The sequence below is a fragment of the Sphaeramia orbicularis genome, chromosome 15 (assembly GCF_902148855.1).
Source record: "Sphaeramia orbicularis chromosome 15, fSphaOr1.1, whole genome shotgun sequence".
Classification (NCBI taxonomy): domain Eukaryota; kingdom Metazoa; phylum Chordata; class Actinopteri; order Kurtiformes; family Apogonidae; genus Sphaeramia; species Sphaeramia orbicularis.
Genome location: NC_043971.1, coordinates 33,516,250 through 33,588,338, shown reverse-complemented (window position 1 = coordinate 33,588,338; position 72,089 = coordinate 33,516,250). Strand labels below are relative to the sequence as shown.

The following is a 72,089-nucleotide window of genomic DNA, read 5'->3' as shown; positions in this document are numbered from 1 at the left end:
CTCTTGAGTTACAGAATGGTGAAAGGAATTATGAAACTTTCTGACCAGTGATCATAAATTCCTGCTGTTGTCGTGAACATAATCCTTTCGGAAACCAAAACAGTTGTATGCAGTTGACATTGCTTTGTTTTCTGCAGTCCACTGTGTTCAGCCTTTTTTTTTCTCCTATTTTTCACTAATTTTCAGTTTGTGTTTGAGCTCATTTTCTTGACATTGCCTTATGTTACCATCATGCTGAAGTAACACATTGTGCAGCCTGAATATTGTATATACAGATGGACATTACAATGCCATTTCTTCCCGCCATGTCGATATGAAGCCACCTGGCTGTCACATGAGCTGTCACATTGCCTGTGTGGTGCAGTTTGTAACCAGAACTGATGTCCAAAATTCTGTAGTAACATGCGAGTTATAAGGCTAAAACAGACTGCATTATTTTTTAGTCTGTCAAAATTCGTAGTATGAACCAGTAGTATGTGAACTGCATCCAATTTCTGGGTGAATATTAGATTATGCAGTCATGATGACACCAACAAATAGCGGCAGAAGGCAAACACAGTCCATTCAGTATTATTACACAGATGCCGGCACAGTTCATAGCAGTGGGTCCCAACCTTTTTTGGTTTCTGACCCCATTTTAACATCACAAATTTCTGGCGACCCAGACATTCAAAACGGAGACATTTTTTTGCTAAAATTAATTTGTTTTTGATCATGTAATAGTTTGCTATAACATTAATTTTTGATGACATTTAGGCTATATAATGTATATTATTATGGACGGAGGCAGAAAAGGCAGGTGTAGATTTCTGCACAAAGTGAGAATTTGATTTTCCTTGGTCAGGATATGTACAGTCAGTCCAGCTTGGATTACAAGGCTGACAGTTAATACTGAACAAACAATAACTCAAACTATGAATTATGAAAGAGCTGCAGCATCTGAAACTGACCACAATGAACATTTGAAAGATAAACAGAACCACAGTGCTTCAGTTTCAGCTTCACAGTTTATGTCTTTTATGTATTAGGATTGTTTCTCTCAACTCACATTTATTTTTCTATAGTTTTTTTTTTTTTTTAATTTTTTCAATCAGTTACTAGAAATTTCAAGTGACCCCATTTGAATTCCATGCAACCCCACATGGGGTCCCGACCCCAAGGTTGAAAAGCACTGGTTCATAATATCCCACAGATGATAGCGGTTGATACTGGACGGTTACCAACTGGAGCAGTGTGTATAGAAAGATACATACTACTGTTTATTTACACAAAAGTATGTTGAACGCTAGTTTAGATTTTGTGTATGTAGACATTATGTCTCCCGGTCGGCAGGATGACTGGGATCAGCTGTTTTGCCAAACCCCCTTAGAATACATGGAGTGGGAGCCTTCAAATCCAAGGCACTTAATAGATGTCCACTGTATTCTCCTGAGACCCAGCTATGTATTTTTGTCCTCTGTAGTGGATAAGAGTTTCACAGTTTAACCCTTAAAGACCCAATGTAACTTTTGTGGCAGTTTTCAAATTGATTGAAAATAAATAAATAAACTGAAAAGTGCCCTCTTTCACTGATAAGAAAATAAATAAATTGGTCAATTAATAAATGAACCTTTCATCAATAGAATATAATTAGTTGGCTACTCAAATAAACTAATTTTGAATAATATAAAATGGAAATGTTCTTAAAATGTTACCAAAGCTTAAACATGATAATTGACAATAAATCTATTATATGAATGTATTTATTGTGTTTTATATTTCAGCATTAATTCTCATTATTTATTTTGTATTCGGGACAGGAGTTATTTAATGTATTTTTTCCCCAAAAAATTTCAAGGACCCCCTGGGATTCTTCCAAGAACCTCTGGGGTACACATACCCCACTTGGAAACCCTTGTATTAGTGGATCAACACGTATTAAACAGTTTACATCAGTAGATGGTTTTGGTAGATGGTGGATGTTTGGGTCTGTATAGGTTAACTTAAAAAAATAGAAAGTAAAAGAACAGTCCACTGCAAAGGACATTCCATTAAAAACAACAACAACATTGGATATATGTGTCTGTAAGCATATTAATGTTCACTGAAATGTGTGTACGCTCAATATGTAAATGCACATACTGATATTATTATCAGTGTTTTATTTTATTCACCGTAGATCTTATTGAGAGTGGGAGGAGGAGAGTTAGAAGTTTTTTTTTGTTTGACGTGTTACATTGTTGTTTTTATGATTGTATGTTCATTAAAATGGAAAATCTATCTATCTATCTATGTATCTATCTATCTATCTCTCTCTCTCTCTCTCTCTCTCTCTCTCTCTCTCTCTCTCTCTCTGTTTCTCTATCTCTCTCTCTCTATCTATCTCTCTCTCTCTCTCTCTCTCTCTCTCTCTCTCTATCTATCTATCTATCTCTATCTCTATCTATCTCTATCTCTATCTATCTATCTATCTCTCTATCCTCTTTCTCTCTCTCTCTTTCCAATCAAGGCAGTTATTTCATGTAAAAAAGCCAGCACTTGTGCATCCTGGGCCTCAGGAGGATAAAAACAGTCTATGGTGCAGCCCTGCTCTTTGGATGAGGTGATATAGAAAACTGGGGCTCAGATACATCCAAACAAGTTGAGAATTTTATGTTGGAATGTGGACCAGGAGCAAATCTGGATCTAACATTTCACCTTTTATTACAGCACATTCACTTCAAACCCTCTGTTACTGATGTGTTATTCCCTTCTTTCATTGCTTTGGTCACTTCTGATTCTGTCTACAACGCTGTAACCCCTTTCTATATGTCATACAGTGAATGTTGTTTTTCTTTTGCAGGTCTGACATGGATGGTTAGAGTCCCCCACCCTACTTCAGATGGATGTTCTTTAAATGAACAGTGAGCGCCATCGTTACTGGACCGCTTATGCAGAGTACAGAGCAGCTGGATAAGAACATTCACCTACAGCTCTGCTTCCCCTCAACTGGAATCTAAATGACTGGCTGCAGCGTCTCAACTGAGTGTTTGTTCTTCAGGCAGCAGTTCTCTGTGCGCAGGTCCTTGCCTCTGTTTGATGCAAACTTGTTAAACTAAACTCAACATACGATGACCCTTTTCTTACTTTGCTGCATGAATTAAGTTTCAACACCTTTTTTTTTTTTTTCTTAAAGTCAAGGAAACAAGGATAACTCATCTTAATATAAAAAAAAGTGCCAAGGTTTATGTGCTTTGTGAGCCGAATTGAAGGAATATGAAAAGACAAAAAAAAAAGTATTTATTTTGTAATTTTGTACATTGTGTTTTGAAGTTCTTGTCAATGTTGCTGTTAAAGTGCCACTTGTAAGATGCCTTCCTGACAAAGAAGGGGGGTCGCAGGTTTGCCGGTGTCGCACATACTGTGATGAACTGTACACGCATGGTAGCCAGAAGCATGCAGGGGCTATACCAGCAAAACTCAACTTAATATTATAACCTATTAACATGAAGGGAAAATACACTAATTACATTCTCACTTAAGGACCATTCAGCTTTTCTGTCACTTTTAATGTCCACACTCTATTTGCATGTTCCACCATGCTTGTGCACACAGCAAATTAAATCCCTGTAGTAAATAAATAATTGAAATAACAGGACACTGGGTTCCCTCACATTTCAGCTATAATGAAATCAATAAACTTTGTACCTCATCTTTGAGTGTGTTTATAATTTGCCTCTCAGGTTTCACTGAGAGAAGATGAAACAAACCATTTACTTTCCGTCGACGTCTTGGAGCAGAGCCGTGGTATGAAATATCGAGGAAAGGTTGTGTGTAGTGCATGAGCTGGTAAACAGAACAGACAGGAAACAGGAGGTGTCTGCATTGTTACTGGAAGTCGAAAGGAGTTTTTGCAGCAGCGCCTGGGGCTGTTTAACAGTAAGGTAGACAGTGGTATGGGGAATGCTGCTGTAGGATGCACACAGGACTCCTACAGATCCAAAACAAAGCACTCATTAGCCTCGTAGCATAATCGCCTAAGTCATATTTTTGGCCAAATTGTGACTCTGCTGATTCAGTTTAATAATAATAATGGATTAGATTTATTTAGTGCTTTTCTATGAATGCATACTCGAAGCGTGTATGGTGGATCCATTTACTCACATTCACATGGTGGTGGTAAACTACACATGTATATGTATCCACAGATGCCCTGGGGCAGACTGACAGTAGTATGGCTGCCAGTTCACACCTACAGCCCCTCCAACTACCACTGAACATTCATACACATTCATGCACCAGTGTGAGTAGCAGCACTGAAAGCAAGGACACAACAGCACATGACTAGGATAGAACGGGATTCAAACCGCCAACCCTTTGGTTATTGGATGACCTGCTCTACCTCCTGAGGAGGTCCCATTTCATACAGATATCACAACTTGGCCAAAATATAATAAAAGCGATTATGCTATGAGGCTAACGATATGTACAAGGATAAAGGATGACCCCAGGATTCTCTACTTAAATATGAAAAGAGTCAAATACAGTGTGTGATTAGTGCTCAAAGTATTTTCAGCAGAACATACTTCAGTCAGACAAGTCACTGTGCAGGTGGAGTCAAAGGCCTGACCCCAATTCACCCCTTGGCCCTTGCACTTGGCACTACCTTTTGAAACGGGAGTTGCAAGGGGTAGTGGTTGAAACATTTACCTATGAAATGAGACAACCCTTCAAGACCAGTCTTTGATGCCACTATAAACAGATGAGACAACTTTGTTTCTGAAAGAATTCCCCGTGCCGTCAGCAGCTGTAACCGTCTCTGTTGCATGGGCTTTGAGCGTCTTTTTGCGGCTATTAACTATAAACTGTAGAAATGGGATCTATAACACATTAAAACAACATTAAACAGTCGATCAAATGAGTAAGTCATTTACAAAGAAAATGCGTACATTTGTGTGTTTCTTTCATCACACTGTTGCTCTTTTTTTGCTGTTTACCTCCATCTTGCTGATGATTCGAACAGAATTGCGGGAGGTTTCTCATACCCCTCTGTTTGCTGTGTGGTCCTGAAAAATCTCCATTTCCAGGACCAAACAGCCCCTCCCCTCAGCCTGTCCCCTCCAACTCATCGAGAATCGGGACACCCCTACCCCTTCACGTGAACCCGCAAAATGGAGGGGTAGGAGTAAGGGGTGAACTGGGATTGGGCTCAAGTCACACTATTATTTCTTTAGGTCACATTTAGCTTTGATTATGACACGTATTCTTTTTGGCATTGTTTCGATAAGCTAATGCAATATTTCAACATTTATTCCATCATTTTTTGGAGACATAACATTTCTGAAGACTTGACCAACTAAACCAACCCCAGATCTGAACACTGCCCCCACAGGCTTGTACTGTAGGCACTAGGCATGATGGGTAATCACTTCTTTCTCATCTCTTCTCACTGTGATGCATCCATCACTCTGGAACAGGGTCAGTCTGGACTCATCAGACCACATGACCTCTGTCCGTTGAAACACAGTCCAAACTTTATACTCTATATCAGAAGGATTTTCACAATTTGCTGAATAAAATCCAGGTGGCAACAATTTTTTTTTTTTTTTGGCTGTATATAATGTTTTTTAGTTAAAACTGCTTTAATATCTATATCTTGCATTTTAATACAGTAGACATTGTACTATTGAGTTGACTTTAATCTTATAATGCACTGTGTCGTTTCTGTCATTTTCATGGGCAAAGAAAAGCAGATCTGTTTTCCACTTTGTGATGATGCAGTTTACAGTTAATCCAGAGGATTTGGAGTTTATTTAACTGAAGAGGAGACTGTTCATGCACATGAAGGAGAAGTTCATCCAACAGTTTTATCATAAACATTAACAATCATCATATTCTGAGATAAACTGGAAGAGGATGAGAAATTAATCACATGAATATAGTAGAATAAAAAGTACAAGGTTTTACTCTTAGATGTTAGGGAGTAGAAGTAAAAAGTTGGCTGAAATGGGAATATTCAAGAATATTTTAGCAAATTTGTGCACTACTTACATGAAGTGTTCTTAGTTATTATAACACTGGTCTACAAGGAAAATGCTTCCAGAATAAAAGTAATGAAATTTTACCACATGAGAGTCACTGATAAGAAAAATCAAGTCAAAAATGCTGGTTGGCTGAACTCTCCAAGATACAGCTTGGGTCAAAATGTGAAATTCAAGAATTAACAAGAGAATGGGTTTGACTCAAAGGAATATTTGTCTCAGAGCTACAAGATCTACTTCAAAACACTGTCTGCACATTAGAATACATTCACTTTACAGGTTCTATTAGTGGAAGATTTATAAAACTATTATGTAAATGTACATAACCAATATATATGTGTAATAACACTTAATCATATACTTTGAAAACATCAGCAAACCGGCACTTTTGTCATTTATTTTCCAATTAATCTTATTAAAATACGTAACATTTAGCGCATTTAATCTCTGAAGCAAATCATTCTAAAAAAAAATTGTAGACAAGTGTAATCTTTCCATTTTTCAATTTCCCTCTTCTTTGTCAAGCACTCAATAGACGCTCACAGTTGCCTGAGTCACCATTAAATATCCCTTATCTTGGAGCAATAAGCAGATACTGATTTTCTGCCTTATTCATATGTTTCACTGCTTTATTAGTGGAGTTTGGTTGAGGTTTCAGCAGCCTTGAGCCAAGTCACAGGGTTGAAAAACTACTCTACATCCAAACAATGATGGAATTTCTCCTAAAAAAAGTAGTGGAAGTGGTTATTATACATAAGAAGCACAATATCCCATTTAACCATCAGATTTTTATCCCCAGTGTGTCGTTAGCAGAACCTCAGTTTTTTGTTCCTCCTCATTTTTCACTCGTTTTGGAATCCGAGCCTCGACAGCTGATTTCATATAAATGCCACCGTCAATATACTATATCACACCTACAGATTTTTCCATTATCCATATGACCTTTTCTCATGTTCCTGGGTGAGATGGGAACACCCAGCGCTCACACAATAACCCTGGTGTTTTAATAACTCGTGGGCACCACAACAAAACAGCCATAAATAGGACATTTGTGTCTTCTGCCAAAGGGTGAATGTGACCGTGCCAGGGACCTGCAGAGTGTTCAGCTCAACGTGTGATTAACTGGTGTTGGTGTGGTTTTACATACTCTAATGGGACTGGGTTTAATCAGGGCCAACAGGAAGAACTCATTCCATCTCTCAAATGAAAGATCGGTGGATTATTTAAGTTCCACTGAACTAAACTCAGGGCTATGATGAGATTTGTGCTGCAGGTGAAATCCAATCGACCATGACTGAATGCAGAATTTAATTACTGGACATTTTGACAAAGAAAGTCGCATAGAGTTGTAGAGGTCTTTAATTTATTATTTGCACTGAATATGAAGACCCAAAATAAATCAGCACAAAATGATTTAACCCAGTGGTTCCCGACCTTTTTTGCCTCGTAACCCCGTTTTAACATCACAAATTTCTGGAGACCCCAGACATTCTAAACAGAGACTTTTTTTGTGCAAATTAATTTGTTTTTGATCATGTAATAGTTTGCTATAACATTATTTTAGATGACATTAACACTATATCATGTATTTTATGATGGACAGAGGCAGAAAAGGCAGGCGTAGATTACTGCACAAAGTGAGAATTTGATTTTCTTTGGTCAGGATATGTACAGTCAGTCCAGCTTGGATTTACAAGGCTGACAATTATACTGAACAAACAAGAACTCAACTATGAATTATGAAAGAGCTGCAGCATCTGAAACTGACCACAATGAACATTTGACAGATAAACAGTACCACAGTGCTTCAGTTTCAGCTTCACAGTTTGTCATGGCTTTTATGGATTGGGATTGTCTCTCTCAACTCAACATATATTTTTATTAGTCATTTTTTGTTGTTGTTGTTTTTTTTTTTCATCAATTATTAGAAATTTCAGGTGACCCCATTTTAATTCCAGGCAACCACAAGTGGGGTCCCCACCCCAAGGTTGAAAAACACTGATTTAAGGAATAGATCCAAATGTAGGTCTTATTTGCTTTATTTTGTCTTATTTATCTTTTGTTGTGTCATTTTCATTTTCCATCTGTCATGTTTCATGTTTTGTTGAATCCTTTTCTTCGTATATATTTCACATCATTTCATTGTTTTTTTAGTCCTACATTATTTTCCTTTTACATAATTTTCATCTTTTACATCTTTTGTTTCTCGTGTGTCTTACGTCATTCTCCTCACATCTTTTACACAATTTTCATCTTTGTTTTCATCATTTACATCTTGTTATGTCTTTTGTGTCACTTTCATGGTCTTGAATCTTTTTCATCATGTTTGTATTTCTGTCTTGTTATGTCTTTTCCTCCTTGCATTTAGATCATTTTCATCTTGCGGAGTCTATTAAATCATCTTTTTCACATCTTGTACATCATATTTTCACCCTGTCATGTCCCTACATGTGATGCCTGTCCTCTGCATTACACATGGCTTTGAGAAGATCAACTTTCCTAAAGTCTTCCAGAGGACATGTTTTATGTAGTTAACCCATGAAGACCCAAACATTCACTGACGACCTGTTAATGAACAACTCTTATCAATACATGTAAATAATTGGTGTAAAATGCAGTTTGTCATCTTTTCATGGTCATCAGATACGACCCATTTGGACGTTCAGAGGCTCTGTAGTTACCGTGGAAACACCGTCATCTTCTACAACATTGATTCACCAGTAAAACCCATGGAGTTGGATCAATGACAGTGCATGGAGACACTTGGTTTATTCTCAGTTAATGATATCTTTGCTGAAAAAGTCACTTTTTCTTCAGTTTTCTATGTTTTGATATAAGAACCTTTGAATTTTTATGAGCATTAAATTAAGAATAAGATGTTAGATATAGGAAAATACATGATTTACAGTGAAAATTGTAAAATACAGAGGAAAATATAATATATATGGGGATAAATCACTTAAAAAAAGGTTAAATAGAAATACAAATTTATTTGGGGACTGCCACCAAATTAGCACTGGGTCTTTATGGGTTAAACACATTCACATATTATAATATTTACTCTACCAGTTGATGACCCAATAAAATCAAACTCTAATATTCTACACTTGGGATATAAAATAATCAATAAAAGCCTAATTTCAGACTTCCTAGTGAATCTTTTCCTCTTCATTTTAAACTACTGCTTGTGTACGGTAGATTTTGGTTGTTTAATAAATGTTTTGTACATGAATGGATTTTACTGAGTTGCGATGTCATCATGTATTTTACTCCATTTTATTCCTGGAGTACATTTACAACTAAGAGGAAAAACAGAATTCAATAGAGTGGATATATTATTAAAAAAAGAATAAAAAGAAGAGAAAGAAAAAAAAAATCATCCCCGGAGAGACAGATTAAAGGGGTCCAAGTGACAGACAAGATGAAAATAGATTTGAGCCTGCGGACATCAATCATCCGTCGAGGTAACCGAAGGTGTGGGATCTTCATAGTTCCCACTCGTCTTCTTCTGCCTTTATTATTTCTGCTTTCATTGTCTTTGCTCTGCTTTGTTTTGCTGCTACATTATTCTAAGTTCTCATTTTTGCACCAGACGTGATGCTCTTGTGAAGCGTTCAGAAACAACAAGCACACACCCATAAAATCCTGTGTTGTTTGTATATAGACGTGTGTGTGTGTGTGTGCGTGTGTGTGTCTGAATACACATCATTGAAATGGATCAGAAAGTCATTGCGTGACTCATTAAATCTGTTGTGAGAATGGGTTGGATTTAAATGATTCTCTGCTCATTGTTGTTGAAAACGTCTGAATACATTGGAACAAAAACACTGTACACATTGTAGGTTTGTTGTTCTTATTACAAGCTTACTACTGTCATATCACTCAACAAGTACAACATCAACACTCCGAGAGCCGATCCATCATAAAACACTTGAATGAACCATGCAGTCATACAGTCATATGCATTAACCCTTTAAACCCTAAGCCTTAAATGATCCGCCTGGACTTTTATTTCTTATTTTGATGAACTAAAAGGTTAGAAAATATGCTGTGACTGAGCCCATTTTTCCAGAACACTTTTTTTCCCCCAGATCTTTCAAAATCTAGCAATCATTTACAATATACTGCATGTTATAATACTGCTAAAACAGCTTATTCTCCAGCGTCTAGCACAGGCATGAGTAAAATTACTGTAATGACCCAATAAAGCATATAAAGTGCAACGTCTCAGGTTTCAGAAACCATTGGAAGTTTTCCAATTACACAAACAGTGAAAGAGTTACAGTCATCCAAAGTGCATATGTGCAGGGTGTGTCAGCGATGACACATCAGGTTTGAAAGACTTAAGGGTTTGACATACGTAGATTAAGGAAGAATTAGACTCTTTTGTAGAAAGAATTAAGGGACGTCTTGTTTATATTTTTTCTGCTAAAAGTGTGTAAAGTGTGAAAAACCTCTTTAGATGCATGAACACTATGATTGAACATGGAGGTTTTATCCACCAAGTATTGATTGGTGGATTCTTGAAATATTAGTGTAGCAATGGATTAAAAATGAATGTGAACCTAATTTAGTCCAGTTACTCAAGATTTTATAAACAATTGCTCTCAAAGACAGTATTTTTTTTATTTTAGAGAATAGTAAATAGCTTCAGGAATAAACAAAAATGTTCATTTCAGAGGTGTATTATTGATTATTATTGATTATCATAATCCCTGAGGTCTGTCCGTCTGTCCGTCCACACCTGTAACACAAGGTAAACCTGTCCCATACTGTATTTCAGTCACATACAGGGTGATCTGGATCTGGATCAAGATTCTTCGATGCACTTTTTTGTATTTTTGTGATTTTTCTCTCAAATGAAAGCAGTTATTACACACGATACACGACAACATCTGTCAACATGACCAGTTTCTCTCTGATCCAGACATAGTTTCACTTCATTTCTAAATCTGTCGTATTTGAGGGATGGTCCTGACCTCAGTGTGAACATACTCACTTAGATCATGTTCTTATACTTACTGTTCATTAAATAACTAATGATAGACATACAGGAACTGTTTTAACGGTCAAGAAAATGATTTATCACATACATTTTATATAGCGGCTAAAATTTGCTTGGAGGTCTTATTTATGTCTTTGTGCATAAGAAATCAATATAAGTGAATCCCCAAAGGAACTTTGTGTTGGTAAATACAAGTTATGCAAATTTACAGGATTTCAGTTCTGTTGCAACATGTTGATGGTCATATGAACTATGTTTTCAGCTCAAAAATGTCCAATTTCATCACAATTAATGCTATATTTTCATGTCACAAATGGCCAAGTTATATTTGAACTGAATTTACCTGAAAACAAATATTCTGTCTTTTAGATTCCCAGTTTTTCTTACAAGATTCTATACTACATATTACATGTTTCATTTTTACAGGTTGCAATATGGAGTATGGTGCTGATCCATCCTGCTTATGTTACGCCAATACATACATTAAGAATGTCACACGTCACTTTTTAATTAAACAGTTTTCTAATAATAAGTATTTTTATAAAGAAATAACAATTCTATATTGTTATTTACTCTTTAGTATGATGATAAACTATACAATAAATAATTCTGATCCTAGTTTTTGCACAGGGATCATTTGTGGAAACGGTGACATGGCTGCCGAGCATCAGTATGATGGGATCTGTAACAACCATGTCACATCCGTCCACTGACACATTTAGTGTTTTTGTGTCAGCTGTTATTGTTTTAGATCCACAATATTAACATTTATGAATAAGAGGAGAATTAGCAATAGTAAGTATATAAGTTTATTACTAATAAAGTACTGGTACTGACCAGAGCATCATGGGTAATGTCACGTCTGTTCACCAGCAAAAGTTTTCACATACACATGCTATTCAAAATCCAATATTTCTGAAAATATAGCTTCCACTGTCAAATAATATCAGTAGTCTGTGCACAAATATATTAGCATTATTTCAACTCAGTTCTATGCATTTCTTACAACTTTTTTTTTTTTTTTTTTTTACAAAAATGGCCACTTATTTGACTCCCTAAGTAAATTTTAGCTAATATATACGTACATACGGTATATGTGTCCATAGATAGACAGACAGACGGACAGACGGACAGATGGACAGACTGACTGACTTTATTGATCCCAAACTGGGAAATTAAAGAAAAAAAAAAAAATCACAACATGGTGGAATTATTCCTTGTGGTTGATCTGATCTAAGGGAGCAGAATATGTAATATGATCTGGACAGAAATTTCGCTGGTCTTAAAATAAATAAGACAAGAAGAACATTTTTACTTTTAGAAATATTTTCAAATCATTTCTCTGAGCGTCAAGTCTGTTTTTTTTTTTTTTTTTTGATCCACCCTGTGTTTCCTGACTCTCCTCTCTGTTTGCTGTCCATGTGATGTTTTACATAGACAGAGATGTGGTATTAAATTGTGACAGGCAGGATGAACTAAGAGGATCTGTAACATGGTACAGTTAATGCTGCAGAGAACACAGTGACAGTGTCAGCTTTAACACCGTCTCACATCCCCCCCAAAAAAGTGGGTAAACGACTGAGAAAAAACCATTCAGTCTGAAAACACTGACTACTATGTGCAGGCACTTTTCATCACAATAATCCAAATAAACAGACACATAATCATGCTGTTTACATTTTAGTTTCCTCTGTGAATGTGGATGTCACCATTATGAAAGCCATTGTACGGCACGGACAAAGACCACTATGTCACATTGGACTCTTCTTCCTCAAAAACAAACAGTTGCTGTTGCTGGTTCATGCAAACAGGGAGCTCGTCGGCCTCCTCCCCGACCGGTTTGACGTCCCTAGAGCCACGCGTCTCTGCTATGACAAACAGCACACTCCCATATCAATCAGCCCTTATCTGTTTCCTCCACTCGACCTCTTGGCTCTCTGCCCACCTGTCTGTCACTACTTCCCCAGACAAGACACATGCCTGTCAAACACAGACAGCCTGGTATTTACACAGAAATGAGATAACCTGAGTTCATTCTGCTAAACTGTAATCAGAAGGGATTAAAATGTTTCCTGAACTACCATACTGGTATTTCATCTATCTGTGTTTTGTCCTAAATAAAAATATAAACACACGACTGAAAAAGCCTTCAGTTTTCTCAGATTTCCTCTAATAAAACTCAATACCAGACCAGACCAGACACCTGCATTTAAAGGTGTCATGTTATTTTATAATAACATCACAACATTCTGGAGCTAAACATGATATCCTCCTGTTTTTGTCCTCTGTAGTGGACAAGAGTTTCATAGCTTTACTTTAAAATAAAAAATTACATATTGTCCACTGAAAAAGACATTATATTAAAAAAAAAAAATGTATCTGAAAAAACTGTTGGATCATGCTGTTTCCAATTAAAGCAATTATTTAATGTAAAATGGTAAAAATGTTAACTTACTGGGTGTCAGGAGGATATACAAAGTAAATAGTGCAAAAGCAATGGGAAGATTCCAACACTGAAAACAGAGTAGTAGAAAAGCCTGTAACTTAAAACTTTGCATTTACATCCTTAGAATCTGGCAGGTTAGCAGAGGGGTTATTGAACATTTTTGCATCAAATCATCAAATCTGAGTATTTTATTAACATTTGTGCACAAGACGACTTTAACCCATAAAGACCCAGTGCTATTTTTATGGTAGTTCCCAATAAATTTCTCTCTAGATTTGACCTTTTTTAAGTGATTTATCACCATTTATTATAATATATCCTCTGTATTTTGCATTTTTTCAGTGAAAATCAGGTATTTTCCTATATTTAATTCACTGATCATGTAGATGTTCATTACAGCTCTGATTAAAGTTGAGGCGTTTTATATCAGAAACAGAGAAAAGTGAAGAAAAAGTGATTTTCTCAGTAAATCTATCTTTAACTGAACATAAAACAAGTGTCTCCAGCCACTGTCTTTGATCCAACTCCATGGGTTTTACTGGTGAATCAATGTTGTAGAAGATGACGGTGTTTCCACGTTCACTACAGAGCCTCTGAACGTCCAAATGGGTCATATCTGATGACCACAAAAAGATGATAAACTGTATTTTGCACCTATTATGTACATGTATTGATAGGATTAGTAGATCAACAGGTATTTAGCAGGAAATGGTTTTGGCCGTTCATGGCTGTTTTGGGTCTTTATGGGTTAATAGCAACTTCTGTTTTTACTAGTTGTCAAATATTCATCCATAGTTCCCACTCAGATATTTAGTTACAGTTTGAGACAAAAAAGATGATTCTGATATCATACATGATCCAAATTTAGGTCTTATTTGTCTTACTTTTGTCTTATTTTTGTCTTATTTATCTTTTGTTGTGTCATTTTCATTTTACATCTGTCGTGTCTTCACATTTTGTTGTTGGATCATTTTCTTCATATGTATTTTACATCATCATCAGCAAAATCTCTCATTAACTGAACATAAACCAAGTGTGTCCATCCACTGTCACTGATTTAACTTCACGGCTTTTACTGGTGAATCAATGTAGTAGAAGATGACAGTGTTTCCATGGTAACTACAGAGCCTCTGAACGTCCAAACTAGTCATATCAGATGACCATGAAAATATGAAAAACTGCATTTTACACCAATTATTTACATGCATTGATAGAATTAATGGATCAACAGGAATTAAACAGTTTATATTAGTAGAGGCTTTTGGTTGGCGGTGGATGTTTGGGTCTTTTTGTGTTAATATATTTAAAATACACTTCAACCTGAGCTGAAAATATCAGAACTCATACCACTCTGAGGTTTTTGTTGCATCTGAAAAAAAAAAACATGAATGAAAAAGCCTTCAGTTTTGTCAGATTTCTTCTAATAAAACTGACTGAATCAATACCAGACCAGACAGCTGCATTTAAAGGTGTCAGGTTATTTTCTGCTCACATAAAAATGGAACAAACAGGAAGAGGAGAAGTTAGAGTTGTCACGACCGAGGGAGGGACAGAGGGAGACACACCCTGGTTATTATTGCGTCTTCGTGACACGTCACCTGGATATTCATCTTGACAGACACCGTCACACCACATTCTCAACCAAGACACACAGATTACACTTTAACTCCTGATGTCTGTTTTCATAGTGGTTCACTGCAGTTTCACTTGAAACTTTGGTGATTAGTAATACAGAAACCTACTTTTGCATGTGATCCTGTTCCTCTGTTCTCATTAACCCTTTCATGCTGAATTATGAGAACCTTAATGGATCAAAACACAGTAATGTCCCATCAGAGATCGAACTTTAACTGATTGCCATTCCAACATTTATTTCAATATAAAGTAACTCCTTGTTTTGGATAATCCCTTATGGTCCAACTAAAGCAAAAATGAATTTAAAAGTAAAAATGTGGGTCAAATTATCACTAAAATGTCCCATCAGAGAGATTTTGCATACCGTTTTTTGACCCTAATCAAGTTATTTTTCCTAAGTGTTTTTATTACTCTTCAGGCATGAAAAAAAAACAATGTGATTGAAATTTTTTTATTAATCTATTTTTCATGGAGTTGCAAAAATATCCACTCAGCTGGACACCATGCATTTAATTTTTGAAGCAAAGAAACATGTATTTACTGATATACTGACTGAAAACTGTGAAATTATTTTTTTTAATGCTGCAAATCTGATGTTTTGTTACAGTTTAACATACTCTTATATTACTTATTACTCACTTTATGGAGATAATATGCAAAAAAAAAAACAAACACTTTTTTGGTTCAAGAAAAATGGTTAATTAGAGTATAATAAGAAAAAACAAGCAATAGATTTACACTCAAACATGTTAGTGCAGATCAGATTTATCTAGAACAGCAAAGTTACAGTAATGGTACTGAATTGCAGTGCATGGGATGATACATAGGCGTCCAATGTGGTGGCTGATATGGAACTGAAACAATAAATCCATGAATAAACAAAAGAACAGCTGAAGAATAAATGATGCCTGTGGGATTGTTTAGGAGTGTTTTAAAGCAAAAAAAAAATTTTGGACCAAATCTCATTTTTTTTCATAACGCGCCCTTAAGATTTTTTGTACTGGTGGTCGAAAATGACCCTCTTCAAAAGGGTTTCAAAATGTCTGAAATACTTCACATGTGACTAATTGATGCCTTTGGGATTGTTTAGAAGTGTTTTTAAGGAAAAAAAAATTTGGACCAAAATCTGCTTTTTTTTCACTCCCCGTCCTTACGATTTTTTTTTTTTTTTACCGATGGTCGAAAATGACCCTCTTCAAAATAATTTTAAAATTTCTGAAATACCTCAAATATGACTTATTGATGCCTTTGGGATTGTTTAGGAGTGTTTTTAAGGAAAAACATTTTTTGACCAAAATCTCATTTTTTTTCATATCGCGCCCTTAAGATTTTTTTTTATATGTGGTCGAAAATGACCCTCCTCAAAATGGTTTAAAAATTTCTGAAATACCTCGCATGTGACTAATTGATGCCTTTGGGATTGTTTAGAAGTGTTTTTAAGGGAAAAAAAATTTGGACCAAAATCTGCTTTTTTTTTCATACCGCTCCCTTAAGATTTTTTGTACCGGTAGTCGAAAATGGCCCTCTTCAAAATGGTTTCAAAATGTCTGAAATACCTCATATGTAACTAATTGATGCCATTGGGATTGTTTAGAAGTATTTTTAAGCAAAAAAAATTTTGGACCAAAATCTCTTTTTTTTTTCATACCGCGTCCTGACTATTTTTTTTTTTTTACCGGTGGTCGAAAACGACCCTCTTCAAAATGGTTTAAAAATGTCTGAAATACCTCACATGTGACTAATGATGCTTTTGGGATTGTTTAGAAGTATTTTTAAGCAAAAAAAACATTTGGACCAAATCTCCATTTTTTTTTCATACCGCTTCCTTCCGATTTTTTTTTTTTTACCGATGGTCGAAAATGACCCTCCTCAAAATGGTTTCAAATGTCTGAAATACCTCACATGTGACTAATTGATGCTTTTGGGATTGTTTAGAAGTATTTTTAAGCAAAAAAAATTTTGGACCAAAATCTCATTTTTTTTCATACTGCGTCCTTAAGATTTTTTTTACTGGTGGTCGAAAATGACCCTCTTCAAATGGTTTCCAAATGTCTGAAATACCTCACATGTGACTAATTGATGCCTTTGGGATACTTTAGAAGTATTTTTAAGCAAAAAAAATTTGGACCAAAATCTAATTTTTTTTCATTTCGCGCCCTTACGATTTTTTTTAATATGTGGTCGAAAATGACCCTCCTCAAATGGTTTCAAAATTTCTGAAATACCTCACATGTGACTAACTGATGCCTATGGGATTGTTTAGAAGTATTTTTAAGCAAAAAAAATTTTTGACCAAAATCTCATTTTTTTCATATCGCGCCTTTGAGATTTTTTTTTATATGTGGTCGAAAATGACCCTCTTCAAAATGGTTTCAAAATTTCTGAAATACCTCACATGTGACTAATTGATGCCTTTGGGATTGTTTAGAAGTATTTTTAAGCAAAAAAAATTTTTGACCAAAATCTCATTTTTTTTCATTCTGGGCCCTAAAGATTTTTTGTACCGGTGGTCGAAAATTGCCCTCTTTAAAAGGGTTTCAAAATGTCTGAAATACCTCACATGTGACTGATTTATTTGTTTGGGATGTTTTAGAAGTGTTTTTTAGGAAAAAAAAATTTTGGACAAAAATCTAATTTTTTTTTTTTCCATTCCACGCCCTTATGATATTTTTTTACCGGTGGTTGAAAATGACCCTCTACAAAATGGTTTCAAAATGTCTGAAATACATCACATGTGACTAATTGATGCCTTTGTGATTGTTTAGAAGTATATTTAAGCATAAAAATATTTTGACCAAAATCTAATTTTTTTACTCTTACGATTTTTTGTACTGTTGGTCAAAAATGACCCTCTTCAAAATGGTTTCAAAATGTCTGAAATACCTCACATGTGACTAACTGATACGTTTGGGATTGTTTAGAAGTATTTTTAGGAAAAAAAAAATGTTGGACCAAAATCTAATTTTTTTCATACCGCGTCCTTACGATTTTTTGTACCGGTGGTCGAAAATGGGCCTCTTCAACATGGTTTCAAAATATCTGAAATACCTCACATGTGACTAATTGATGTCTTTGGGATTGTTTAGAAGTTTTTTAAATAAAACAAATTTTGGAACAAAATGTCATTTTTTTATTATACCGCGCCCTTATGATTTTTTGTACCGGTGGTCGAAAATGACCCTCTTCAAAATGGTTTCAGAATGTCTGAAATACCTCACATGTGACTGTCTACTGTAGTGAACACTTTGCATGAAAAGGTTAAATGAACAATAAGACAGATTTTTACAAACACACACAGCTCAGGAGCATCAGGTGATGTGTACCTTTATGATATATATTATCTACACAGTCAACTTCTAAAGTTAATATCCCTAAAGCAGACACAGAGTGATCTTTGACCTTTGGACCTCTGATATGTTGACAGTGTGTAAACATCCTTGAGCTTGGCACACGTTTTGACGTTGACGTTTTCAACTGCAAGAACATAAAACACGTGTCATTGTAAAACAAGGCCTCAGGGAGCAGTGCTACATGTTAGTAGTGTGTGTTTAATGTGTGTTTTTTTCTTTGTTATTTTGTTTTGCCTGTGGTGTTAAACTACATCACCTTGTGGACTCTTAATTTCACACCCGTCTCATGTTATCTCACAGCTTTGGCGGCCACCTCTGTTGTCTTGTCATTTTTTTTCTGCATTTCTAAGACACTAAACCGACCCTCTGCTTTTCACCAACGGGGGTCCGAGCTAGTCTGTCGATGGAAAGATAGTAGATAGTGATGAACCTGAATTACATGTAGCGTGATAGGAAACACTAAAGGAAAAACAGGTGGGTTTTTCCTAGGATTGAACTTCTGGAAGACTGTTTGATCCTTTCAGTACAGCTCAAAGGACCTCTCTTCTATTCAGTCAGGACACTATCTAATATATCTAAATATGGGATGGACAGGGTTATGCATGCCTGTATTACGGAGGAGATGGAAAAATTACTAATGCCTTTTGTTACATTAATTCTTTGTCTTGACTATCTTGGATTGTTCCTTGTTTTTTTTTGTGTTGTTTGGTTTGTTGATTGTTATGTTTTGTTTGATCGCAATTGTTGTGTACTTTGTCTTATTATTTACTTTATTGTGTATTCATTTGTGTTGCCCTCACGGTTTTATATACATTACAAACAAAAAGTTAAGGACTTATTTATTTATTTATTTATTTATTTTGTCCTTTTTTTTTTTTGTCATTTTGCGATTTGTAAATAAAACTATTTCTGGTCATTAAAAAAAAAAAGTGTTTCAATTCAATTCACACACACAAAAGTAAAAAGTGCTGTGCAAGAATCCCAACTGAAAAAAAATCGCCCAAAAATTTACAATATCCTTAACTTTTTGTTTGTAGTGTATGTATGTATGTAGTTATTTATTTATTACTTTTCTGGTATGTCAGTATGACTGTGTATGTATGCGATGTGACGATGTTAAGTGAGGTTAATTACTTACAAAAGATCTAAGGGACTTGACTTCGCACATATTATGTTGATAGGAAGCTAAAGGATAGACTGTTATGTGGAGAAGGGGTGGGATTAAATAAATTATACTCCTCATACTCCTTTTTGAATGTGCAGTTGAAGTCACGTATATGTATAAGTTTTGTCTTTGTTTTTTTGTTTTTTGTTTTGTCCATGACTTCTTACTACCTGTTTTATTTCTAAGGACGAAGTAAGATTACTTTGTCTTGTTGCATATTTGAAATAAACTAAACTTAAAAAAAATAAATAAATAAATACATTGTAGGGATGTGTTGTACTGAATGTTTGGGGCATTATGTGTAATCTGTGAATCTGCATCTGGACCCTTAACCCTTTATAGGGCACTCATACAAATACTCTGAAATTCAACATTCCAACCTTATGTGTTATTAGAGGAGATAATGAGAATGTATTACATTTGTGAATTTTTAAAATTTGTTATGTAAAATATCCAGGTCAGTGAAGTTATCATATTTGGTTCCTTACCCGTAAGTGGCATAAAAAAACAAAACAAAACAAAAAATCCAAGAAGTATATATACAGGGTTTCCTCAGGTATCAGCAAATCTAATTTAATGCATTTTTAAACAAATTTAATGCCCATGTCTAATGGGAGATACAGTTTTATATTTAGTTTTTGTTTTTGTTTTTTTAACGGTTTACCGTAGACAGGCTTTAACCAGGTTCTGAATAGTTCCTCCTCCAATCACTTCTGCTGAAACTTGCATTTTCCCATTTTTCTGACATTTGCTAATATTCCCTCCACTCTTTCGCTACAGCATATGACTTCATGCGTCGGCCATAAAGGATAGCCAGTTAAAGGGTTCTGGTTTTTGGCCTGGTTGCCCTTTTAAAAGAATTATCCATTTCAGTGAGACTTCATCTGGTTAAATACAGGTTAAATTGAAGTAAATAAATAAATAAATAAATAAATCTGTTTAGGCAATGTTTCTTTCTGTATATAGTGTGTGATGTGGTTGAGGCTGGGGTTAACCTGTCTGACAAAGTAATAATTGAGCTAAAATTTTGGACAACCAATGCGTCAGTGTCGATTTTATTGATCTTTTTCATTGCATTGCCCTGTTGTACACTTGAGTAAAACTGTTTTGCAGTCTGGTACTGTCATTACTGGGACCGACCTTGACCCAGAAAACCTGCATCAATCCTTCATGTCTGGGAGCCTCCAACCTGATGAATGTCTCACTGAATATCTGAGTCTGAACCTCTGCCAGCTCCAGAGGCGCTGTTCCATGGCTCACCATGACCTCTGACCTCCCAGGCAAGACACAGGACCGTCCTGTGGGAATGCACCAATGGACCACTGCATCATAAAACATTCACTGTCCCTGGACTCAAATGATTATCAGCATTTTTGCAAAAAAGCATGGGAAGTACAGTTTTCTATCCCAACTCCAAACTTACCTTCCTGCATTTTATATTATAGTTTCATACTGTACATATACTATACATATACATATACACATACACATACACATACACATATACATATATACAGGGTGGGGAAGCAAATTTACAATGAACATTTAGTTGTTTTTTCTCAGCAGGCACTACGTCAAATGTTTTGAAACCAAACATATATTGATGTCATAATCATACCTAACACTATTATCCATACCTTTTCAGAAACTTTTGCCCATATGAGTAATCAGGAAAGCAAACGTCAAAGAGTGTGTGATTTGCTGAATGCACTCGTCACACCAAAGGAGATTTCAAAAATAGTTGGAGTGTCCATAAAGACTGTTTATAATGGAAAAAGAGAATGACTATGAGCAAAACTATTACGAGAAAGTCTGGAAGATACTATTGAAGAAGAATGGGAGAAGTCATCACCCGAATATTTGAGGAACACTTGTGCAAATTTCAGGAAGCGTGTGAAGGCAGTTATTGAGAAAGAAGGAGGACACATAGAATAAAAACATTTTCTATTATGTCAATTTTCTTTTGGCAAATAAATTCTCATGACTTTCAATAAACTAATTGGTCATACACTGTCTTTCAATCCCTGCCTCAAAATATTGTAAATTTGCTTCCCCACCCTGTATATACACATATACATATACATATACATATACATATACATATACATATACATATACACATACATATATATATACACATACACATACGCATATACATGTACATATACAAATACACATATACATGTACAAACACATACATATACAGTACATATATACAAATACACATACCCATACATACACACATACACATACATGTGCGTACACATACATAAGGTTCAAGGTTCAAGATTACTTTATTTATACCTGTGGGTAGATTTGTTTTTAGACATAGTGATTGCTCTTGGCATTACAACAAACATACACTGAAAAAAGACAAACACAAAACACCAAGCTCTCACTCACTGCCGTGCGCTGCGTGTGCATGCGCCCAACACAAATTCTTCAAAAGAATTACAGTGAAGATACATACATATACATGTACTGTGTATTTCCATACATAAATACATACATTTCAAGGAGGACTGACAAGATTATTTATGTCTTATTCTCAGTGGTGAATATGACATATATTTCTTTCCATTTTATGCAGTGTTATATTCTACTCCACTCCACCTCATAGACAGTCATTGTTACTCTTCCTCCATTACATTTGTTTTACAGCATTAGTTCATTATAAAATTAGTGTTTCATTGCTTTCTTATCCAGTGAAACTGATGTTCAGACCTGGTCATTCAGTATATTCAGGTTCAGTTTATTTCATTTTATGGACACATTGTATTGCTGAATCTAGACCTGACCAACTGAAACAACCCCAGACCATAACACCCGCCCCCACAGGCTTGTGCTGTAGGAATACGGCATGATGGGTAATCACTTCATCCCTTTCTCTTCTCACCCTGATGTGTCCATCACTCTGGAACAGAGTCAGTCGGGATTCATCAGACCACTAGACATGTTTAGTACATATTTGCTGAATTAAATCCAGGTTGCAACTTTTTTTTTAATCCAATCTTTTTCTTGTAAAATTGTTTTCATATTGTAGATATAGAGTTAATAAATAAATCGTAGCTCATTTACTTTATTCAGTCATAAACATTACTTTTAAGTTGCACATTTCTCTGATGTGCATTATTCACTTCTAATTCTGCTTCTGTTTCTAAAATTACCACAGATAATTTCTCTACATTTTGTTCTCAACTATGTCTCTCTTCTGGGCAGCTGATTTACTCTGGGAATATAATATAGCCTCCTAAGACCCAGCTATTTCTGAGTTTCACAGCTTTATACAAAAACAAACTAACTAAAAAAAATAAAAAAACATCCACCCACAAAGGACATTCCACAAAAGTAAAATAAAAATGCATCTGGAAAAAAACTGTCACATCATGACGTTTCCAATATAGTCAATTATTTTTACTTTCTTACTTTTCTTACTTTACTTTCTTTATTGGAAGTAGTTTCACAGACATATAGTGTAATGTGATAAAAAGTTCTTCCATTCTTTCATTTTTCTTTTAGTCCCTCCCACAATCCCACCTTACCCAAAAGAAGAAAATCTTTAATGTAAATCCAATATAGGCAATTATGTAATTTAAGAAAGCCAAAAAACAAAAACAAACAAAAAAAAAAATCCAAAACTTGTACTTTTCTGGGTCTCAGAAGGTTAAAGAACTTTTTATGAGACAGAACCTAAAGAAACTAGCTAACAAAAACTGTTGAAAGCTATAAGACTGAACCAAAATAGTAAATATTCTGCAGTAAAACAAAACAATTACCCAAAACACAGTAAAGCGCTCTAGAGAGGCCAGTGGATCTCAGATAATAAATATCTGCGGGCTCACCTCTTATATACATAAGCTGTTTGATCCATTGCAGAGAAATAGAGGAACGCTGTGGCGAAGAAATAATTTGCAATAAAGTTTAGCCGAATGTGCAGCATCGTGCACCCGGGAGACTCAGCGCCATCTTAAATTGCTAACTGGAAAAGTGAGATTGGTGTCTGCTTAACTGACCAGAAAGCTCTCTTGTTGAACAGTGTCCCCCCTCATTGCATAAATTCAATCTTGCCAGCAGAATATCAAATCTTTCTCAGATTGGTCTGCGGGTAACACAAATGAATAAGACTCCACACACACACATAACATTCACACATGGTGTCTGTCGTTGGTCCCAGTTTCTTGTCTCACTGAGTGCGAAACACAATCAAGAGCAGGAAGGAAAGGCAATTTCAGGCCTCAGTGACGAGAACACTTGTCTGTATTTCAGTGTCATTCTTGTTTAGGGTGGATGGAGAAGTCAGACATTATGTGTGTGTATTAATGTGTGTAGGTGCCTGCTGTGTATGTGTGTCTCTGTTCTGCTGACTCGCACCTTTCCGCACCTCTTCCATCATTTCATCTCGCCGTTATTGGAAACACATGTTGCCAGTGCTGTCTCTGCGTCAGTAGACTGTCAAATTATTTCTCTGGAATAATCTTTCCAGCTGACATTTACTGCACCGACACTTGTGGAAAGCAGGTTGGACTAATATTCAGATGGTTTCTTGGTTGGATGGAGGTTCTACATGAACTCTTTATCGTTAACAAGCGTCCCCTGTGCTTTGACCCAAACCTTTAACAACGCTGACTTTGTTGAGGAGGAGGAGAAACTTAAAACCACCACAGCTATTGCATCATCACTGAAAATACATAAAATGCTCTTAAACCCTATGGATCCCTCAAATTTATGACCCTCGAACCAAAGACATAAATGCAAAAAAAAAAAACAAAAAAAAACGGAATTGCTATAAAATCATCATATATCAGGATTGTTTTCTGCTTTGTTGCATAAATCTCTCATACCACTTCAGTTCTGCTCAAAACTACCAAAAGTTCAATCATTTTCAGGATCTTGACCCTTTAAATGGCAGTTTTATTACATGATGCTTCTGTTATTTATTTAACAGAGCAGGACAGCTATTCTACAGCTGTTCTCTTGTATATTCATGGATTTTGTTGTTCTTTTCATTTTTTTTTTTTGTTTGTTTTTTTTTACTCATATCTTTATTAAAGTTTTAAGACACTACATATCTTTTCTGACATGAATTGGTAACTTTATGTAGATCTCTCCTGAGCATAAACCCCCAGAATCACAAGCCCTCCCCATAGTTTTCACACAATTTATCAGTAAATACATGTTTCTGTGTAACAAAAATTAAGCGTGTGGTGTCCAGCTGAGTGGACATTTTTGCAACTTCGTGAAAAATAGGTTCATAAGAATTTTTTATTTTCATTATTATTATTTTATGTATATATTTTTTTTTATTATTTTTATTTTTTAAATTTATTTTTCACAAGAAAATTTTCAATCGCATTTTTTTTTTCATGCCTAAAGATGAATAAAAACACTCAGGAAAAAATTTTGATTAAGGTTCTCATAATTTATGCATGAAAGGGTTAAAAAAAATGATTTGTATGATCATGATTATGATTATTTATTTATTTATTTATTTATTTGCAATATAATGAATAGTGGGGCATTACTGGTGATTACTGTGCTGGATGTCAAAAAGTAGCAACAACATTAATTCCATTGCATTATTATTTTTTTATGTAGTGCATGAAAAAAACAACTGCTACAACATCATCATCATATATATATATATATATATATTAATATTTTTTCTCTGCATTTGTCCTGAATAAATCTCTTAAACCACTTACACTCTGCTCAAAACTACTGAAAGCTCAATAATTAGCCAATAGCACTGACACTTACCTCATTACATTAGTAGTTTTTGTTTAGTGCAGGATGCTCATTGACTTACACTGAAACCCCATTTTGCAATGTAATAAAATTAGTGTTATTACTAAGCTCTGAAATGTTACTAACAAGTAATTAACACAAATATTGGAATAACTAGTTAGGAATTACAACCATTTTAAAAGAAAACCAAAAGTAATCATACAAGCTAAGATAAATATGAAGACTGTTTTTAATATTTGGGTGACAGTCTTTTGCAGTCATGGAACTGAACACTGAGTTTCCTCCCTGCAGATACTTTCCAGGCCTTTACTACAGTCACCTTCAGGTACATTTAACAGAAAATTCCAAATGCAGAATATGATTAAAGAGATGAGGAGCAGCATGTCAGGCAGCGTCAGAGGTCTGGACCTGACGCTGTGGTCTGGGAACCTGGACAAACAGGACACAACACATGGAGGATGGAACAGTTCATCACATAAACGACTCAAAGGGTGTGAGTTCTATTACGGTTAAGGTCAGGGATGTGGTGTTTAGGGTTGGGGTCAACGGAAAAAAACTGACACAGGAGTCGAATGACACTGTTATAAATAACATTCACCTATAAAATAGGATAAAGGTTGCTTTAATAAATATAATGTTTAAAAGTAGCATTTATTGATTACATTTTTTACCAATTTAACCCTTTCATGCATGAATTATGAAAGCCTTAAACAAGATTTTTTTTCCTGAATGTTTTTATTCCTCAACAGTGATTGAATTTTTTTTTTTTTTTTATGAACGTATTTTTCATGGAGTTGCAAAAATGTCCACTTAGCTGGACACCATGCCAAGAAATGTATTTACTGATATACTGTGTGAAAACTATGAAATAAAAACATTTTCAAAGCAGCTAATCTGATGTTTTCTCACGTTTTAACGTATTCTGATGGAGATAATATGCAAAAAAAAACAAAAAACAAAAACTGCTAATTACAGTCTAATAACAATAACAAGCAATTGATTTCTGCTCAAACATGTTAGTGCAGATCTGGTAACAGTAACAGTATGAATGTCAGTGTATTATGGGATGATGCATGAGCGTCCACTGTGTCAGCTGATATGGAACTAAAACAACAAAATCCATGAATATACAAGAGAACAGCTGGAGAAGAACTGTCCACTGTAGTGACCACTATGCATGGAAGGGTTAGAGAGAAAAATGTAATAATGAGTACACTAAGAGTCTTTCTTTCTTTCTTTCTTTCTTTCTTTCTTTCTTTCTTTCTTTCTTTCTTTCTTTCTTTCTGTATATCACTAAAGTTTCCCTCTAGATTTAGTAATTGTAGAACTATACAAACCATTAAATTTTGTAAAATATTACATTTACATCTAACATTTTTTAGACGTACATCAAATACAACATAAAGGTTTAGGAACTGCAAATGTACTCAGTAATATCACATCATTTTTACAACTCACCCACGATCACATTTTTTTACACAATTATTCTCTAGGAAATTAATGTACGTCTGTGTTATTTTTCTCACTAGTGATAGAAACCGTGTGTGTGTGTGTGTGTGTGTGTGTGTGTTTGTGTGTGTCCTGTAAGACAGAGATGTTTAATTGAGTTAGAGGATCCAGCTCCAATCCTGGATTAAAGCTCATCTCTCTGTGTTTATCTCCCAATGGACTATATGAGAGGCAACACAGGGGTTTGACCCACTTAGACACACACATACACACACACCTACACACAAACATACACTGATACACCAGCACAAATGAAACACTGGAGACAAAAAAAAAAAAAAAAAAGCTTAAAAAACAAAACCTGCAGCCTCGGATCTTGCAGATGAGTTTGGTTATTACAGCGTTGGTGATTGATTAGCAGTAAGAAAACTACCAGGTGTCCAGTCAGCAGGGAACAATTAATGACTTTGTTGGTGTGTGTGTGTGCGTGCGTGCGTGTGTGTGTGTGATGGAGAGGGAGAGTTTGTGAATCACTTGTTACCTGACTCAGTGATGCATGTTCCTGTGAGATCTGCATTGCAGCAGATGCGTCTCTCTCTCCTTTCCCTCCATCATCAATACCTGGTCGAATAACCGATGATGCAGTTAGTGCTCCAGCTAATGGGAACCAGCTTCATACGTCACCGGAGATCCATCTCTTTTTATGAGCAAGCAAAAAGCCATCAACTTTAATCATGTAGATCTGTTGAGAGGTCGAACTTTAGCGCTGCTCATGTTACAAATTAGATCAAACAGAAAGATGCAAACAAGCAGAACAGATTGCGTGTATGTGACAGAAATATCATTGTTTTATTTGTGTATTTACTGTTTTTTGTTTTTTTTTTGTCTTGAACGTGAAGGTCAGACAGTCTCTGGAGTTGATATTAGTGCAGTTCAGTTGTGGACTTTACAGCTTCAGAGAGATTCGTTCCCCTCTTTCTTTCCCTGGATTTTTTCCCCTTCTCTTCATTTCTGATCATGGTCGATGTATCATTTTAATGCCGTTAAGTGTTTGTTAGGAGCCCAATGTCGACCCAAGGACCACAGTAACAGCATGCTCTCATTGGTCGATGGTTTCTCTTCTGAGAAACATAAAGATGAAACCACGTCCGGCAAGACTACTCTGGGTCATCAAGTTCAGAGCAAACGCAGAAGAAATGCACAAGGGTTCAGCAGAGGACGTGGGAGGAGCATCACAAGTATGTTCTCTTTGACACCACAGCTGCCTTTCCTAAGATGTAGGGTTTGTTAGAATAAAATATTAACAACAGTATGATATGTGAGTTCATCCTTCAGTTAACCCATAAAGACCCAAACATCCACTGGTGACTATAAGCATCTGCTGAAACTGTTTAATACCTGTTGATCTACTAATCCTATTAATACATGGAAATAATTGGTGTAAAATACAGTTTGTCATCTTTCATGGTCATCAGATATGACCCATTTGGACGTTCAGAGGCTCCGTAGTGAACATGGAAACACTGTCATCTTCTACAACATTGATTCACCAGTAAAACCCATGGAGTTGGATCAATGACAGTGGATGGAGACACTTGTTTTTATGTTCAGTTGATGAAAAAGTCACTTTTTCTTCACTTTTCTCGGTTCTTGATATAATAACCATCAACTTTAATCTGAGCTTTTATGAACATCCACATGATCTGTAAATTGAATATAGTAAAATATCTGATGTTCACCTAAAAAACACAAAATACAGAGGATAATGGCATGATAAACGGTAATAAATCACTTAAGAAAAGTTAAATATAGAGGAAAAAACATTTTGGAACTGTCACAAAAGTAGCACTGGGCCTTTTATGGGTTAAATCAGTGTTTTTCAACCTTGGGATCGGGACCCTGATATAATAACCTTCAACTTTGACCTTTTATGAACACATATATGATCTGTGAATTGAATATAAGAAAATACATGATTTACACTTAAAAAAAAAAAAAAAGAAGAAGAAGAAGCAAAACGCAGGGGATGACATTATAATAAATGGTGATACATCACTTAAGAAAGGTTAAATAGAGGGGGAAAAAATCAATGGGGAAGTGATACAAAAGTAGCGCTAGGTCTTTATGGGTTAAAAATAGAAGAAGAGTGACATAAAGCCATGTGAAATGTAGAGGAAACATGTAAAAGACTCAACAAATGGAAAATAAGCTAAGATGAAAAACAGTGTCAAAGCCAAAAGACAAAGACATAAAAAAAAAAAAAAAAGGAATTCAAATGGGGTCGTCTGAAATTTCTAGTAACTGATAGAAATAAAAATAAAAACTTACTAATAAAAATAAATAAAAATAAAAAAATACATGTTGAGTAGAGAGAGACAATCCTAATCCATAAAAGACATGACAAACTGTGAAGCTGAAACTGAAGCGCTGTGGTTCTGTTTATCTGTCAAATGTTCATTGTGGTCAGTCTCAGATGCTGCAGCTCTTTCATAATTCATAGTTTGAGTTATTGTTTGTTCAGTATTAATTGTCAGCCTTGTAAATCCAAGCTGGACTGACTGTACATATCCTGACCAAGGAAAATCAAATTCTCACTTTGTGCAGTAATCTACACCTGGCTTTTCTGCCTCCGTCTGTCATAATATACATTATATAGCCTAAATGTCATCTAAAATCAGCGTTTATTTGCAACATAGTACAGCAAACTATTACATGATCAAAAACAAACTAATTTTAGAAAAAAAAAAAGTCTCCATTTTGAATGTCTGGGGTCGCCAGAAATTTGTGATGTTAAAATGGGGTCACAAGGCAAAAAAGGTTGGGAACCACTGTACTATAAAGTGATTCAGAGAGATTTTATAGACATTTTGAAAAGTCGACTGGTGTCTGAATCAGCATTATGTTGTTGTATTGTTCTAAAAGTGAAGTTCTAATGTTCTAAAATACATGTTCCTTTCACCTTACAAGTGTTTTTCCTTTCTATATTTACTTACTTTGCCACTTACGGGTAAGGAACCAAATCTGGTAACTTCATTGACCTTGATTTTTTTTTTTTTTTTACATAAGAATAAAAGTTTCAAAAAATTTCTCAAAAGTAATAAAGTTTTGTTATGTCCTCCAATAACTCACTAAGGTTGAAATGTTGAATTTCAGAGTATTTCTGTGTGTGAACTCTGAAGGGTTAATTTATAATAAGCTTTGTTGCAGACACAGGTCCATAAACCACAAGCACACAACATACAAAATAAATAAAATAAAAAGGATAAAAAAGAATAAAAAAGAATAAAAAGGAGATAAAAAAAAAAAAAAATTAAGCACATTATGAAATATACAAACTATTGCAACAATGCCATGTCAGTTTAGAGGTAAAACGATAGCAGCTTTTCAGAGGGTTAACCAGAGCTTCTATAATGTGGTTCTCTGATTCATCCAGGCGACACATAAAACTAAACTTAATTGAACATGGAAGGTGGAAGAGTCCGTTATAACGCAGACATAGTGGTATCTCAGGACATATGTTCTATATCTGGGTGCAGAGGAGACATTAAACTGATCTTTATGAGCTGAAAGAGCTTTGAGAATCTTTGCGCTGGAGGAATTAGAGGAAACGCAAGGATTCTGGTGAGAGACTGAAACCAAAACCAGAGAGGACATTTTTTTCCAGAGTTCAAATGGTCAAATCCGTCGACCACAAATGAAGGCAATCTAAAATAATCCCCGAATCGCTGTAGTGTGATTGAGGCTGATTGACCTCAAATCATCTCCACATTTCCTCTTCAAATAGAAAAAACAGAAATGAACGAGAGCAGAAAATGAAAACCTTTCATTTCTTTCCAATCCTTGTTTTCACATTGAGCCAACCCTCCTCCGTCCTTTACAAATGCTAATCTCTTATGTAATAATGACCCGCACACATGCTCTGAATTATTTCTCAGGCCTGCGCTGTAATAACACTCCTATATATATATTTTTTTTTAGTGTAGTGGAGCCTTGACTGACCCTGGGCTGTGGAGAAAATAACTGCAGCCACTCTGCCTGTTATCCAGCTCCATGGGGAGAAGCTCCTGGTCTTTACTTTCTGATGTTTAGAACACACCGTTGATGCAAACCCAAAAATGAGAGGAGGAGGAGGGAGTAAGGAGGAAGAGGAGGGATGGAGGGCAGAGTTGAGAGTCTCTAAAAACAGATGCTCCCTTGGTGGGTCCTGTCTCCCCACATTAGTGCAGCGTGCCCTCTCCTCTGTTATCTCTACCTCCTCTGGCCTGCACTCTACCTCTCACATTACCTCCTCAGATGTCTCGCAGCCCCTCCTCACCTCTATCGGGAGATTTTCCTGCTCAACCTCTCCTAAAACGTACAACCGGTGCTCTTAGGATCCTAATAAAACAAAGGCTAAAGGTTAAAAGATACAACTTCATCCTATAAGAAAGTTTGCCAGTGATCAGTGTGTTTATAAATCAGAATCAGAAACAGAATATTTTATTAATCACAGGGAGAAATTAACCCATAAAGACCCAAACATCCACCACTGAACAAAATCATCTACTGATCTAAACTGTTTAATACAGGGGTCTCAAACTCATTTTCTTTCAGGGGCCAGATTCAGCCCAATTTGATCTGAAGTGGACCAGACCAGCAGAATAATAATATAATAACGTATAAATAATGACAACTAAAAATTTTTGTCTTTGCTTTAGTGCAAAAAAACACACCATGAAATTATGAGCATACTTACTTTTATAAATTATGTGAATAACCTGAAAAAAAAAAAAGAAATTTCTTAAGAAAAATAAGTGCAATTTTAACAATATTATTCCTCAACTTATCATTTCTACATGTGCATTATGGATCGGATCTACAAAGACACTAAATACTTAATAACAGGCAGAAAATGCTTAAAATTGTGCTTAATTTTCTTTAGACATTTCAGGTTGTTCATATTTGTTCAGGTTATTCACATTTTATTGTTACAGGATAGTTTGTAAATATAAATATTTTTATAATTTAATGTTATTTTTTGCACAAAAACAAAGAAAAAAAAATTAAGTTGTTAATTCAAGATTTTTCTTGCTTAATTCAAGATTTTTTTTGCTAAATTTGAGATTTTTTTGGGCTTAATTTAAGATTTTTTTTACTTAGTTGAGGATTTTTTTTGGCTTAATTCAAGATTTTTTCCTTAATTCAAGCTATTTTTTTTTTTGCTTAATTCAATTCAAGACTGTGGAATTTTTGCACTTGACAAAATCATCCCACAGGCTGGATTGGAACCTTTCAGCGGGCTGCATTTGGCCCCTGGGCCACATGTTTGAGACCCCTGGTTTAATACCTGTTGATCCACTGCTCCTATCAATACATGTAAATAATTGGTGTAAAATGCAGTTTGTCATCTTTTCATGGTCATCAGATATGACCCATTTGGACGTTCAGAGGCTCTGTAGTGAACGTGAAGACACTGTCATCTTCTACAACATTGATTCACCAGTAAAACCCATGGAGTTGCATCAATGACAGTGGATGGACACACTAGTTTTATGTTCAATTAATGATAGATTTTACTGAAAAAGTCAGTTTTTCTTCAGTTTTCTCTGTTTCTTTGAATATAAACCTCAACTTTAATCTGAGCCTTAATGAACATCTACATGACCGATGAATGAAATATTGAAAAATACCTGATTTTCACTGAAAAAATGCAAAATACAGAGGATAATATAATAATAAATGGTGATCAGTCACTTAAGAAAGGTTAAATAGAGAGAGAAATTCATTTGGGAACTACCCCATAAGTAGCACTAGGTCTTTATGGGTAAATGTGTGTGAAAGTGAAAATAAATAATTTTCTGTATGGTTTGTGTCGTCAATTGCTGAACTGAAGGTCTGTTTGGAAAGTCATAACTGTTACATTTTTGTCTGAACCGTGGATCAACAAACAGTGAACTTATTAAAGACAATCACATCACATCGGCTAAAATTTACTTAGGGGGGTCAAATGAGTGGCCATTTTTGTCAAAAAAAAAGTTGTAAGAAATGCATAGAACTGTGTTGAAATAATGCTAATACATTTGTGCACAGACTACTGATATTATTTGACAGTGGAAGCTATATTTTCAGAAATATTGGATTTTGAATAGCATGTGTATGTGAAAACTTTTGCTGGTGGACGGACGTGACATTACCCATGATGCTCTGGTCAGTACCAGTACTTTACTGGTAATAAACTTTGCCATTGCTAATTATCCTCTTATTCATAAATGTTAGTATTGTGGATCTAAAACAATAACAGCTGACACAAAAACACAAAATGTGGCAGTGGACGGATGTGACATGGTTGTTATGGATCCCATCATACTGATGCTCGGCAGCCATGTCACCGTTTCCAGAAAGGATCCCTGTGTAAAAACTAGGATCAGAATTATTTATTGTATAGTTTATCATCATACTAAAGAGGAAATAACAATATAGAATTGTTATTTCTTTATAAAAATACTTATTATTAGAAAACTGTTGATTTAAAAAGTGACGTGTGACATTCTTAATGTATGTATTGGCGTAACATAAACAGGATGGATCAGCACCATACTCCATATTGCAACCTGTAAAAATAAAACATGTGATATGTAGTATAGAATCTTGTAAGAAAAATTGGAGAATCTATAGAATGTTTGTTTTTCAGGTAAATTCAGTTAAAATATAACTTGGCCATTTGTGACATGAAAATATAACATTAATTGTGAAGAAATTGGACATTTTTGAGCTGAAAACATAGTTCATATGACCATCAACATGTTGCAACAGAACTGAAATCCTGTAAATTTGCATAACTTGCATTTACCAACACAAAGTTCCTTTGGGGATTCACTTATATTGATTTCTTATGCACAAAGACATAAACAAGACCTCTGAGCAAATTTTAGTCGACATAATAACTTTACACCTTCATAAGACTCATAATCAAACTCAACCGTGTAGAAGAAACACAGTGATTTCAGCATCAGACTCCATTCTTTTCATTCAGAGCTGTGTCCAGTGATGAAAACAACAACAGTGTTTCTAGTTTGTATCACTTTGTGACTTTGATCATAAAAGTTGTTTCTTAATGGTTCTCATTCCACCTTGTCATTTTCTGATGCTTTGGTGGAAGGCCCTGTGGTGTTAATTTTCCTCACAGCTTGATCTCAATATGAAACTAACATACATGACTCCAGTGTTAGTGACCTGTTCAGGGGGATTTATTGGCGAGGGGCAGCTACCCACCCCCCAACTGTAGAGCTGCACTTGTAAAAACCAACCACCACTACATCCACAAGCTCTTCAAATCACTGAACCAAATAATGAATTGGCCATAAGTGATGTAAAAAGGGTTTTATATTTCTACCCCACTACATCCTGCAGGCTACTAGGGTTTGTGTTTTGTTTGTGTTTTTTTTTTTTTTTTTGTTACAAAGCAGAACATTTACTTGTGGACTGTTTTCATTTTGCTCTGTCTTTTTCTTTTTCTGTTTTTTAAAGAGTTGCACAGTTTTTTGTTTGAGCACTGTTTTGATCCTGTTGTGCATTAAGAACACTCGGGTAGTGTGTTGATACGGGGCATGAGATAACAATAATTAGTTTAAAAGTATTTGTGTGGATCTTTTGTTGAATCCTATACTGTATATAGATCCCAATGTACTATGCTCCCATTCCACCCTGCAAAGACCTATTTCCACCCCTCTGCTCCCATGTCAAATTTACTAGATCAGCAACTTGTCCTTTTTCAAACCTAAAGGAAATGCTATGTTTATTTTTGTTTCTTTTTCTTCTTTTGGCCCTTTTCGTAGCATTTACCATGTTGTTTTTTTTCTTCTTTTTTTTTTAATGCCAACAGGAATACTTAACATCTACATCATGTACTGATGTCATTTTTGGAGTGATATGCTCATGTTTCAGTGTGATGATTGATTATTATGTAACTTTAGTTTGTCTTTTGTTGATTGCATAATAGCATTACTACACATTATATTAAGTAACTTACCTGTTAAATCACTGTCCTCACATTTTATTGGGCTTTTTTGTTGCTTAATTTAAGGCTAACACATACATTAGAAGGTGCTTATGCATTTATTAACAGTTAACAATGGTTGTTGCAGTTTCTTCACATAAAGTGGGGATAACACCTTGTTCATGTTAATGCTTTATTAAATGTACTGTACTCATATGGTGCTTTCTCCTTTGGGTGTGGTTTGTAGTGATGAAAAGACTTAGCAAAACATGAATCTCAGACCCGGCAGTTTGTGGAAAATCTTCATATAAAGCACAACATATTAACTTTTGTTTTTTTGTTTTCTTGTTTTTTTTTTTTTGTTTGTTTGTTTATAATGACCCAAAGGTAACAAATTGTTCCCGAGTTGATTTTTATTTCTGATTTTGTTTGACCTGCTGCTGCTGACTCCTATGTGTGGTGTATTTTCATGTTATTTGTTTTATACATGATTTTTTAATTTGCATTTATTGTGTGCTTGGTTTGTAATTGTAATAATAAAAAAAAAAATTAAAGTAATATTTACACCTGATGACTGATGAAATCATGAATGTCTGAATTGGTACAAATCCTTCTAAGTGCAGTGATGAACAGAATGTACATGTAATGTGTGTTACAAATGCCAACATTACTAAAGAAACGGTAAAAACTGTTTCTCTCATTGGCTTTAGTTTAGCTAAGGTTATTCAGTGACAGACTTTTAAAACCCATCACACCTTAGATTTCATTAACAAAATTACACAGATAATGTTCGCATAGAGTGGGTGACACGGTGGTGCAGTGGTTAGCACTGGTGCCTCACAGCAAGAAGGTCCTGGGTTCGATTCCAACACCAGTCGACGGGGGGTGGGACCTTTCTGTGTGGAGTTTGCATGTTCTCCCCGTGTCTGCGTGGGTTCTCTCCGGGTACTCCGGCTTCCTCCCACCATCCACAGACATGCACTGATAGGTTAATTGGTTAATCTAAATTGCCCATAGGTGTGAATGTGAGAGTGATTGTTTGTCTCTATATGTTCAGCCCTGCGATGAACTGGTGACTTGTCCAGGGTGTACCCCGCCTTCGCCCCTATGTAGCTGGGATAGGCTCCAAGCGACCCCCGTGACCCTAGTGAGGATAAAGCGGGTTCAGAAAATGAATGAATGTTCGCATAGAGGGGCATTATTTCATGAGTAACTTGTTTTCAGGGAGAGATTTAGAGACATTTTGCCTTGGATGAATCTTATCCAGAACAATTTATTTTTACATAATGAAAACCCTTGAATGGGCAAGTAAAATATGTTCAGTTTTGTTAAATGCACACTTATTGATGTTTATTTCTTTCACTTCTTATATTCTTACGTCCCGGCCTAGGGGTTAACCAAGACGTACATAATGTGCTCTCTTTGTCCTCTTCCAATTCCCAATCACAGCATCAGAACTACAGTCCAATTTATTTATTTTTAAACAACTCAAAGGGGTCGGGGAGGGCTCAGCTAAAACAACAAACAAAAAGGAAAAAGTCTTCACAGACAAACTAAATTTCTTATCACCCAAAACTAAATTCAGGAAATAAAATACAATAACTAGCTTAAACTCCATAAACCAAAAACAGGATAAAAATGTGAAGAGAAAAGAGCCACCCTCCCCTACCCGAAAATTAGGACTGTTTTACTAAACAACTATGTACAACGATTTACAATGTACAAACTATTACACACACAAATGTACAACATCACTGTTGGCGACCAAAACGAAACACACAGGATCTCTGTTTGGAGCTGGCAGAGAGAGAGAGAGAGAGAGAGAGAGAGAGAGAGAGAGAGAGAGAGAGAGAGAGAGAGAGAGAGAGAGAGAGAGAGAGAGAGAGAGAGAGAGAGAGAGAGAGAGAGAGAGAGAAGATAAAAGTGATAAAGTGACAACATTAGTAATATTCTTAACAACAATATATATCATATATGGAGCAACAGACCTTTGCTCTTCCTCAGCCTAATATTGTCCGTTGGCGACCAAAACGAAACACACAGGATTTCTGTTTGGAGCTGGCAGAGAGAGAGAGAGAGAGAGAGAGAGAGAGAGAGAGAGAGAGAGAGAGAGAGAGAGAGGGTTAGGGTTAGGGTTAGGGTTAGGGTTAGAGAGAGAGAGAGAGAGAGAGAGAGAGAGAGAGAGAGGGTTAGGGTTAGGGTTAGGGTTAGAGAGAGAGAGAGAGAGAGAGAGAGAGAGAGAGAGAGAGAGAGAGAGAGAGAGAGAGAGCTTCTGCATCCAGGACTGTTTTTAAATGCTGGTTCATCTGGCACCACCAATCAGCAGCAAAAGAAACATACAGCACCCCTATAGGACTGGGGGGGAAATACAACACGACATCAGAATACATACAAATTATGACCCTGGGTCATAACAATATCAATAGTATTTGTCTGGTACATGTAGTACAAAAGCTTATTGTAATTCTGTTTTAATAGAGTGTTTTAATATGTATATTCAGATGTCTATATATTTAGAGCTTTATACAGGGTGTCCCATAAGTCTCCATACATAGGAGACATAATACATTCCATACATATATGGTTCTAACATGTATTTCTTTATATTTCTTCTTTATAGTTCTTCAGCAGTGGGGGACACGCATTGAAATGTGTTCCCGACAAAATGGCAGTCATATAGAGCATATTATATAAATAAAAATGGTTTATGTCAAGAAACGTTTATTTTTCCTATGTATGGAGACTTATGGGACACCCTGTATATATGTGTGTGTGTGTGTGTGTGTGTGTGTATGTGTGTATGTGTGTGGAGCAAGGTTATTATCGTTAACAAAAACTAAAGAAATGACGAAAACTATAATTGAAAAAACATTTTCGTTAACTGAAATAAATAAAAACTATTATTAAATGAAAAAAAACAACAACTAACTAAAACAGATAAAAATTACAGATAAAATTCGCTTCGTTTTCATCTTTGTCTATGTCGGATTAATACAAAAGTGATTTATTTCACTTGAGCAATTTTAGCTAGCGGCACCATACGACACTTGACGGTCTGTCACTTGTGGTTTCCAGTCGTTTTCTGGTCCCCACTCTACCTGGAAACATGGAGACTAAAGTTGGGAGAAAGCAGCAGAGTCCTGTCTGGGATTTATTTGAATACAACGGAGAAGAAGAGAAAAGATACGACAAAACTAAAGTTAATACTAAAACTAAGCATTTAGGAAAAAAAAAGAAAACTAATAAAAACTAGTAAACCTGCTCTAAAAACTAATTAAAACTAACTGAATTAGAGAAAAAAAGTCAAAAGTAAATAAAACTAAACTATAATGAAAAATCCTAAACTATTATGACCTTGGTGTGGAGCAACTGTAATACACAGTTTCCTCTGGGATTAATAATACATTCTACATCTGAATCTGTCATAACAATGGGAAACTTTATTGATCCAGGCTGACAAATAAAACTTTTTTTTTAACCTTTTAACCTTCTGACTTGGTAAATGCCAGGTCAGGTACAAAGTATTGATTATATTTTTGCTCTTGGACACTGAAGAAGGAGAGAGACTTGAGCATGACTCCTCCATATGAAGGACAGTCAACCCATCCGGCCATTATTCCACAGTCACAGACATAAAGACACTCTGCACAGCCTTTTACTGTGACAAAACAAAGTACCCAGGTATGACTCATCCTGTGCTGCTTGGAGTTCAAGGACCCTGCGATGACAGCATTTATGGCTCCGACACAGACACGCTATAGCATTAACTGTGCAGACACTGTAGATGAACGCCTCTGTGTGTGTTTCTGTGCACATCTGCTGAGTGTCTAGAGACAGTCACGCTGTTTGCATCACCTCAGCCAACCCAAACATTTCCACAGCTGCTGTTTTAAACTAAGACCCCTCATTCTGTTTTCCACACAGCCGTGCATCTGTCTGAGACTGAGCTCAAATCGAGAAAGATTTGTAAGTAACAGTGCAGATAATGATGTTACTTTGTGTGCAGTGCAGATAAACATACATGTTTACTTCTCCATTCAAAGCTGTACAGAGGTTAAAGCCACATCCTTCATCTGCTTTCACAATGAAAAACTGCATGTAGCCTGATCCTGGACGGCTAAAACCTATACGTCACACACTGACATTATGTCTCTGTCCAACCTTTAACCCTATATTGCGCATGTGACTATTTTTGATCATTTCTGCAAACATTAAATATCCCATCCCATCATGCCTCACTGGGGTCAAGTAGCATGTTGGTTTTTATAACATTATACAGTGATTCAGAGAGATTTTATAGACATTTTGAAGCTGTAAATAGTGAATATGAGTGATTTTAGTCAGTTTATGACCTTAAAACAGTTGTTTTATTGCGTGTTTACTTTTTAGCAAGTGCTGCTTGAACGTTTTATGGCAAGAGAAGGGAGACTGTTGTCACGCCAAACAATGAGGAGGTAGATGACGATGTCCAATAACACAGTGAGGTTGAAATTTAGAATTTCAGAGTGTTTCAGTGAGTGCCCTATAAAGGGTTAACATGTCCAGATATTAACCCTTTAAACCCTATGCCTAAAATCATCTGTCTGGACTTTTTTTTTTCTTATTTTTTCTTATTTTGGCTATAAAAAGGGTAGAAAATATGCTGAGTAATTTTGCCCATTTTTCCCGAGCACGTAGAACTTTCAAAATCTAGCAGTCATTTACAATTTACTGCATGTTATAATTCTGCTTCTTCTGTAGCTCCTGGTACAGATGTGAGTGAAATTACCATAACGACCCAATACAGCCTATAAACTGCAACACCTCAGGTTTCAGACACTGTTGGAATTTTTCCAAATTGCACAAACAGTGAAAGAGTTACAGCCATCCAAACTGTAGATACGTACGGTGTGTCAGCGATGACACGTCAGGTTTTAAAGAGTAAAGCACACACACACACACACATATACAGGTTTATGTGGTTTAGCCAGACAATTTCTCCAAATAGGCCCGGTGGTGGTTTAGGTGGACTACCCTTTCCCAGGGTCCTAGAGCTATAGGAGTTGCATTGAAACACTTTAAAAATTCTGAAAAAAATTTAGGTCACTTTAGCTTTCAGATACACCCTACAGAACTCGATACACACCACCCTAACTTTATTGTGGTTTAGGCAGACATTTCTCTTTTTGACAAATATGTGGTTTACACGGACTAAAAAAAACCCTATCAGGACTTTAAAGGGACAATGATGTCATTTGTCAATCACCCCTCATTAACATAAACACACAATAACCTGACAAACATTATCAGGACTTTAAAGGGACAATGATGTCATTTTTAAATCACCCTTTATTAACATATAAAAACACACTGACCTGACGGCACCATGCATTAAAGGAACAGGACATTTATATTTATTTATGTACTATATAGATCTAAAACATCAGTAAAATGCAGTGGTGACACTGACCAACAGCCTAATACAGCAAAAAAAAAAAACACAAGGGCCTTTTTAATTCCTTTTAACTCAAACATTTTATTACCTCCAGTATTTACGGATGACTTTACATTTCTGCTGCTTCACAGCAAAACCGAGCAGCATTCTGCTATACAAACATAAGACTTCGTAACATGACAAAACAAAATAACAACTTCAAATGGCTCCATACAGTTGGTTTGGACTAATCTATCTCCAAGTGTTAAAAATAACACAAAAGGCTGACAGCGAATTTAAAGCTTTTTTTTCTCTGACTGCCCCTTTGCAGCTATTCCTCAGTTTCTAACAAAGTCCCTAATATTTTGCACTGTTCTTTGTGCTAGCACAGGGCCTTCTACCAGCTTGCATTGACTACATTCATTTTTGGTGGCCAGTTTTCCTTTTTGAATGTGATCTCTGAAATGTCGCAATACTGCAGCAACCTCAGCCTTCAACCACACTTTCTTTGGCACTCTTCTATGCTGGTCTTCACAAGCATCTTGTCCTAGAAGATATGCAAAATAGAAAAATAAATAACACACAAACCAAAAAAAATTGTGTTAGTTTGAGTCAATAAACTTAAGTTAAACTATTGCTAAGGCTGACAAGAAATTGTCTCCTTGAGGAAACAATAATTCAGTTAAGGTTTCCAACTGATTGCTCACTTGATGTGATTCTGACAACTAGACAGGTTTTTTTTTTTTTTTGCATTACATCAAAAATCTCCAATAACACAGTAGTAGTAGTGCTAAATTACTGATATGCATCACATTAATTATCATTGCTTATTCATAGACAAGGAAATTTAAGCTTGAGAGTTTTGTGCATCACTGCTCTTATCTGTCCTGGGTTCACCAACACTGGTCTGAACCTGGGACACTGATAAGTAACTGCAACACCCAGGCTTGAAAGTTACAACACCAGCAAGATAAACAAGATGAACTCAGAATGCCTGATTCGTATAAAAAGAAAAAAAGTTAGTGTATAGTGATGTGTGTCAAACCTGTGGTCGTGATCTATCTGTAGTAGTGAACCAAACTGAAGCAAAGTGAAGACAACGCACAAATACCAAAAACTGAAATTCCTTGAATGACACTTCAGCCCTTCTCCAAAAGAGAACAAACCCCATAATAGCCAATGCTAAAATGCCCCACTTTACAACAGAAATAAAAATGTTCACAGCCTGGAAAAAAAAAATTTGTTTTGATCTCTATAGCTAATTTCCCTGCCCATGACAACGATACGGCGTTTAATTTTCACAAAAAATTTCACAATTCACTTTTTGCTTTATAGTCAACTTGGCTTACCTTCAGAGGGAGGAGCAGTCTCAGTTACTGTAGATGACACTGACAATACAGACCCTGCTGAACAGATAATTTGACAAGAGTATTTTTTTTGCACGGAAAATAACAAATTTTATTGACAGAAACAAATATAATGTGAGGTAGCTTACCAAAATCTTCCATGTTATGAACTTGCTCTTTGATTGTAGCGTCAGTATCCATAGGCTCCACAGTTCCACATTCTGTTGCTGTGACTGCCGTGCTGCAGTCATCAGATTCGCTTGCACTGGCTTCAGTGTCACTGAACACAATCTCATCTGGCAAGAGGCGTAAGTGAAACTCATATGAATAGATGGACATAAAAACAACTGAAAATGTGCAAAATAAATGAATTAACACAGCCACAGTAAAGTAAAAATTTTAAACTAGCCTGCTCTGAGATGCAGCAGGGATGTTTATATCAGGGGTGTAACGATACACGTATTTGTATTGAACTGTTTGGTACATAGCTTTCAGTCTGGTACACATTACAAACCAAATGTTACATTAAACAAATCTTATAATATATGGAAAACAAAATATATAGCTCAAAGTGTATTTAAAATGAAGTTCTCACTGCACTCAACCTGCCAAACCACAACCAAAACACTATACCATGTTACTCCAGTAAGACACACTGGGATGTAGCTTTGCTAAGCTACTGCCAGCTAGCCGCAAGATAGTTAGTAACACTATTACCAGGCCAGAACAAGATCCTCTGATAACCTACAGATCTGGTGTTTGGTGCCACATCAGTGTCAGTTTTGTTGTAAATTATGAGGCCGATGGTGAGAGTGGTGGATAAAAACATTCCGAACTGAAGAACGAACCACTGCAAGGCTACAGACTTTCCTTAGTGGCTAACCTAGTATGAGCTGCTGCATGGTGAACGACTCATGTCAGGAGTCGGACCTAGAGCACACACGCATCCTGAACCAGGAAATGAAACCCACTTTGGGTGACAGCTTCTCGTTCAGCAGCTGACAGCACTGAACATTATCCCAAAGCAGCAGTGTGTAGTAAATGCCAGCGCACCAATTTGGCCAGAACGACAGAGAGGTACGTTAGTGATGGCTGTTCAGCTTGTGTTTATATGATTGTAGCATTAAACACAGATGTTAATTCATGTATTTATCAGACTAAAAGAGCTCAGAGAGCTCAGGTGGGCAATAGAAACGACAAAAGAAAAAAGGAGGCCAAATTACATTTTTTAAATGTAAATAATAAAGTCAAGGACATTTCTGTTTGGCTGCACCGAAAACATACCAAACGGTGACACCACTGAATCATACTGAACCAGCCCGTGAACTGTGTGGACCGTTATACCCTAGATCAGGGCTCTCAAACTCATTTACTTTCAGATGCCACGTTCAGCCCAATTTCATCTCAAGTGGGTCAGTCCAGTAAAATAACTGCATAATAACTTATAAATAATGACACCTCAAAATTTTTGTCTTTGTTTTAGTACAAAAAAACCCAATTCAATTGTGAAAATACTTTTATAAACTATCCAAACAAAAAAGAAGTAAAGAACCTGAAAAAACTGAAATTTCTTGAGAAAAATAAGTGCAATTTTAACAATATTCTGCCTCAACTTATCATTTACACATGTGCATTGTGGATCGGATCTACAAAGACACTGTTGTTCATCCATCAGTCTTAATGATGACCTTGACTTCAGTTTTGTGGGTCCTGGAGTGGCTTGTCAGCCCTGTTTTTGCCCTGAAGTATCTGCCACAAAGACCTGTCGACTTTGAGATGAGGGAAACTGAAGTGTAAAAATGCTAACTAATTTCCTGGTTTTAGGATTTATTTCTGTGGCACTATCCTTCACAGACATGTTACACTCTCTGGTGTGATCTTTGTGGAGTAGGACTGATACTGCAGCACGATCACTTTGCCCTAAAAATGAAACAATATCAATTTATAAAACAATATAAAAGCAGTTACTCTCTCTCTCTCACCACCCAGTGCAAATATGAATCACCTCAAAATAATACTCACAACAGAGACTTCAAAAGGACAGAAACGTTTAAATTGCCTTAACCACATGTAATAGGCTAAATGCACTAAAGTGCAAAAGCAACAAATTTACCCCTGTAACTTGCTAACAAAACCATTGCGTTACAGTAGACTTGTCCAGTTAATTTGACATGTTTATCATGGAAGTAGTGGCTAAACGTAATCGAGAGGAGTCAAATCACCTGCTCCTTTGAGTTAGCACAAGACTGCCTGGGATTAAGAGCCTCTTTATGGGTGAAAACATGACACCATTGTGTTGAATTTCATGGGTATATAGTCTTTATTGTAGAGCTCAGGCTGTTGATGTGGGAATATGCATAAACAGCTATAGATTAAAGATTTTTTTGTCTTACCTCAATCATGCAGATAATTTGGAGATAAGTGTTTGATTATTAACTGTAATGTGATTATTGAATTTAAGAGCACTTAAGGCATTACACTACAGCATTACAGACAAATGTAAGGTGATTACTTTAGTAAGTTTGTTTTTTAACCCCAACACTGTTTATCATTAGAGCATAACACATGCTATACATCCACCTACTGTCCTTTTACACACTGTATGAATTCACTAAATATCTCACCTTTGCATACATAGCCAAGCCACTTGTAGGAAGATACAAGTCCCAGACACTCAACACACTTGTCCACGGAGGATACTGCTGCAGATACCAAGCGATAGTTTTGACACTGCCCGACAAACATTGCAAAACCTTGAATGTAACACTTACATGTACCACAGATTTACAAGTTAATATCTACCAGTGAAGAAAAAAAAAATTCAAGTTAAATGTAACATTTAATTTACCTTTGTGCTGACAGCTGGATCCATTTGACCTGGACAGGAGAGCTGATTGTAGTGATCAGTGGCCGCCTGAAAGAAAGAAAGAATGAGAGCAAATGGGTGCTCTTTGTGCATGAGTTGGTATTGTTACAAAATTTTAAACCTTGAAAAAAGAACAAAAATTGAGTGGCAAATCAGCAGTCTGAAAAACAAGAATTGACATTAAAAATATTATGCTGTGTTTATGCATGCTTAATGATTACTGTATCGCACTGTACACTTTGAAGAGCATGTTTTGAGAATATCTTAACACACCATTGTCAATATAAACCAGGGATTAAAGCAAAAATTTTTCATCTGACTGAAAATTTTCTTCTGGTCAAAATCATTGGCCACTATTAAAAAGGATGCAATACAATACTACTATAGCGAACAAGTTTATATAGTCAAATTTGGCAATACTGTAAAACACACTGAATGGGAGAGTGTACAGGTGTAGAAGATTAGTAACATGGATAGAAAAAATGTCATGAGTGGTATTGGTGGGGGGTCTGGGGGTCCTCCCCGAGAAAATTTTTAGAGCTTCAGGTCAATTTTGGTGCTCTCTGGTTAATTTTAAAGGGTATGAAAACCTTTGAAGCAAGTGAAAATAATAACCAGAAGAAAACCTTACTGCAAAAAATGAGTGAAAAACATTTTATTTAACAATTTAGGAACTCCTAAAACATAACTCCAACTCCAACAGCACATGAATTTTGGGGAAAATGTCTGTGTAAATGTAACCCTAACCAACTCATACAGAATTTTCTTGTGGCAAACTCCACACATGCACGCACCAGGCTGCTTCATTTTTTTGCACCATGATCCAATTGGAGTTCCATCGTCTCCCTTCTCATAAAGCCATGCCCACCTCCATCTATTTTTCACGCATCTCTCAATAGTTACCACCTCAGCACCTTCCTCTACAAACGTGTCCATGATGTCGTATATGCTGGCCAAAATAATCTGTACGTCGTCAAACCTGCGTCCACAACCCCCTCGCGCCAATATCATGTTCTCTTTTGATTGGAAGACATTACGTCAACTGAAACAGAAATTATATTCCGTTACAGATACTCTCTGAGGGTATTTAAAATACAGTGGCTTTGCAAATACCAAGGGTGTTACTCATTCATTCAATTTTATCTTCGTACTGTACCACACAGATAGAAATAAGATGCTAAACGGGTCAAAATAAAGCACTTATGCAGTCGGGTGCATAACCGCGTAAGGCCGCGGCGCGCACAGCCGCATGCACGGGAAGGGCACAGACACACAAACACACACACTAGTCATATACTGGCAAGAGGAGATAAGCTATTAACCCAAACATGAAGGTCCATGCAGATCAGTTCTGTCTTCTTCCCTTTTCGCTGTGGTTCTTTCAGAATGAAAGCTACTTGTTAGCACTAAACTAAAGTTAGCGTCTGGAGGCTGAACTTTGGTAAAGCTGAACTTGTCCATGTGTTTCTGAGGCACAGAATGAGCAGCGTTTCCTTCCAAAGAGAAATACTCATCAATCTCTCCTCCCGACATAAAAATAAAGAAGTCATCTTCTTATCATCACTGTTAAACCTATCAGCCCCCTGTGCGTGGCGTGCCTGTGGTAAACACCTGCAGACCCAGGACAGGATTGCGGTGCCAACTGGACTCCGCGAAACACGTGGGGAAGTTACTTCAATATGACTTTTTTCCCCCCTCAATTTTTCCATTTGACGGAAATCCGTCGTGGTGACGGAGAACTTTAATCCCTGTCTTAGACAGAAACCATCGATGGTATTCAACTGTGTATTCACTCATTTTTCCTAGAAGGGAAATTGGAGACAGTGGTCCCCTGAAGGTCAGCCTGAAAAGCTGTTGGTGAAATTGACCCATGGGTGTGACCAAGTGTCAAAGAGGGGATGGTTAAAGCACTAAAACCACACTGGTGCTCTGTAGGGTATGTGCATGTGAACCTGTGACAGACATAGCCTCAGCCCCTTTGACATTCGGTTTGCCACATCTCCTCGTTTGAGATTCTGCTCTGAATCTCCAAACCCTTTCCTACTTCTCATTTCAAACATGATATGCTCTCTTGTTGTGCTGCTTTCTCTCCCATCCTCAAACACATTTGTCAACAGGTAGCTGTGGACCTGTCCATTCCAGGCTCAGGTCCACTTCACAGCCTTCAACCAGGTGACTTCATGCTGGTCACAGACTTCAGAAGCCCCAACAAGCCACCAGGGTTCACGTAAGTCACTGCAAAAAGGTCATCTCTGCATCAGCTGCCTAAAAAGTGCATGACCCACGTCAACACCCAACGAGGTAGACCAGGACGAGAAGTGGCTGACATCAGTGGTAAAGCCAAAACCACCAACGAACAGATGGTGAATTCAAACGCTCTGTTCCACCTATGAAGCTGATGACATTCCTACGTGGGAGCGACCCCCTGAACGAGATCAAGAACGTAAACTTTTCTCTCACTTTCTGCTTTCACACATACAGCTAAAACAACCCTGAGTGCAAGCCTAGCACTGCTCATGGGTCACATGGTTGACATCACACAACCACTGCACAGTACATGTTTAGGCCTGTGTCTGACTAGGTCAAACAGAGGTGAGAACACAAACCTCTGGTTCGCAGAAACCCTCCGGTGTCAACTAAAGCCAACCCTAGTAAGACATAGGGGTGGTTCACAAACGGACTGTGTTCATGAACTCTGACAGACAGTTCACAGACATCACTCCTTCTACGTCCTCGCCTGAAGAAAGGGCCTGGACTCAGCTGATGGTCATCACACACCAACCAACCATCTCAAGCAGCGTCCCTAACTGTACTGATCATTTTCTTGTCTCTCCTTGTTGTTGTTGTAAAAGTTATCCTTGTATTCTGTAAGGTTCAATGCAAATATTAAGTGTTAATTATGATATAGACCTAGACCACGACCCCTGTTCAGGGGGCCTGGATTTAGTGACCTCAGAGCATCCTGTGGTGCCTTGTTCTCCTGTCTATTTTCATAGTCGCTCCATCTTTATTGTGCCCTTACTCCTACTTCTGAAAATGCCACTACAGTAGTGAAGACAACACATAGGAAGCCACAGTCAAAGAATTGGGTCAATCTTCCTCAACACAGGTCATCTGTCACTAACTCCTGTTGTAAAAAGGGTTTCCTCTACTAAAGTTCGTCTTCTCAGATTTATTTAACAAAATACAAAAAATAGAGAATAAAATACATATGAACTTAAGCACACAGTCCAAACACAGCCAGAAATACTGTGAGCTCCTCTGGGCTCTAATGTCACATACCCCCTAGGCTCGTAGCACCCCCCAGCTCACCTGAGGATCTTAAAGCTACAAGGTCTTATATTTATCCTTAGCAACTTGTCTATACATTGACATGAAGTAACTAAAATGCCATGAGCATGCAAATTATAAAGCAAATATTATATTACAATCATTTAACACCTTTTTAAATGCAATTAAATGATGAACTTTCTAATCACTAATTAATAACAGAACTGAACTGAAAAATGAAAATCTGTGAAAATCTTTATATTACAGCACTGTAACTCTTAAACCTTTGCTCTGAACACACCATAAGATCTAAGAAGGAAATAAAAAACAAAGATATTACTTTAACATTCTATCCCGTTGAGACTTAAAATATTCCAAAAACATTTGATCATGAAGGAATACATTTTACTGTTGAGGCTGAAGTCTGAAAATGAATTAACTTTACTATTCAAATAAAGTTAGGAAATGAGCCTTTTTAACCGTTTTTAACAGTGACAATCTCCAGTAGAGTGCTAGAATATGAGGCCTACAACATAACTCCCACAAAAATGTGCAAATTATACATAAACTACAGGTTTGAAAGTTTTCGCTCACATTCAAATTTACTGCAGTTATTGCAAAAGAAATCTTACAGCTTAAACACGAATTTCCTCTATCTTACTTGCACCTCAGTTGGTCTGACAATGTGGCTAACCTACACAGACAGGCCTACTTAAGACAAACTCTGCAGACTTCTAAAAGTAAATTCTAATGTGACTCAGTGTTGGACACAAATAACATAAACACTGACAATCCTTGTGCTTTTTCAACTAGGTGAAATGGGTAAAAGCAGAACTGGCTCTGACTTATATTTATTGCAGTGATTAAATAAATTTTCTTTCCTTTAATGGGAACACTTATTGCACAACAATTTGAATTCTTACAGTTTGTTGAACAAAATATTCAATTCATTTTTCAAAATTCAAAACATATTGCAGCAGCAATGACATTTTTTCCCCCGTTCCTCATACAGCCCCAGACAACCAGTGACCAGAACCATCTACTGATCTAATCTGTTTAACACCTGCTGATCCACTAATCCTAGCAATAATAAAATACAGTTCTTCATCTTTACATGGTCATCAGATATCAGACCATATTTGGATGTTCGGATACTCCGTAGTTACTGTGGAAACATTTTCATCTTCTACACCATTAAGTTACCAGTAAAACCCATTGAGTTGGATCAATGACAGTAGATGGGAACAATGGGTTTATGTTCAGTTATTTATATCTTTTTCTTCTGTTTTCTGTTTAGATACAATAACCTTTGAATCTACTGTGAATATTCATGAAGATTTATATTAAAAATAGGGAATTAAATATAGGAAAATACATGATTTATGGTGAAACTGCAAAATATAGAGGATAATATGACAGTAAAAGCTGCTACATCACTTGAGGAAGGTTAAATGGAGAGAAACATTTATTTGGGAGCTTGGGCAATAATACTACTGGGTCTTTATGGGTTAAACAAAAGTGCATTTTGTGATTAACAATTACAGAGTCTGACAAAGTTTAAACACACAACTAAATACTCAAGAGTTACATAACTTTCCTTTATACAAAAGTGGATAACGTCACTAGAGACCTGTCGATAGACATATTAATTTTGATTATTTATGTTGTCAGTTAGTCCTTTCAGCCCTAATTATTTTTCTTGATATACAGAACTTCAAGCCACTCCTTTGAACTAGATCAGACTACACTTGTCAAGATCTGTTTGTTTTTTATTGGCGGTCACAAAGGTTTAGTTGAAAAACCATCCTGAGTCTGAAATGCCACCTAATGATTTTCTTTTAACTCTTACAGAATGGACTTTGAACAATAATATATTCATTTTTATGGATAAGGTTTTCAGACAGACAAAAGGATGTGCAATGGGTGCTTGCTATTCCCCATCTTATGCAGGACTCTATCTAGGTAAATGGGAAGAAGATTTTGTGTTTAATCAGGAACAGAACAGCTTTTTAAAGCACATTGTCTGGTGGGGACGTTACATTGATGATGTACGCTTGTTTTGGTCAGGGTCAGAACTTAAAGCTTTCCATGGCTTCCTTAATAACATTAACCCAAACATTAAGTTGTCATTGGACTACAGTAAAGATAGCATTCATTTTCTGGACCTCACTATTTATGAAGACAATTTAGTGATGTTACACACATCCATTTTCAGAAAACCCACTGACAGAAACACTGTTCTACATGCCAATAGCTTTCATCCCAAATGGCTTAAAGAAAACATCCCTTATGGCCAGTTTCAGAGGGTGCGACCAAGATGCAGATTTTGTGAGTAAATCAGGGGAGATGTTTGCACGGTTTCAGGCAAGGGGCTACAAGAATGCCACATTACAAGAAGCTTACACAAGAGCTAAACATCTGGACAGACACACCTTACTAGAAAGGAATCCCCCTGTTATGGAAATGTTCAACTGATAACCCACACACAAAGAGGAGGAGAGAAAGTTACAGTTAAAATAAATAAATGCATTTATTGAGAAGTCAGTCACAGAGAAACTCTGTAAGTGAAGTCTGATTCAACAAGAGAAAACTAAAGATTATATAGAACCAAATCCAACCCCCTCAAACTATGATGTCATTCCTTATGTACATCGTACCACCCCATACTACTCCTTCTCTGCTCCGTGAAGAGGTCATGATGACCTCTCCACTCTAACCTTGCTTGGATCCAATCTGGAGTGCAGGCGCCATTCTCTATCTACACATTCAGACATTTAGGTGTTTGGGTTTTAACTCAAGGCAAGAACTCCGTTCCTGGGTTGGGGGTGTTACAGAGTGGTAAACATCACACATAATGAATAATGACTCAGCATTAAAAGAAGATGTACTAACAGTATAAAATATAAAGAGTATAAAACATAAAAAGTAAATTTTTCCACCACATTTCCTCCCTTTTGATTATTCAACCGAATCAATCATGCAAAAACATAAAATTTACGTACGAGTATCAATAAATGATTATAAATGATTATCAACCCAAAGACAACCTAATTAAGCCATATTTCTCCAGATATTCTCCAGATAAATTATATGTAGCCAAATTTCCAGACTTTGTGTCTTTTTTCTTTTTAGATCAGGTTTGACATTGGAGGACAAATAGCAAAATACTATGAAAAAAAATACTATAACCATCCACCCATGATCTATCTGCTTTTGGACATCAGTCAGAACAGTAATTTCCAGCTTCACAATTTTTGTTCATTTGACAGGATTACACGTTGCTTTCTTCATACACCATCAAATCATCATCAAGATCATCTAAGTCATCAAAATCATAATTATCATCATCATCATCAATCACTTCATGCTATACCATACTAAAAGTACCAATCACACTGCTAATCATTGAACGTATTATTGGAATGATGCAACAGGATAATCCGAGGAGTAATACAAACACACCAAAAATCACAGCAATAATTTTCATCAACATTGCCTTCCATCCCCCAGACAGCAGCCAGCCCCAAAAATCCCAGCCTGTTGTAGTGTATGCAGTGTTTTCCTCATGTAGGACTCGTCTAGGGTGATCAAACTGATTGTGGAAACATCAGGTACATAGGTACAACACTGGTCGCCAATAAGATGACAGACACCTCCCTTTTCAGCCAATAGGAGATCTAAAGCTGCCCTATTCTGTAATGCGACAGTGCGGAGAGCTTTCATCTCACTGGTCATTAAACCCCTGTTCAACAAACGCAGTGAGATTCTCTAGCTCCACAGAAAGTTCTTCTATGTACCAAGATAAACGAGCAGGGCCGTACATGGGAATAATACTGATTACAAACTTATGGCCACCTGAAATCTGATCCCGTTTTACACAGGTGTGAGGCGGTGACATAACTGGGCTGATGGTCAATTTGGAGGTAGCTGGAACCAAATAAGAGAGGTGACATGTACCTGCCCATCATGCTGGGAAATACAAATAAGAGTGTTGACCACACGTCCACACCATATCTGTAGGACAGCCATACCCATAATCAGAAGGAGTTAGAGCTACGGTGGCATTATATGTGGTAGTAACATTAAAAATAAAATAAAATAAAAATATGAGGTCTTAGCATCATAATGTGTCAGTGGGGATGGTGTACCTAGTAATGCCGTGAGATTGTAAAGGACTATAACTGGAGAAAAGTAAATTTATCAGCCCTTTTTTCACAATTTGCTAACCCGCATGCTACCTTGAGAGTAATGTTACACCCAGATGTGTGTCCCAAATTATACCGTGTGTGTTCTGTGACTGGGGAATGGAAGCAAAACTGTGGAGTGAAAAAAAGATTAGACAGATCTCTGAGCCGAAAACCAACATTTTTCTGTACCATAGTAATATTAGTGTCTCTAGAGAAATTTCTTGGATTTCTGAAGGAAGGTCACGTTGGGTCTCAACCCCAGCCAGGGGTACGCCGTGACAGACGGCCACTGTCCATTTTATCATTGTCAATAGTGTGTGATTGATCGAGAGAGGATAAGGAGCGAACAGAGTATCTTCATGTGAGCTGTGTGGCATCAAACTACACACATAGCATGACTGATTAGTGACACGTCGTGTCAGATCACGTGTCACTCGCCACCATGTGTTATCGCTAGTCGTGGTGATCAATGAGGTGGACGTCACGTCCGTGACGTCCCCGAAGCTCCTCTGACCCTAGCTGTCCTCCGACAGACCAGGGCGCAAACAGGAATGTGATGCGGTGGTGAAGGATCAGATACCTGATAGAATGTGTCCATGTACCACATGTACAGGCACAGGAGGGTGATGCAGATGACAGCTGACCCTTTGATCACCTCCATCGTCGTCGAATCAGTGTATGTGTGGGGCAGGGGGTCTTCAGTCACTCGCCAGTGACCAGGCAAAGGATAAGTGTATATGAGACGTCACTGGGGTCGTTACCACCGCTAGGTTTCAACCAGTGAGTCTTGTGAGTGTAGGTGCGTGATACAGCTGTGTCCAGCTCCGGTGTCCAGTCGTCCAGTCTACGCTGTCGATCGATGCTCCGGCACGTCCTCGGCTGCAGCAGTTGGCGGTTCTCCCAGAAACCGCTTACAGTGGATCGCGTGGATCCACATGGCACGTTCAGCAACCTTGACCACTGTGTGCGTCGTCAGGAGCACCTGGAAAGGGCCTCGCCACCTGCGCTGTTTCCAGTGCTTTCGTCTGAAGTCCCGAACCAGGATCCAATCCCCAGGCTGCAGCGGATGAAGCAGCCCCTCTGCAGGAACCGGTAGTGCTGATTTCACCAGTACCTGTACTTGAGATAGTTCAGAGGAGAGTTTCCTACACTAAGACAACATGTCATGCTCCAACAATGATGTCAACCCGGTTAGTTGGGGGGCCTGGAGACCTGTATATGGGGGTCTCCCAAACATAGTCTCAAAAGGACTCAGCCCACTTCGACTCCTACGTCTCATTCTCATTTGCATGAGAACCAGAGGTAGGGCCTTGACCCAGTTAAGACCTGTTTCCTCACAACATTTAGCCAGTTTTGATTTTAGGGTGCTATTTTCCCTTTCAATAGCCCCCCCTTTGTGGATGGTATGCACAGTGTGTTTTGAGGTCAAAACCTAGCATTTCCCCTAACTCAGTTAGTGCTGTGTTCACAAAGTGGGACCCATCGTCTGATGAGATCCTCTTTGGGATCCCCCAACAAAACAAAATTTCAGTTACCAAAGCCTTAGCCACTGCAGAGCTGTCTGCATGCTTTGCAGGAAAACATTTATCTAACATTCCTCCCTTAGACACATGATCTACGCCATGTGTCAGCTTAGCAAACCAGGGGAAGAAATGTTTGGGCCGACAAGGTCGTCCATCAGCTGCCTCAAGTGAAACAAAAGACACAAGCCTGTGAAGGACAACAAAGGAGAAGGTCATCAACATACTGTAAAGGAGCAACACCTGGTGGGAGGTCAAGGTGGGACAGCGAGTCGGCCAAAATCGAATTGTAAATGGTTGGGGCCTCGCAATACCCCTGAGACATGCGCGTCCATGTGTACATTTTGTTTCTGAACTGAAACGCGAACCAATATTGGCTATCTGCATGCACGGGAACAGATGTGAACGCGTTCGAAAGGTCAGTGACAGAAAAGTGAGATGCAGACGGCGGAATTTGTGATACCGTGGGTATGCGTGGAACCACGGCTTTGTTTACCGCCTGTAGGTCTTGAATAAACCTCCATGTGTCTGGGTCAGGAGGGTTCGCACTTTTTTCCACAGGAAAAATTGGGGTCCTGACCGGTGAATCAGGACATGGAACTATAATTCCCACATTCAAATAAGCTTAGAACTCGGACTGTTTTTGACATGGCCTGTAATCAGATCGCGGGGTAATGATGACCGGTGGGCAGTTTCGGACGAGACCCACATCATGTGGACCAGTAGCCCAGACACCAGGTGGGATATCAGCCAGTTTGGGTGGCACGGAGACGGGTGAGAGGCCTGTGGGAGATGTAGACATACAGGTCAGCGCTTCATCATTTAACAACTGTACAGTTTTCTGACAGTGAAACACTGATATCATGCTCTGTCTGTATACCCCCAGTCGGGGAGCGAACATGATGGCCGGGTCAGAGGTGGGACACAAATCTGACACCTGCAAGGCCTTTTCCACAAACGGGCCCACGTCTTTCCAATCTGCATGGCATGGTTTGGAAAGAGCAACATGCGTGGTGCAGCACCAAGCCTGTAAAAAGAATGTTGATTATCAGTCAGTGACACAGACAATGCCCAAAAAAATATGAATCCCAAAACATGTAACCAGTTGTGAGCTTATCAGACTGTGTGAAAAAACTTTTCCTCATATGTGGGGTCAGGGCCTCCAGGACTGAAATGAGAAGCACACTATAAATCATTTGGGGGTGAGACATAAGCGCCAGGCTGAAGTCTGCTGTCACTTAGCTCGACCCATTTTTCTGTAATTTGGGGGGAACAGACTTTCCAGTGGTATACAGAATCTGGTAACCCAGCAGCATACCTAACCATTGTGTGTGCGTACACACAATGTGAGTGGAGATCTGTGCCTGCGACTGTGTTTTGTTGAGTTATCGTTAACCCCTCTGGACCCGATTCAAGTTTTACCCCCAATTTGCACATCAAATCCCGCCCACACAAATTAATGGGACAGACGGGTGCGAGTAAAAAAAGAATGTTAGAAAGTACATTCTTGTGAAACACATGTCAACGGAACAGTAAAGCTCTCTCTGTCCTGTTTACCACCAGCCGACACAGAAATAATAGTTTTTCCACTCAACTTTAGTGTAGGTGTTAAGTCTACATGTCTGATCACAGAGTATGTAGCTCCACTATCTACTAAAAACAGTAACTTAAACCTGCTTATAGTAAGATCAACCACAGGGAGCTTCTGATAGGAGTCAGTACACAGCTGAGCGTGTGTGTGTGTGTGTGTGTGTGTGTGTGTGTGTGTCACCTCCTCCTCCCTTGGGCAGTGCAGCAGAAGCTGTAGTGGGTGTGGAATCCGTGTCTGGAGACCCGCCCTCCAGGGCCGCGAGCCAATCCCCTGCCCCGTTCCCTCCACGTGGCTGTCTCCGCCCCGCCTTCTCTGTGGGCAGTCCCTTTTCCCATGTCCTGGTTGGCCACAGAGGTGGCCCACCCCGCCACATGTCGGACCACCCCTTTCCGGGTGTAGGTGGGCCTCGAGTGTTCTCCGGTCCCCGCCCACGCTGTTCCCCGGGGGGGGTCGGGCGGACCAGTCCGGAGTGTCTGATGAAAGTGACCCCTGCCCTGCGTCTGGAATCTTCCACTGTCTCATCAGGCCTGTTTCAGGTTTCTCCATGCAGACAGACAGCCTCAGGTGGGAAAAAACGTCCGGCAGAGGCTAGGGGTCATCTGTGCAGCCAGAAGCCGCCTGAGTTCGGACCCAGTGGGTCTGTGTTCAGTGCAGAAAGTCCCTCGGATGGATCAGGTAGATGTTTCAGTGAATGTCCATGCCCTGAACACCACAACAGGACCGTCTGGTCCACCGTGGGCATTTGTGCAGCTGTGCCAGAAGTCAGTCCTCCCCCCTGCCTGCAGCATCAGCAGCGGGGGTGGAGTCGGGTTGTGTGGAGTCCGGCTCCGGTGGTGGAGAAGGCCGGGGGTCAGAAGACCTGGGGGGCCTGCTTGGGCCCGTTGACGTTTGGCCGGTTCTGGAATTACGGCTGAGTGTTCCGGGAGGGGGGGCGGGTTCTCGCGGCGTCTTTGTGGGCAGGCGTCCAGACCCGGACACCAACTTCGCTGCCTGCACAGAAACACAAGGGGGGGCATATGGTATATGGTAAAGTGGCGGAGCTCAAGCTCCTTGACAATCGAAAATATAACTGTTTAATCTGTATAATCTGTTTTATATCTGTTTTTATAACCAGCAGCATAATTTACCAGATCTTACAGACGTAGCACAGACGTCGCACAAAAATACAAGGGAAGTATAAAGTTATGAATGAAAAGAAGTGGTTTAAATATTCTAACAAATTAGGCATAAAGGGAAAAAAACACAGCTAGATGGTGTCATCTACGGTTACACATGCCTCAGTTTGTTTTTGCTTCATTCACCACATCTCAAAACATTTGTTACAAGGTTCCTATTGTTTAAATTCCCTGACTTTGTTTTTTCTCTCTTTGCCTCCCTTTAACTCATTCAGTTTTTGCACACCCAAAGTTGGCATTTTAGAAAAAATACCCATGTTTACCCAATAATCAGCACATTCAAGCACAATTTCCCCATATTTTCTTTTTACCCATGGGTTTTGGAATAGGGGCCTCTCTGTCCACACCCCCGTCACTGTGCCCCGGCCGGTTTCCCATTTTTACACTTAGAACGTCTTCTAAGTGGTTTTTGTTCCTTGGCGAACAAAATACTAAAAAACCCTGATTTTTCTTTTCAGTTGTCAGCGAAAAAATCACCTAAAACGCTTTCAAGTTTGTTATAAACTTTACTCTACTGTATTTACATACAGTAGCAACCTTATACGATTTTTCTTTTTGGTTGAAGGCAGGCGAAAAAATCTCCCAAAAACGCCTGTACTCTATTGCATTTGCATACACTAGCAACCTTATACGATTTTCTTTTTGGTTGAAGGCGAAAAAATCTCCCAAAAACGCCTGTACTCTATTGTATTTGCATACAATAGCAACCCTATACGATTTTCTTTTTGGTTGAAGGCGAAAAAATCTCACAAAAACGCCTGTACTCTATTGTATTTGCATACAATAGCAACCCGACTCAGGTCTATATATATATATATACTTATTCTTATTTTTTATTTATTATTTTTTTTATTTTTCATTTTTATTTTTTTATTTTATTTTATTTATTTATTTTTCTATATATATATATAAACCCGAATCGCACGCCACTATTGTTTCAGTGACGTGCCCAGTGACGTGAGTTTGGAACACAGAGAGTAAAAGCCCCAACACCCCAAACTGTAACTTTCTCACCGTGTGTGGCGTTGAACTCAGTTCCGATTCCAGTGGTGAGACGGGCGGGGCTCGGGGCCGGTCCCCCGTCTGCGGTGTCGTTTTACCACGGGGCTACAGCCGCTTTTTTGGCCCGTAGGATGATCAGTCCACCAACCTCCGTTCCCCCGCCCGACAGCACACATGGAACCCTGCCGACAACGCCAATTTGTTATGGAAATGTTCAACTGATAACCCACACACAAAGAGGAGGAGAGAAAGTTACAGTTAAAATAAATAAATGCATTTATTGAGAAGTCAGTCACAGAGAAACTCTGTAAGTGAAGTCTGATTCAACAAGAGAAAACTAAAGATTATATAGAACCAAATCCAACCCCTCAAACTATGATGTCATTCCTTATGTACATCGTACCACCCCATACTACTCCTTCTCTGCTCCGTGAAGAGGTCATGATGACCTCTCCACTCTAACCTTGCTTGGATCCAATCTGGAGTGCAGGCGCCATTCTCTATCTACACATTCAGACATTTAGGTGTTTGGGTTTTAACTCAAGGCAAGAACTCCGTTCCTGGGTTGGGGGTGTTACAGAGTGGTAAACATCACACATAATGAATAATGACTCAGCATTAAAAGAAGATGTACTAACAGTATAAAATATAAAGAGTATAAAACATAAAAAGTAAATTTTTCCACCACACCCCTAAACAAACACAAAACAGAACAGTATTTGTCACTATGTATAGTACAGAAGTGGACCAAGTCAAAAGAATAATTAATAAAAACTGGGACATCATTCAGAGCGACAAACAACTCAGACGAATTTTTCCACAGCCTCCACTCATCACCTTTAGGAGATGTCCTACACTGCAGGACAAACTGGTCCACAGCCATCTCCAACCTAGCACTCCATCATGGCTGGGTCAGAAACCTAAAGGGAGCTACAAATGCGGCCACTGCAATCACTGTACAAATGTCATACAGACCAAAACTTTCATGGACTCTACATCACATAAACAATACACAATCAATCATTTTATTAACTGTAAAACAACATTCATCATTTGCAGACTGGAATGTCCGACCTGCAAAGTGTTCAACATCGGCCGGACAAAAAGACGTTTACAGGACAGACTGTCAGAACACAAATATGCAATAAGAACTGGAAACACAAACTACCCGATGGCAAAACACTACCTGGAACTCCACAACAGCAACCCATCTACACTACAAACTATTGGCATCGACCACATTCCATCCTCCTTAAGAAAGGGGGACAGGCAAAAGACATTAAACCAACGGGAAGCTTTCTGGATTTTTAAACTCCAAGCCACTGTACCCCCTGGACTGAATGAAGAGTGGAACTTTTCTGTTTTCTTATAATGTATTATCTGTTTCTTGTTTTAAAGACTTTACACTGGTTTCATCTCAATATGTAAATTTTGCACTGTTTTTTATTCATGTATACTTGTAAATATTTCTATTTGACCTGCAGTGACACCATCTGCTGGCCTTTTCCATGTGGACACCCTCTGCAGGCCATTCCCTTCATGCCCAGCTGGCAGGTTCCTATTGGTTAGACCCTACTATATAGGAACCTACACTTTTTCAGGCTCCTGTTTGACTTCCTGATGAAGGCTTGAAGCTGAAACGCGTTGAAGTTTTTTAGGTCTAGATATGACCATGCCATGATAATAAAGGCATTTGAATGTTGAAAGAGAGTGCCTTGGATTCTTCTTCCAGTGTGATAAATACTTTTTGAATCCCTTTTTCCAAAGAGCACCTCGAACAAACTCTTTTTGGTCCGAGAAGCATTCCTTCCCAAACATTTTATGAATTAACATTCATTTATGCTGTATTTTTGGGTAAAATTATACCTTAATTGACGACATTGATCTTACACTTAATCTGAGTTAAATTAGTAGGATAACACCTATGGAACAGTTTTAAAGATACCTCTCTCACTTTATTGGAAATAAAAAACGTCCTTGGGTAATAACCATACCTTTTCCCATTCCACATCAGAATATGAATTACTCCAAAAAAAGATGGAAGGTGGCTTACAAATTGTATCCCTTTGAATCCCTTCTCTAATGCATTTATTATTAGTTTTTTTTTACTCAAGAATGGATCTAAATTTCCTGTGTATAATTCTGATCATGCAATTTGAGGGCTAATGGTTGTTGAAGGACTAATAGTAGAAGATAGCAAAGTTTTTAAACCTGAAGGGATAGCATCAAGCAACCCTGGTTCTACAGAGCCACTATCCTGCATGCTTTAGATGTTTCCCTGTTCCAGCACACCTGACGGTCGTTATCAGGCTTCTGCAGAGTTTGATGATAGGCTTATCATTTGAATCAGCTGTGTTGGAAGAGGGACACATCTAAAACATGCAGGATAGTGGCTCTCTTGGACCAGGGTTGCTGACCCTTGGTCTACGTCACGGCACAGCGACCTAACCTCCGGAAAAATGGAGAATTGACCTGCCAGCTGAACAGTAGGGACGAGACCTCACTGTGGCCTGTGGCTTACTTCCGGTGCCTGTGGTTCACTATTTCTGGCAGGGCCAGACTGAGACTCATTTTCAGCCCTGGAGTTTCATACCTCAGACCGGCCCACTTTAGATCACGACCAATTATTATTAAAATCATGTCATTCTAACCTTACATGTTAGGTCTACGCACTGTTCTGCAAAGCCTGAGACAAACAGAGCAGTAGAGACACTGATTTTTTTCACAGTAAGTCAGCCACTTGCGGTTTGTTCCAACTTTGCTATTAAAAAACTTTTGGTACAGTGATATTAGGGGTTTGACGAGGATGATACGAAAAAAATGTATGTGTATCCTGTGACTGAGGGTGAGCAAAGTAATCAAAGCTAACAACAGACTCATCTTCATCCGTCTCCTTTGTGCCTAGTGGTTCAGGGTTGTGCTGCTGAGCTGCTCCTCTGTCATCAGTAGACTCTGCTCTCCCTTTCACACTTCCTCCAGTTTCTCTAGACTCCTGCACCTGTATCACAATAAAAAATTATATCGACAGACATTTGGACTTACTTAACCAATTCAGATATTTACATTGGCAAAATATGCAGGCTTATTTAATATTTCTTTATGCTGTTGCCTATCAGTTGTGGGCTTTGTGTATTTACTGTCTCACTTTTAATGATAAAAAATAAAATCGGTCAGGACTATGGTTTGGGTATAGAAAGTGGTTTTACTGGAACTAATGCTTGTTCACACAGTCTATTCTAACAGCTCACCTTTTCCTTCCATCCTGACAGGAACAATCCCCTCATCACTACTGGCTCCTGGCTCTGCTTCTGACACTAAAGCACAGTTTAAAAATGCTCAGAATTCTCAGCACAAATCTTCTATTTTGCAAAGCCTTGGTGTCAGTTTCATTCATGTAGTGCTGAATCCTGGAGCATCTCAGAGCACCTTTCACACTGAACAGGCCTACACCATACTCTTCAATGGAGCCTATTTATTCTAATAGTCTTCCCTCTATGAGCAGTCCTACCTGCCCACTCTGGACTTGTGGGCTCATGGCTGCTGTCTGCTGCTGGATCTGCTTTCTGACTCTGAGGAGCTACAAGACAAAGTTTCCCAGTTCTGTGGCGTCACATCATACTATTATTTAAAATGCATAATGTTATGTTCCACGCCACAATGCCACACAATTCACTGACTCAATAATTACCTAACTTGAAAGGTGGTTTACCCGGTTCATCGTCCTCATTAGTTGTTTCCAACCGGGAGGTCGTTTTTGTGAAAAAAGTTGCCGATTTTGTCACATTTGGCTGCATTTGCTTCCAGAGCTTTCCTCTTTTTAATTCTTGTCTTCTCCACACCACCCTTGTTCTTTCTACTATCCATGTTTCAAACAGCAAACACAGCTGACCATCCACAGCCTACAGAGCACAGATGGTATATGCTCCACAGCTACAGTATAGAGCTACTAACCATATGCAAGGACAGATTACACTAGGTCACGGTACGTCTGCAAAAAAGAGGAAGAAAAAAAAAACAGTTTGCTAGTAGAGGGGGTGGCGGCCCAGGAACAGCAGCAGCAGCTTACGTGATCAACCCAGTGCTATGGCTGAACCCCCCCAGAGTATGGAGTATGGTGCTGATCTATCCTGCTTACTGGATTTCAATCTCTACTGTGACACATACATGAAGAATGTCACACGTCACTTTTTAAATCAACAGTTTACTAATAATAAGCATTTTTGTAAAGAAATAATTCTATATTGTTCTTTCCTCTTTAGTCTGATGATGAACTATCCAATAAATAATTGTGATCCTAGTTTTTGCACAGGGATCATTAGTGTAAACGGTGACATGGCTGCAGAGCATCAGTATGATGGGATCCACAACAACCATGTCACATCCGTCCACTGACACATTTAGCGTTTTTGTGTCAGCTGGTATTGTTTTAGATCCACAATACTAACATTTATGAAGAAGAGCACAATTAGCAATAGTAACTCTATAAGTTTATTCCTAATAAAGTACTGGTACTGACCAGAGGGTCATGGGTAATGTCATGTCCGTCCACCAGCAAAAGTTTTCACATACACCTGCTATTAAAATCCAAAATTTATGAAAATATAGGTTGCACTGTCAAAGAATATCAGTAGTCTGTGCACAAATGGATTGGCATTATTTCAACACAGTTCTATGCATTTCTTACAACTTTCTTTTGACAAAAATGCAGTAGGGACGAGATCTCACTGTGGCCTGTGGCACCACTGCCAGAGGTGCCGGTGCCTGTGGTTCACTGTTTCTGGTGCCAGTGGTTTATTTCCAGTGGCTGTGGTACCGCTGCCACTGTTCTATTGGTAAAGAGCAGTTTACGATGGCAGGCGCATCATACGACTATACGGATGTTCAAGCCAGGCATGAAGTAAATCTGTTTGTTGGTTATGGAATGGGAGTCAGGCTAATAATGCAGACGTAAGTTTGTTTGTGAATATAGACCAGATTTTGTTGAAAGAGTACTTTTGAGATTGAGTGATGTGGACATCATTTCAACTGAAATTTCGTTAAATTAAGATTTTTTTTTTTTTTTTAAGATACGACTTTATTCCCTCAAAATTATGACTTTTATTCTCAATATTTCACTTTATTCTCGTAAAATTATGACTTTTTGTGTTCGGCTTTATTCTCATGAAAATACAGGTTTCATCCTGATATTTTACAACTTTATTCTCGTAGTGACAAGTGTTTTTATTTTCTTATGTGGCCCTAATATGCCGTTGTGTTTAACAGGTTCTTCCAGTGTGGAATATTTAGCTGATTTCTGGTTTTCCAGTGGAGAACGATTATTTTCTTTGCGACAGTCAGGGCTTTGAATAATCGACCGGCTCTATTTGTAAAGTGTCATGAGATAACTTTTGTTATGATTTGGTGCTATATAAATAAAATTTGATTGGATTTGACCAGTATCAATTATTTTAAATTTATTGTGTTCCTTCTGTCTTCTTCTTCCTGTCATGCACTCAGCCATTGCTCATACCTTGTTCTTTTCATGACAAACTGCTCCTTTCCCCCCCCCCTTTTTCCATTGCATATCTATGACATTGGATTGTATTAAAATTATACAGGCCCCAGTTTTCCCAAAAGGTTTTATTATTCACGTTTTCGTTAAAGGGTTGCCAAAAAATAGTGGGAAGAATATGACAATTACCGTGCAAACACAACAACGAAGTCAGTGTTTACAATAATGAAATAATGAATCTGTTTGCGCAAGTACAACTTCTGCTGGTAGTGAGTTGGAACTCCTCTATGTAGCACTGACATGGTTCAAAACACCGCTCCGAACAAGGTGCTTCCTTAGCTCACAGTCCAATGCAATTGATAGGAACCCTTGGCACCTGGCACCGAGCCCTGGTATCGCGGTGCCACGGCAGCTAGCGTTGGCCCCGAGGTGGTACCGCGGTACCACGGCACCTGGCACCGCGCCGTGGTACCGGAAGTGAGCCACCGGCGGTGTCGGTGCCTCAATATGCACTCGCTGTCTGTCCAAAAATGGCCCCTCCTTTGACCCCCTAAGGCCATTTGAGCCGTAATGTAAATGTACAGAAGGATGTTTACCCAGAACCATCATGTTAGCTCTCCTCTGCACCGCTTCCAACTGCCTCTGCCCCACTAAACTAAGCTCAGTTGTCAACAGCCCTCTTGAAAGCACACACTTTAGACTGAAGTCGACACAGAACATACGCTGTGTGTACATTTCAATAAATATGACCACATATAAAACACTACTCGCCAACAGTCGTGTAGCTAACGTAAGTGGTAGCTTAAGCTAACCTTAGCATTGACACTGACAGATTCATGTTGCTCGGTGCTAATAGCATAGAACAGCTCGGCTCTGTGAAAACAGTGCATAAAGTCATTCTGAATAACGTTGTATAAAACTGAATTCATCCTTACCTTGTACAGAGTGGTCCAAAGCAGCATTATTCTGAGTCCCAGCGAAAAACAGTCCGAGTGCAGCTGAGGTTTTCTCTCCTAAAGCTGGAGTGTTTCAGAAGTCAACCTGACCGACATATGTTAGGAGGAAGAACAATTAAACTGTTGTATATGTTATGAATTAAACTGTGCTGTATATGCCAAATACATATTTGAAAAGTGAAGCACCCTCCCTTTGCCCCTTTTTTCAGTGTGTTTCCATTTGTTTCCTTCCTTCTGGAGGTTCAACTGACGGGAAAACCCGTCCGTTAACAGAAAACCAAATCACTCTATTCTAAAACTAATTCACTGGAACTGAATACTAAGTCCTGTTCCTAACAGAAGTTCAAAAACTCACAGTTGGAGTGAAAAAAGCAGAGTTGGGTCAGGCCGTCTTCAGCAGCTTTTCCACGGGTACACACAGTAAACACACGGGCTGTTCTCCACAAGCTTCTACACCCTTTTCCGTCCTTCTAGAAGGTTTCCGCCTGTTTTTCCACCGGCAGAAATTATCTACTGATTTCTGTCCCCTTCAGAAGCTCTTGTTTTCTTATAAATGCTCTGTGGTCAGGCACATCTGTGTTGTTGACCTACTTCCACACACACTGGCTCATTTGGGGTCTTCTTCTCCCTTCTTCTGTTTCTTCTCAGTTCGGTAGTTCTCAGCTGTGCGGACACCTGCCCAGACTGTGTGTGCCAACGGTCACATAAGCAGGGCCCGCTCCAGGAAGAAAACAAACAGAGGATCCCTCTACAAAACATGTACAAATGACTGAATATGGGAATCCCTGTGGCGGTGCATCCAGGAAGGCTAAAACTAGAGCTGCACAATTAATCAAAACTTAAACTTACAAGAAATACTGCTTTGATATTTACCCTAAAAATTATTGACAACCTGGCATTTATGTCAGTCACAATATGTCAAATAAAGTGTCAAGTTCTACAAGCTGTAGATGTGTCCTGATATTTTTATGTCTATTAAAAAAAAAAGGAAAAAGATAGAAAAGAATTATTTAATATAATTATAAATTTAATATAATTATAAATTTAATATAATGTAATTATAAATATAATATAATTATAAATTTTATATTTAAAATTTGATATAATTACAAATTAATATAATTATAAATTTAATAATATAATTATAAATGTAATATAATTCTAAATTTAATATAATTACAAATTTAATATAATTATAAATTTAATATAATTTATTTGGTTTAAACACACAAAACATACCTCCCATGCATTCATCCATTCACCCCTATTAAGTATACATTATGTACTATTATGAATAAAAAAGCATTAAAAAAGAAAAAAAAGCATTCTCTATTTCTATTCTAGAATGTGGATGACGTAATTTTGACGCACACCCAAAAGGACAGCACGCCAGCGCAGCGACCCTCACCCACGCTCACCCATACAGGCACACAGGCACGCACGCACGCACAACCCCTACTTGGAGTCGACACGCCTCCAGGGGCGAGTGAGTTCTGTTTTCCTACCAGCCAACCTCAACGAAACCCATTGGCCCCGCCCCCTTCGGCGTATGCCCCTGGGGACGTACTGGCACGCAATCGCCCGTGGCCCCCCCTACGCCTTGCCAGCCCAGCCCGCACAGCACTGGACCAGGGATGATTACGTTCTTCCAGACGTGGGCGGAGCCTATCACCCAACCACCCCCTCGATAGGACCGTTGGCCCCACGCCCTTCCGCTCGCACCCTGAGCACCACGCCGACCAGGTGACGCAGCGTAGTGCCACATTGCTAATGCCAGTACGTCTGACCATAGGGGTTCCCACCTGGACTCGTACCCACAACATTTGCTTTGCGAGACATGAGCTTAGACCACTGAACCAACGCGCTGCCCCACCCATTGGAAGCTCGGTACTGTATTTAACCCTTATACAAATTACGTCACGCCTCACCCCTCCCACCCCCAAAATGCGTTCTAAAAGAACGTTCTAAAAAAAAAAAAAAAAAAAAAAAAAAAACAACTATAGACAGCCTGCCTTGGAAATGAGTAAACGCCTCAAATCAAGTCAAATAAAGATAATAATAAATAAAAATTAAAAAAATAAATAAAGATTGAAGTAGCCAATCGCGGAAGAGCCTTTCTAGCCAAACAGAGGCAAGGGTACGTGCAAATTCATGTCTTTGCAAACGGGAGGAAATACCGGATTTAGACCAAAGAAACTTTCTCATTTTCATTAACAGTTATTATGTTGGTCCTCCATAACTTTTCCCCTCACAAATCTTATACAGGGTGTCCCATAAGTCTCCATACATAGGAAAAATAAACGTTTCTTGACATAAACCATTTTGATTTCTAGAATATGCTCTATATGACTGCCATTTTGTCGGGAACACGTTTCAATGCGTGTCCTCCACTGCTGAAGAACTAGAAAGAAATACATGTTAGAACCATGGAATGGATTATGTCTCCTATGTATGGAGACTTATGGGACACCCTGTATATGGAATAACCGGAATATATGTTTCAAACGTAAGTCGTTGTTTTTAAAGAATTGGGTTGATTACTGAACACCGCTTCTCTGTCAGTTGTTTAACAGGGAAGGTCACTTATTTACTTACAGTGAATTTTGGTTGGAATATAAAACTCCGGTGCTCCCTACAGTATATGCAGTTGTGTTTGATTCTATCCCTTCAGGTTTAAAACCTTTGCTACCTTCTACTATTAGTCCTTCAACAACCATTAGCCCTCAAACTGCACAATCAGAATTATACACAGGAAATTTACAACCATTCTTGAGTAAAAAAAACCTAATAATAAATGCATTAGAGAAGTGATTCAAAGGGATACAATTTGTAAGCCAGCTTCCATCTTTTTTTGGAGTAATTCATATTCTGATGTGGAATGGGAAAAGGTATAGTTATTACCAAGGAAGTGTTTCATTTCCAATAAAGTGACAGAGGTGTCTTTAAAACTGTTCCATAGGTGTTATCCAACTAATTCAACTCTGATTAAGCAGAAGATCAGTGTCGACCCTTTATGCTCATTTTGTCATAATTTAGATGAAACATTAACTCATTTGTTTTGGGAATGTGCCTTTTGTTCAACTTTTTGGTGTGATATCAATCTTTTTTTTTTTTTAATAGAAAGCTGGATATTTCTTTTAACTTCAAAATTCAAGATATTTTATTTGGTTTCTTTATTACTGATTTGCCTGTTTGGAAATCGTTTATTCTTAATCTCATTTCCTTATTCGCTAAATTTCATATACATACAAGCAAGTCTGCCAATCAGAAACCCAGCTCTGTGGTCTTTAAATCTTATTTGAAATCCTATCTAGACACACTTAACTTTTGCACTAACCCTAAAGCTGTGAAGACTAAAGCCTTATGTGAAGAGTTTAAGTTGTAATTTTTTTTCTCTTTTTGTTTATTCCTTTACTTTTATTTTATTTAATTTACTTACCTATTTATGTAATTGTACTTAATTTCTTCCTGCCTCACCTCAAGCATTATATTTTTTTTTCTCCATGCCATGTTCTGGCCTATGTGTATATGGTATTTTATAAATAAAGTATGAAAAAAAAAGGAGAAAAATGAAAAAAATTAAGAAAAATTTAAAAATTAAAAAAAAAAACATATACAAAAGTGTCTTTCATTTTGAGGTCAACAGTCAACTAATAACCCTACACCAAACCTAATAACACTGGAATAAACCTACCTTTTACATGACTGTAACTGAATATTTCATATTAGTTTGGGCTTTGATCCAAGTTTATGACCAGTGCGGTGCTTCTGTTTGGCTACAATAATGGTTTACGAGGGCCTTAAGCTCTCATTGCTGGCTCAAAGGAGTCACAACATCAACTCAACATTTTCAGTATAAAAAATAATAATAATGGAAAAACACATTTACAACAGCCTTGAACTAAATAATTCAGGCTTTTATGTACATTACAATAAACAGCATTAGATTTAAGTCCAAATTAGAAATATTATTGCATCTTTTTGAAACAAACATCTGATTGGGTTTGAATTCATGTTTTGACACTTAAATCTAATGGTATGATTGTTCATTTCCATATTTTGAAGTTTAACATGAGACTGAACTCCAACATAATTAGTTTACTATTTCAACAAAAACTTCCAAAGGTAATAATTAAATCAGTGGTACCTGGTGGCAAATATTTGATCCACAAGCACCAGGCTCATTGATTCCAAAGTAATTAACTATACAATAAATATACAATAGATGTAAACAATGTAAAAAAACCAAAAAAGTAGGACATACAGGGGTTGGACAAAATAATGGAAACACCTTAAAAAAATCAACAAAATATAATTTAATATGGTGTAAGTCCGCCTTTTGCAGCAATTACAGCCTCAATTCTCCAAGGTATTGATTCATACAACTTGTGAATTGTTTCCAAAGGAATTTTAAGACATTCTTCAGTTAGAATACCCTCCAACTCTTTTAGAGACGATGGCGGTGGAAATCGACGTCTTACTTGAATCTCTAAAACTGACCATAAACACTCAATGTTGAGGTCTGGGGACTGTGCCGGCCATACGAGATGCTCAACTTCATTAGAATGTTCCTCATGCCATTCTTTAACAATTCTAGCTGTATGGATTGGGGCATTATCATCTTGAGGTGAAGGTGTTTCCATTATTTTGTCCAACCCCTGTACCTCTGCAGAAAGTCATTTAATTCAATCAAAATCTTGCAATGAGAAAAAAAAAAAAGTAGTATCCAATTTGTACATGTCTGCTCCTTAAACTACTGGGTTCATCCATAGCCAACGCTCTACGCTTCATCCAGGTTTCATGAATATATGTTTAGTGGATATTCAGAGAAATAAATTAACAAGCAAATGGAGGAGAGAAAATAACATCTTCAGAGGACTTAACAAAAATATGGCAGACAAAAACAGATTTAACATGAACAAAACATTACGATGAGCAACTCGGTGGTGCAGTGGTTAGCACTGGTGCCTCACAGACAGAAGGTCCTGGGTTGGATTCCAACACCGTTGATGGGGGGTGGGACCTTTCTGTGTGGAGTTTACCTGTTCTCCCCGTGTCTGCATGGGTTCTCTCCAGGTACTCCGGCTTCCTCCCACCATCCAAAGACATGCACCGATAGGTTAACTGGTTAATCTAAATTGCCCACAGGTGTGAATGTGACAGTGATTGTATCTATATGTTCAGCCCTGAGATGAACTGGAGACTTGTCCAGGGTGTACCCCGCCTTTGCCCCTGTGTAGCTGGGATAGACTCCAGCGACCCTAGTGAGGATAAAGCAGGTTCAGAAAATGAATGAATGAAAACATTATGATGGGCAGTGAAGGCCACAATTTCATCTCATTTATATTCAGGAATGAATGTCATTTTAGCAAAATTGTGTAAAAGTTATTCTTAAAGCAGCGAGCTAATAATTAAAAACCATTTCACGATACAGTCTGAAACCACAGACATAAACAGGGTAACTGCTGATCCAACTAAATAATCTGCTACAGTGCTGTATAAAAAGTTGGGCATTAAATCATATCACCAACAAATATGACATAATTAAAGAAAAGCAGTTTCGGTGAATTACAGGCTTGTTATTTTAACCAGAATAAAAGCCAGGGATTGTAGTTTTGTCCTCCGTGAAGCTGTGGCAGCAGCTCAGTCAATGTGAAACCGCAGAGAAGTTGTTCATCTGTTTGACTTTTCCTTCAGTTCATCAGCATGAGCTTCTCTTCGCAGACAGATGGGAAAGCACCACGTTCCTCTTTATCTGCCTTCGAGCGACTTTTAAAAACTCACTTTTATAAACAAGCATTTCATTAAATCAGGACAGTGTAGTGTGTGTGTGCATATATTTGTGTATGGGGGTTTGTTTCCATCTATATTGTGTCTGTGTGTTACTGTATTCAGTGTTGGCTGTGGGTCTGTCTTAGGAGTTGTTCGTGACATATGTGACCATGGTGTTTGTTCAGTGTGTGTTGCTTGTGCCAGAAAGTTTGTATCTGCATGTTGAAACTGTTTTCTTATTCTTGTCTTTCCTATTTGTTCTTATCTATGTCTCCTTTATGTGAAGCACTTTGTAACATGTTGTTTTAAAAAGCGCTATATAAATAAAGCTTGACTTACTTACTTACTACAGTGTTGACCATTCAAACAAAACAGACACTATTGAAGTGATCGTGGGTCCTGGTCTGTGGACCTGGTTCTGGCCTTTGATTCTGATCTGTAGTCCTGTTGTGGGGTTCCAGTCTGTGCTCTGTGACCTGGTCCTGATCTTCTGTGGTTTCTCCTCCAGATCGAGGCTCTGAAACTCTTCTCTCAGGCTGAACTGGTTTCCTGGTTCCTGGAACACAGAAACAGCAGCAGAAAACTCAGCGTCCACGTAAGTAAAAGAAACTAAGCCGGCCAAAACCAAAGACACATTCATACAGTTACACAAAAGATGACTGACTGCAGGGTTAGTGGTAGCTCACAGGAACTAACTGTTTATCCCACCCCCTTTAATACAACACTAATTAGATCAATACAAGAAGTCTACACACAAATATATGTGTGTGTGTGTGTGTATATACACACACATACATACATACTTACACACACACATAATTTTTTTTTTGCTTAATTCAAGCAAAAAAATCTGCCAATGGACCAAGTGAAAATTATCTTGTTCAGATTTCTTGAAGTCAGATTTTCCAGATCTATTGTCTATAAATCATTCTTCTATCTGACTGAAAAAGTTCCTCTTCAGGTGAATTCGTCTGATTTCAGTGGGATCAGATATTGAACTAGAAATGAGACAAATACATGTGGAACACATGTAGATTTTTGCAGTGCACTACATAGAAACCCATATAAATACAGTTGGCTATAATCCATAATTATATGCATTGTTCCTTCTAATTTACACTATATATGACTATTTCAATGATCTTTTTATATATCCCACAACTCTATTAGTTTATATAAAATATGATCTATACTACAACACTTCCATGCTCTGCTGTAATATTCACCGGTGTCATTAGATTTAATGTTAGTGTTTGTTTCACCCATGTTTCAACGCGCTGGTTTTCTGGCCCTCGTCAGGTGGTTGGTTTCGGCGTGGAGGAGAACGACCCTTCAGACCAGAGCGTCCTCTGCCCCTCAGACGGCGCCGACAACCCCCCGTCGTCCGTGTACGGCGAAGTCAGCGAGCTGAGTTTCCTGCTGGCCTGGACGCCGTAGCTGCAGGACACCGCGCTCATCACCGACATCAGAGCCTTCACAGCATCGCTGCCGCTCCACCCCGACCACAAGATCCTGCACTAGGTCAGCGTCAGTGGAGCCCTGCCTCCGTCTGGGATGATGCTGCAACTGTGGCGACCGCTGGCAACAACATCCACACTGTGTGATCAGAGAAGGGGCAATGTTTTGTTTTGGGGTTTTTTTGTGACGCTGTGTTCACAACCTGCGGGAAAAAACTGGAAAAGACATGAAGATGAGGCTTCGATTCGGTTTTCTGCCCCTTTAACAAAATACTTGTGCATTTACGGTCGTACTTACAGAAAAAGAGAAAAAAAAAAAAATTCTTCTCTAATTTCTCATTTTCTTTAACCTAACAGCCAAGCACTTAAAGAAGAAAAAGTCAGCAAAAAAGATTAAAATAAGTATAATAAACAAAAGTAACATTAAATCAGATTGTAAAAGCATGAAAAGAGACAGGATTGAAGCAGCGCTCTGACCTTAGGCCTAAAGCTGCAGGTTCCAGTTCAGCTCCACAGGTAACATCTGGAGAGGATGCTGCATAAAAACACATCTGCTAAAATCCTAGTTTTATACAGAAACTGATCGTAAAGTTAGAGATACACTGAAGCTTTGGACCATCATCATCAAATCCTTCTGAAAACCACCGTCACGACAGTTTGATCAGACTTTAACACGTAAAACCATATGTTCTGCATCTGTTGAATCTTATTTTTGTGTATTAACAGTAAACTGATTCCTGCATAAAAAAAGTACAAACATACAGTTTTACTACACAAATACATACCAGATGAGGTAACTAAGAGGATACAGGCAACAATGGTTCCAAAGCAACTAGGCTGTGAGACACCTACACCTGCACCTCTCTCCTCTCCTTCCCCTCCCCTGCAGCAGAAGTCATACACATGCTTACTAACCCAGATTCTTCGTCTGCATATCAGCTGTCTACACTGACGTCACACACCTATGCCAAGCACACACACACACTCACATGTTTTAAACAGTTGTCAATGATATCTTCAAGGGTTCAGTTCAACCACTGTTCACAGAATCCACTCCTCACACATCTCTTGTGCGTCCTTGTTCACAGAGCTCATAGGACTTAGATCCACAGCATGCCAAGCCTTTTGGATCACTGACTGGCAGCCCTCACCATCAGTTTCCATTCTTCCTTATATTTCTGCCAGAGAGATAAAAAAAAAAAAAAAAAAAAAAAAAAAAAAAGGTTTCATTCAATATTGTACACATTAATAGATCCATGCCATCCTTGGTGGTC

At 37.9% G+C, this 72,089-nt stretch overlaps 2 long non-coding RNA genes across 2 annotated transcripts; one reads left to right on the top strand and one right to left on the bottom strand.

Moving 5' to 3' along the window:
- Nucleotides 1–36,315: 36,315 nt before the first annotated feature.
- Nucleotides 36,316–38,791, top strand: LOC115434687 (uncharacterized). The gene is made up of 3 exons (XR_003937578.1): nt 36,316–36,471; nt 37,196–37,200; nt 38,781–38,791. It is a non-coding gene; the product is annotated as an uncharacterized LOC115434687 (long non-coding RNA).
- A 5,354-nt stretch (nt 38,792–44,145) lies between these two features.
- LOC115434280 (uncharacterized) lies at nt 44,146–64,219 on the bottom strand. The gene is made up of 4 exons (XR_003937497.1): nt 64,178–64,219; nt 63,566–63,671; nt 44,377–44,442; nt 44,146–44,227 (listed from the first exon to the last, which is right to left on the bottom strand). It is a non-coding gene; the product is annotated as an uncharacterized LOC115434280 (long non-coding RNA).
- Between the last annotated feature and the right edge of the window lie 7,870 nt (nt 64,220–72,089).